Raw genomic sequence first — 72,089 nt, forward strand, 5'->3', positions numbered from 1 at the left:
ACAGTCTCCTTGAGAGCACTATCTTTAAATGATTATGACTGGTTCTTCCTTTCAGGAGGTGCAAAATATTTTAAGTCAACTAGTCATCCACGATGAAGGTGTGTTTTAAGTGACACACTTGCTACTAAACTCACAGCTTCTCAAGGAAGCAACTTGACTTGCAATTTATGAAGATATCAAATATTCTGCATGTCTTTTATTTCTGAAAACATCAAGATGAGATATATCCTAGTTTATATTTGTGTAAACCAGGATATTTCACGCCGTTTTTCAGGCGGTAGTCTTTCCTCACCCAAAAAGTGGGAAGATTTTCTCATCCAATTTTGCAAATCTTGTTGTTGTAGAACATATTGTGGATCATAGCACGTTTCGAATAGAAAACATGAACGAATAAACAAAAACCATTCAACAGATGCGTATCGGAGCAATAAAATACTCACCATCAATGCTCAGTGCATCACTAGGATGAAAAAACATCAACGACTCGTAATCAAGAGTTTTTGTTTAAAATCTATACGAGTATAGATATCCAGTTACCACCCAGGTGATATGTCGAGTCATCCATGACTACCAGACCATACTTCCTGGAACCTGGTTCTTTGTCAAGGTTGGCGCTATAAAATAAGCGACCTTAATTCTCTCATTATGCTTTCTTATAGGCATCAAATTTCGAACTAAAGTTCGTGGATGCTAGGACTGAGGTCCTAAAAGAAAATACAAGTGAGAGAACAACTCAATATGGATTGAGATCCATATTTTCCAATCAGATGAACTTTGTCGATAATTCCTTTGCAAAGGGGGATATCCATCCACATTGATTTCAGTAGCTACTCTGAACGTTATCGACAACTAATTAATAATCAGTTAATAACAATGTTACATCATTCTCCAGAGTACGAGGATATTGTAATCCATTGGTACCAAATATGAATATGCGGATATCCTTCGCCAAGAGATATCAACGCAAAATTTATGGACATGCTCCTCGTCAGGAGATATATCAACTCATAACTCAAAGAGAATATGGACGTTATCCGATTAGATTGGCATACCTCATACAAGAGGTTCTCGTCTATGCTTCTAAGCATATTACTAGACGAAACAGTCGTTGAGATTCCATGGCAAGCCTTGCAAGGACTTTAGTATATGCCGAATCAAGCAAGCGTACTCTTGCTAAATCTAACAACAGAGTAATCTACAACACCTCAGGCATTTCTCGGTGTGAGAATTTAGATAAAACATAATTGGAGTTAACCAATATCGTCGACGATTCTCCCCCTGACCCTCAGGCGGGAATGTCTCATCAACAGAACCTTCAGTTCCGCATTACTCTACCTATCAAGAGAGCAATTGGGTGCAGAAAACAACAGTAACACGCAACCCAGGAGAGATAACTGATCAGGTTTCCTCTCTCGTTTACTGTCCAGCTGAAAGAATTTAAAGAATTTACATTTCCATGTAAAATCAACAGTAAACTGTAAAATAAATTTTGTGACCATAGACACTATCTCAATATCAGTACTAGTCCTGCCAAGACGACCGATAGAGATCAACAACAATGAACGACACTTCAGGTGCACGTACTGTGTCTTTTATGTCACAACGATATCAGAGCTCTTCCAGGCTCGAAGATGGCTTATTCAAACCAATCACTATGCTACCGTCCCGTATTATTCCACTGCTGGTGGTACGGTATTCATCAGGTTTTTAAACCTGAGAACTATTGTGGTTCCCATATTCAAATATGCCTACCACAATTGTATTTTCCTTCTTTTCCAAAGATGGAATTATTTGCATAGGTACTGCTGCAAATTTAATTCACCAAATTCATGATTTTAGGTAATAACTTAGGAGACGAAAAGATATGATATTAACTGTAAATATCATTTAAAGAAATGCGGCACTCATTACCGCTCGACTTTTGTATATCTACGAGGCGCAACTAAAATTATGCAGCTCTCGTTATTGTTGTCACAACATATACAAAGTGCAAACTATACACTAGCTTAATAAAGCTTGTCGATGCACATAATAGGCGCATATTATGCACGCCACAAACTAGCAGGAACACATAAGGGCGCAAGATATGCAGCTCTCCTTATTGCTCACCGCAACATTTTACACGGCACATACATCTTCTCTAGAATCAAGCCGAACTATTTACCACAAAAGACAGTGGTGAAACAAGGAAGAAAACATTCAAAATGTAATATAAACGGTTCTAACATAACACAGAAAAATCTCCAATTTCGTCAGTTATGGTCGACGAAATATTAATTTATCAAAGTTGAAATATGAACACATTCTTTATCTTAAAAGAAATTGTCTCAATATCAATTGCAGGTCATTTCAAAGACCGCTGATAGAGACTGGCTAACCATGTTAACCCAGTGTCCATTTTTCATCGCATTCCGACCTTTTAGGTGGAACGACTTTGAATTCTAGAGATTACTATAGCAAAGGAATATTAAAATTTCGCTATCCCCTAGGATGCAAAAATTCATTGCTCTGTCGATATTAAAACAGTTAACACCACAAAAATCATTGGTGCACCAACAAAAGTAATTTTACTCTCTACGCTATCCAAAAAGGACGCAGAAAAACCTTCTGTTGGTTGGCTAAATAGGAAAATAGTAAAATGCTACAAAACTCAAATATTTGGCTACATTCAGAAATCGAATAACATCACAAATATGAGTCGTTGCCAGTACACACCTGTTTTGGATACCTCCTCTTTTACCACAATAATTATTTATGCTATCAATAGCACAAACAGGATATGGTAAGATATCTAACCTTTCCTTTAACAAGCGCTAATTAAAACAAAAAACGAGTTAGACATAATAAAAATTTCATGAACATAGCTACTTAATAATAGTTAAATTAAATATGCAAAGATAAAAAAGAATTATCCTTTTCCATACCGTCAGCCACAAGCCGCTCACCACAGAGTAATTCGTGATGATAACATGTTATATAATCACCGGCACATCCAGCTAGTATATCATTGTCCAAATGAACTAACTTTATTACAATACGGAGAAAGAGATGGAAGAGAAATGTGGAACTGTGTTCCGTGTTTTACTACTCTCAATATGTGTTACAGAAGTTCATGTACAAAACTAAAGAAAGAGACGACTATTTATAGGCCTCAACTTTAATTAAGTCGGTATTTACAGGGGTGTATTGGATTGGGATTTAGATAGATATCTAATAATTCTAAAAACTCTTAGGTATTCACTTAGTATATGTCAGAATTCATGAAATATGCGAGGTATTCAATTAGGATATGTCAGGAATTTTTAAATATCCGAGGTATTCAATTCATTTAAGATTTCTTAGGATAGTTGAGGAGAAGGATATATCAGGATTGTTATGGATATTTGTAAGCAAATTATGCATATTATTATCCCATTATAATCTCAACCCAAACCACAAGAGTTACACGGATTGTGTGGGCAATTTTTTTTCTTTTTTTTATCACATCATACTATGTCTTTTCCCCACCACTACCACACACCACCAACCAACACTAGCACCACCATCGCCACCGACCACCAACAATCACCCACCACCACCACTACTAACCACCACCATCGCCACCACACACACCACCACTAGCGCCACCGCCACCAACAACCACCACTGTCGACCATCGTTACCGACCACCACCACTACTAACCACCACCATCGCCACCACACACACCATCACTAGCGCCACCACCACCAACAACCACCACTGTCGACCATCGTCACCGACCACCACCAACAACAACCACCGCCACCACTACAAATACCACACACCACAAGCCCCACACACCACCACAATCACCTCAATTTTATTGATGGTTTTTTTTTTTGAAAGGGAAAAATGATCATCATTTCTTATAAATCTAAATTAATCTTAACTTAATCCAATATAATCCAAATTATATATCTGCTAGATTCAGGTAAACTAATATCCTTTCTTATCCATATAAATCCTGATGCAATACATCCCAGTTAGAAGGTTCAAGACCTTGACTCGTGTCGTCATGGGATTCTAAAGAATCCTCGAGGATTATAAAGATAAACTCCTTTATCTTTATCTTAAATAGGTGGTCCCTACTTTGACGAGTCATTGCGGGTGGTATTATCCTTATCTTAACCAGGTCAAACAGTGATCCGCCACCGGACCCATCTTTACACAACAAAATACTTTTAGAACTTCTAGAAATCATCTAAATATTAAAAGCAATTAATTAATCTTAAAGAAAGCATCACAACCCCATTATCTATATCCGTCCAGCATCAGAGGCAGTCCTTGTATATCCTGCAGGCAATGGGTCGGTCACTTGATATTTCTGATCATAATAGTTTGATAATTCACCGGTGATTTGTTTTCTAATTTTTATTTTCCATCTGGTCTTGTCTAACTATTATGAACTTTGACGTATTGAGATTGTGTGAACTTTTGGGGGTCAGTGAGTTACAAATATCTGGAGTATTCTTATTAGGGCTGGGATAAAAATGGCCAGATCTAGACAAACCATTTCTGGCATTTGGAATTATGACAGCGTTAGGTAATCAGATTGTGGTGTTTTTGTTGGGGCTATTTAATTTGTTTCTCAGCTCTTTGGTATATATGTGTTACGCAATAGTATATACATGCTTATTCATTCACAATTTTTTTTGTTTATCAACAATGAGAAATTACACTCATAATATATACTCCACTGATTTAGTAAGAAACATCACTACACTGATTTCATAACGTGTGTACGCATCCTAAGTTTTTGAGAAATTGCCGCATCCATGTCTCAGTTGTGGGCGCGTCAGCATCAGTGCTTCCCATCTGTGATGGTGGTTTGTTATGTCTTTCATCATTTGTAGTCACAACTTTCTCGTCTTTGAGTATTAGACCCCGGAAAACCTGGCCTCTCTTAAGATTTTACTCCATCCATTTTTCAGTTTCCACTGCACACTGTAACTTGTCTTCCCTGGATGATGTATCGTCCATGACTTGTCTTGTTTTCCTATTATTGTAAACAGTTATTCGAGGCAGGTTCAGGGTTTTATGTTTCTTAGCACCAGCCCTGGCAAGGTCCAATTTAGTAATGTTAATAGGTACTCATTTTTGTGTTCTTGAAGAATGCCGTGGTAAAGTTATTCCCCACATTTGAGTATTCAGACTTATTTAATTGTTTCAGACAAGGGGTAAGATTCGAGGACAAGTTACAGTATATTATCTAATACGATATTTGTTAGAATAATAGTAGTTCATTTAGCATTCTCAGTTGACAACTAATTGTGGCTACAATGCGAGAATGAACACACTTCTACACTTAGCATTTTAACTACTTTCATTTGCATTCTAATTCTTACACCATATCATGAAAGAATAACTCATAGACTAAATTAGTTTCCTGAATTATTGATATTTAACAGATAGTTGACCTACTATAGGATAGACTTATGTCCACCAACCCATCCAAATTGGAGATGCTTTGCACTAGACGTTGGCAGTAAGCCAACATTTTATGGTGGCAGTTAATATCTCAACATTTTCACCTTGGAATAATTCATCTAAACTTGAAATTCCTCTGCGCCTGCAGTTTTCCTGATAGAAATTAATACTTTGCAGGCACGCCTTACGTGTCTTTAACTAACTGTCTAACTAAATCCAATCTCAGTATGTACTCTGAAGACAGGGTTAAGAGTTGTATCATGACTCGAACCATACAGATGTTAGAAATCTTGTTCAAAGTCGGATGACCGGTACTATAATGCCAACAGTTCTTTAACTAACTGTCTAACTAAATCCAATCTCAGTATGTACTCTGAAGACAGGGTTAAGAGTTGTATCATGACTCGAACCATACAGATGTTAGAAATCTTGTTCAAAGTCGGATGACCGGTACTATAATGCCAACAGTTCTTTTTTTAAGGATTGCTAACTGAGTCCGGTCATCAAATCTAATGTCGACGATTTTACCAAATTGAAGAACAAGGTCCAACATATAAAAGGTGTTTCCTCTATACTAGGAAATTGAGCTGTGTTTTTCTGTTTTGCTACCTACCTAGCTCTTGTAAAATGTTTGTATCTGACAGACCTAAATGGGTGAGTTATATTGTTTCTAATTAAATCGAATTTAATTTGAACGTTTAATTGATCAACTTCTCTATCGCACCTTGAGTGTGGCTTTTAGTTTGGATTCAGGGGTTGGCTAAAGTGAATACCCCTGGTACAATAAATAGTTTACTTTCATTCCCTTTTGACAATATCAAACTGTCTCTCGACGTATGAACATGCTTTATTCATGCTGATGAATGAGTTTTATAGGTGACTTGTAATTTCATGACTTTGACGTAGTTTAAGATTTTAATTGCGATGAATGCTATCATTTTCACTCCTTTAGGATCCCATTTAAATGTGCTTTGTAACATTATAGTTATGAATAGTCGTGGACAGAGAGTGAACTTAGATTTATCATGAAACCTCATGCTCTGGTATATTATCGTGATAATTGTTAATCTTGCAGGTGCTAGTAACCAACATTGTGCTTGTTTCCTTCTGGCTGTGCATTTTTCCAAGGAAGAAGACAAGCTGATACTATGGGGAAAAGTGGAGACAGAAAGAACACCTCTAGACAAGACGAGAAGAGGTCAAGAAAGAGAATTACAAAAGTGGCAAAAACTGCAAAGATGGTAAAAGCAAAGACAAAATTAGTAGTGTAAAGGATGAGCCAAAAACAGAAGAAGAAAGTTCTGATTTTGCCTTTTGACCCCATCAAAGAGACTGAAAGAGCCCCTTTACTTTCGAAATGGGACTACTATATGGCGAGTCTCTGAAAGTTTTCATGTCTGGGAAACAAATAAGTCTAGAACTGTTCCTTTTCAGTTTCTATTAGTGTTCTGTAAAATCCTATCCTAACAACATGGACACTGTGCTATCAGAATAATCGCCGAAGAAAATTCTAGAACTTAAAGCTGGAGATGCCAACTTCGTAGAAGAAACGCCACACTTAATGCTTTGCGGAACAGATTCTGGCACTCGAAAAGGTCCAACGAGAAAGGGTGGTCGTTGGGGTTACAGTACCACGGCAGTGTGCACAACTAGCCTACAAGAGAATAGTACCAGTGGTCCTCCAACCTCTCAAGGGAAAATTGTAAATCTCATGAGCAAACAGTCTCCGATTATCTTGCAGTATATTGGTCAGGCAGTTCATATTGTTGGTCATAATGGTCTGATAGTTTACTGGTGAGTTTTAATCTTTTTATTTAGTTTTTGAGAACTTTGATCATAGGAGTTAGGATTAACTGGACGTTCCATATTTAAGCCGGGAATGGTATTATACTTTGTTAAGTTAAACTCGGAAGACAAATTTTTGTAGTGGAGTAGTGGTTTGCATTGTTACCGCAATGTACACGATTACAGTTCTCACAGTATGCCTATATACATTACTAGTCAGACCTCCTTTGTTTATTTTGGCTTATCCTATTTGGCCTATTTATGTTTTATTTAATTCCAGGAATCCGGCGGCTGAACGCCTTTTTGGTTATTCTCAATCTGAAGCACTTGGTCGGAGTCCCCTTGATCTCATTATTGAGGAGTGTGACTACAACAAAGCAAACGAAATAATATGCCGGAGTAGCATTGGCCAAATCTGGACAGGGAACTTCCCAGTCACAAACAAAAATGGACGGCGATTTCTAGGATTTGGAACCACGACCCCACTATATGATGATTGCGGTGTTTTTGTTGGGGTCATTTGTTTATCACTTGATTCTCAACCCTTCCATGAAGCCCAGACCTTATTTTCTGCAGGAACATACCTTTCCTTGGAAACTGCATATCCCAGCTCTAGTGAGCTCTCTAAAAGTGGTTCGACGGTAACTTCTGGTCTTGATTCGCAGGAGAAATATTTTCAAGTCCCGATTGCCTCTAAAGTATTGAATCTGGTAAGTTTGAACTTTCAAATTTTAAGTGGTTTTTTTATGATCTCATTTATGATAGTCTCTTTCTGTAACTGATGGAACCATGCAAAACAGACCTCAAGAATGATCACAAAAGTCTGGACAAAAATGAGAACTTGTAAGAAAACCATGAAACGAGACACCCAAGTTGGAGATCGCCCGTATTTTAATCACCATGATTCCTTAGAATCTGTTTGCTCTGACGATAGGGAGGACTTCCTGGAGGAAACATCCCTGAGAAAACTGTTTCGAGATTTTGCGGATGAGGGCGAAGGTAAATTTGGAATCTGCAAGGTGAGAGTTTCTAGCATCATGGGGATGTTATTACCATGGAAAGGACATGAACAAGATGGTTCCATAACAAGGACCACTACCCATTGTGCCTTTCTCGGCTTGAATACGATGACTTCCTTCAATAAAAGAGGCTGAACGTGCAAAACCAGCTTTTGCAAAGTAACCAACTTGTGTGAATGAAGCCGCTACTTCCTCTTTGATTTTATCAGTGTTCTAGAGTGAAGTTGATGTAATCCATTAGTAGTGAAAGTCGTTGTCTTTGTGATTGAGTAATAAAGTTGGTTCAACTGTCTTCAGTGTCTATGTAGAAAGTGATGCTTTTTAAGCAAGTAATAGAACTTCTCAAGGGAGTCTATCTAGTGTTTGTAGCAGTTTAGTTTTGTCACATTGAAATATATCACAGTCCTTAATACCGTTATTTAGCTTGTCATGCTCCTTGAGAAAGCCTGCAACAGTAACTGAAGATGTTCATTTGCTGTACACATCCTTCTCGTTTTAGGTACAGAGCAATAGTTTGGTAGTACTGTTAGCAGTAGCAGTAGTAGTCGTCAAATTTTAGGGAGACTGAAATATGAGACTCTTTGAAATATGATGTAATGGGAAAACTTGACACTCAGGAAGTAACAAGAAAGCATACTAAATTCTTACAATTACTTGTTTCATATTTATAACTACTGAATTCACTGAATATGCATTGGTGTAAACATATTGATGCCTCATGGGAAAATTCAACTCTCAGGGAAGAGGTAGAGGGGTGGGGGTGGGGTGTACTTCTTTATGTTCATTATTGGTATATTTTGCTCCTTTCTCATTTATTTTCTACGATAATAAAGTACTTCTTTTTTCTTTTCTGGTTTTCATTTGGTTAACGGGTCTCAGGTTGATGTACAACTTTCTGTCATGGTTTGTGGTGTTTTATTGTCTGTTTAAGTTTTCAAGGGCCGCATCATGCATCTGAATGTAGCATGTAATTGTCCGGCAGTGCCGATTGCTATAATTATTGACATGTTAGTTGTTTTTCATCAGTCCTAAATTGTCCTAACTCCTAAGCATGGATTTTTCTTTTTGAAGAGAAAATGAAACCGGTGAAGAGAAGAACAAGAGAGAAACCTGACATAACCTATGGTCGGACCCTATGGGCATGAGGATTTTGACTCTGGCGGGGGTATGTATCTAAAACATTAACTACTAATTGTATTAACCCCTTTTGATTTGCTAACTAAACCTGAGACTGTATTTTGGAGAAAGAACTCTTGTTGAAACTTAGGTGTATGTATGATAGATGTGACGCTTTTGCAGCTGTAATTTTGAGCATTTTTGTGATGATTGAGTGGTGTGTATAATAATGTACTTGATATGTTTGAGGAAGGATTTTAAATTTGCATTGTGATTAGCAAGATGTTGTTTTCTTTAAGCTATCTTGACGGAAACTAAATGGTAACAGGCTGAATACGTTTCGCTCAGACAAGGTTGGATGCTGTGAACTTATCTGGTGAGTTCAGTTTATCTCTTATTCTTTTTTTGTTATTTTGAATAAGTTATAAGTTTGTTCATATGTAGTATCCTAAGTGTCCATATATATATGGCCGGCATTGCGTCTGAGGTCTCGAAATTTGAAGGGTTGTAGGAACGATTCCAGAACCTTAAACTTTCTTCTGATGCTCTGACAGTTTTATACTATGGATTCACAAATATTGTTTTATGCCTATTGATGCTATCTAAAGTATGTTCAGATGAAACATGCCAAACCATTTGACTGCCTTCTTTGTCTGTTGTTGGTCTAATGCTTGAGCTGAGAGTCAAAATCCTTGTTCTAAGCCTCACATCTCTCGTGACAGGTGTAAAGCAAAATTATGGTGTACTTGTGTTTTCTGTTTCTTCAGGAGCCATTCTGAAGAAAAAGACAAATGATACTACTGTCCAAAATTAGCAAACATGGAGCTAGAAATTTGGAATGTTCTTCAGATATAGAGAGACAAAAGTCACAAGACCTGCCAAAAAGGAAATAGATAAAGGAACAAACAACACAAGTAAAGGAAAATTTTGGTTTGCAGCAAGCATAAAGGAAAAATAAAAGAGAGACTTAAAGTAGCCTCACAATTTCAGTTGTCACAATGGTCTGTTATATAATAATTCCCTGTATGTTTCTATTCTGTTATCAGAACAACTGCTGAAGAAGGTTAAAAAACTTGAAGCTGAAGATGCTTGCTTCGTGGAAGAAATGCCAAAGTTGTTACTTCAGGGAAATAACTCACACGTTGGATTTGACTCTGGACCTAAACTGTGTAAGCAGATGTTTCACCCCAATTTAGCAAAGTATTCGAATTTGGCTACTCCCAAGAGAAAGGGCTGTGACAGGGCTGTAGATGTAACTGGCTTGGCTTCTTTCCCAGACAGGGGGAGTAGTAGCCACGGGTCTCCAAGTTCACAAAATGGGAGTATAAACCTCACGGATAATCAATTCCTCGGTATCTTGCAGTCAATGGGTCTAGCGGTTCATGTTTTTGATAGCAATGGTCTGCTTGTATACTGGTAAGTACTTATCTTATTTATTACTCCCTCGTCTGAATTTGATAGGCTGGTTGGTTGCATACTTATTTGGGAGTCCCAAATTATAAGCTAATTTCGATATTACATATTAGAAATAAACCCAAATTCGGGTTTTCTTATTTACACCTATGTACAAAAACCATCAACGTCATATCCCAATCTATGTGAAACTATTGGGCTATACGAAAAATATAAATTCCTTACTACTTGGGCTAATATACTCCATTATTATATATACTACAGGAACTCAGTGGCTGAGGACCTTTATGGTTATTCTGCATCGGAAGTACTTGGTCGGAGTCCCCTTGGTCTGATTATTGACGAGTGTGACTTCAATGAAGAAAACGAAATAATAAGCAGGAATAGCTTTGGCCAAATCTGGGTAGGGGAGTTCCCAGTCAAGAACAAACAAGGACGACGATTTCAAGCACTTGCAATAAATACCCCACTATATGATGATTATGGTGCTTTTGTTGGGGTTATTTGTTCATCATGTGATTCTCAGCCCTTTCTAGAAACCCCAGCTCCATTTTCTTCTGGAACAAATCCTTCTTCAAACGCCAATCTTGTAAAGGTGGTGCACAGACGACTGATCTTCATCCTCGGCAAAAACCTCCGGAAGTTGTGATTCCTTCCAAAAGAATAAATCTGGTAAGTGGAAATTTGGTTTTTGAATTGGGTTCTTTGTAGTTTCTTTTTAATATTTTCTGTCTCTCTATTAACGCAGTCTTGAAACAGATATCAAGAGTGACCAACAAGACAGTACAGTCAGAAACTAGAACTTGTAAGAGACCCTTGAAATGTGAAACCCAGGGTGGAAATGGTCTGTGCTTCTATCAACCATGTTTGTTAGGAACTATATCCTCTGACCATAGGGTGGATGGCTTAAAGAAAATACCCCAGGCAAAACTCTCTGGAGGTGTCGATGATGAGGACGAAGGTAAGGCTGGGTTCAGCAACATAATAACGTCTAGGGTGAAGGGGATATTCTTACCATGGGAAAGAAGTGTGCAAGAGGGGCTGGTAGGTAAGAATATCACCTATGATATCTTTCCCAGCTTGACTCATGAACAAGAAAATGCCTTACAGAAAAGTTCTGATCCACAGAACCAAGTTGTTAAGAACAATCTGGGTGAAGCATCTAGTTCCTCGTCCTGTTCTTTGAAACCTAATCTAACCAGTAACGTAGACAGAAGTAGCAGCAGCAGAAGCAGCAGCAGTTCACATCATAAGTTCAACATTGAAGTGGGCTCCTTAAAGCTTGCTATCTCTTGGGAGGACTTGACATTTGGTGAACTAATAGGACGAGGTGTTTTATGTTTCCTTTTTCTGATTTCCTCTTATCTTTAGCATTTTTTCAACTATGTAATTCTAGTTCTTTTACTATCTTTGGTTCTTGGTTGATGGGTCTCAGGTTCATGTGCAACTGTGTATCAGGGCCGTTGGTGTGGCTCGGTATGTTAAGTTATTCTTTCGGAGCCTGATAATTTGTGGGATTTAAGGGCCACATCTGCCTAATTCATTATTTTTAAGCTGAATTAGCAATTTTATCTTCAAAAAAAAAAAGAAAAAAAAAAGAAAAAGGAATAGAAAGAAACGGTGACAGGTTGGATGTATGTTATGTCTCTGATTATACTGCCAGCTGCGGTAATGATGCTCGTATATTAGGGTGTCTTGCATCATTCTCAAAACAGATAGGTTGTGGCAAACCAGTTAGGCCAGTATTGTAGCCTAACATGTTTATCTGTGCGTTTTATTTTTACCTGACCTACTTCAACAGTATTGTAGCCTTAACTGTGGGAAAACCAGTTGGGTTGTGTGTTGTGACCAGTCAACCCACCAGGGTTTTGGTCGAACCTGACTCATTGTGTTGTTTTATATATTAACAGTCTAAGACATTCAGCTAAATTTATATATTAGATGTTTCTTACCCGCCTGGCCCTGGCATGGTTCAGAGGGATGTATAAATTTCCAAGGTGTTAACTGGAACTAATTTCCTTTTTCTTGCAGGATGTCGCTATAAAGGTGTTTTCCGAAATTGAGCACTCAGATGACTTGTTATGTTCTTTCAGACAAGAGGTGATTTTTTTAACTCAAGCCAAATTTTGTCTCCAGAAAACAGAGTTGTTTGTGGGATACTTCAGCATAATTCATGTTACTTGATAAATTTAATGTGGATGTAGTGTCATTTTCATACTCTTTTCTTCATATGATGATTTTAATTCGGCTAAACTAATTTGCGCTGCAGCTATGTTCATGTTTTCCGCTCTGCATAGACATTAAGCAATTGTCCAAAAGTATGTTTTTTATGAAGGTATTACTTATGAAGAAACTCCGGCATCCAAATGTGCTACTCTTTATGGGGGCTGTAACTTCACCGAGGCATCTGTGCATTGTCACTGAGTTACTCCCACGGTTCATGCTCCACTTCCATTTGTTTTACATTATCCCCAATTGAGTATGCTTGGTTATAGGCTCAACTCTGATGATCTTTCTGTTGCAGTGGGAGTTTGTATCAGTTGCTTCGACGTAAGACTCCTACACCAGATTGGAAGCGGCATGTTCTGATGGCTTTGGACATCGTGAGTACTCTTTCCGGCAATAAGTTCTATTACATAACATAGGTATCATGGAACTCGATTGTGAAATTAAATAACTTTGTTTTGTTGTGACCTTTCTAAAGGCACGAGGTGTGAACTACCTTCATCATTACAAGCCACCTATCATTCATCGTGATTTAAAGTCTTCAAATCTGTTGGTTGACAAAAATTGGATTGTGAAGGTATGCATAAATTTTCTTTTCTTGAGGGCACATACCAACAGTATCATTTAGAATGAAGCATCTGCATTTCATCTTGTTAACCGTTTTCGATCAGCAGGTTGGTGATTTTGGTCTTTCACGACTGAAGCATGCGACATTTTTAACTACAAAATCTGCGAAAGGAACGGTACATTATGTGACATTGCATCAGTTTATTTTCTTTCTTTCTTTCTTTTGGAGTGAAATTGCGATGGTTTTATGGTCTAATATATTCCTGTTGGGTGTGTGCTTAAGTACCAAATTGATCACGAAGTTGCCATTTCTTTGTCGTTGTTTTATGTGCAGCCACAGTGGATGGCTCCAGAGGTTATCCGGAATGAGCCAGCTGATGAAAAGTTTGTTCTATTTCTTTCGGTTGCATTGTTAATAGGATTTGATTACACAGTTCTGGTACTAACTTAATTTTTATACCATATTAATTCATACATGGGAAACTTTGCAGGTCTGATGTATATAGCTTTGGAGTAATATTGTGGGAGCTTGCCACGCTGAAAATCCCTTGGATGACCTGAACTCAATGCAAGTAAGTTCTTTCTCAGGAACCATAACATTTGATGCCTTGCTCACGTAACCTTGTCGCTGTCTTACCATCTTATAGTAGGATTATGGGTTTTAATTGTGAGGATGTTTGTTGATTATGGGGGATAATTCAACTGAGATTATAATATAAGAGTCGTAAAATTTTGAGAATGGTTACTGTATTAGTAAGTCTCTTAATAATACATAGATTAGTATGGACAAAAGTGTATACAATGTCTTTATGTACACTTCTTTTCAGTTTTAGTTAGTGACCCCTTCACCCTTAAAATATGAAGCAAGAAAATGTGAAGAACTGTTACATTTTGATATTTGAACAAGAACACTAGATTTTGTTCCACATGTCTTTTAATACCAACAGGTTTGGTCAGTGAATGATGTTTGATGTAGAAGAATACAGAATTATTCACTGTTTTGGAGGAGAATCATGCAGGTGATTGCAGCTGTAGGGTTCATGGACCAACGAATTGAGATCCCGAAGGGCACAGACCCACAATGGGCATCTCTGATCGAGAGTTGCTGGCACAGGTGTTTATCTTGCAAAGTCTTTTTTTTTTCTTTACTTTTTTGTACTTCAAATTTCTGTTTGAGTGCTCATTGAAAACCTATTAATTACGACAAGAACTGGATACTCCCTCCATTTTTAGGCAAAATTAGAAAAGTGAAAGACCCACTTTTTCTGGGCCGGAGATAGTATTGGGTATGTTCTATTTCCTATCCATTTTGATCCATTGTTCTCATGGTTTTTTGCAACTTTACACCATAGTGACCCAAAAAGACGGCCAACATTTGAGGAACTGCTTGAAAAGTTGAAAGTTCTGCAGAGGTATTATTTTGCGAAAAAGCTCAAGCCAACTTAGCGAAGGGTGATTAACATCAATATTGACACCATGGATTCGAGTATGAGTTCATTCCTCACCAGCATACGTTGTGTGTCCCCAATGGCTTAGTTTTGAATGAAATCCCATCTATGTACATACTCTCAAGATGGTGAAAGGCGTAACTGTCTTACCAGCTTGCCTTATGTGTCCTCTATGAGTTTGTGTGAAATCCCATCCCTATACATGCTCTCTAGATGCTGTAAGGCAGTTATTCCTTGCCAGCATGCTTTACGTTTTCTCTATGAGTTTCTGAATAAAATCCCATCCCTGTACATGCTCTCTAGATGCTGTAAGGCGGTTATTCTGTACGAGCATGCTTTATGTGTTCTCCATGAGTTTGTGAATAAAATCCCATCCCTGTACATGCTCTCAAGATGCTGTAAGGCGGTTATTCCTTACCAGCATGCTTATTTGTTCTCTATGAGTCTGAACCACATCCAATCTACTCTCAAGATGGTAACTAAAGGAGTTTGATACAGATTTCTGAAATCCCATGCAATGCAGGTTTTTCCATGTAACCATGACAGTCGCTGTCCTGATATTTGCCCCCATGTCGAACACCTAAAGACACGCAGTGTCTGACACTCATGGACGCTTAAAAGGGGGATTCATTGCTTAATACTGTTAGTTTGTTATTGATTGTGTATATATTTCGTGTATCATCATGTGCTAGTATTTTAACTTAATAAATTGCTAAGTGTCTGGACTTTGGAATATCCGGATTGACACATTAGATGTGTAATGTGTCACTTTTTGCAATTGCCCACGTAGTATTTAATTTTTTTTTTTGATTAGTTCACGAGCTTGAAAGTCGGATGCAAGATTGATTTACACATCGTGTTAGTTCAGTTTTAACTTTTCTTCGGACTATGTACTATGTCTGCTCTTGGTTTCTGGTGAATTTTCACAGTGATGCAAATGTATTTTAGTGGGAGTCAGTGTTAGATTTTGGCTGTAATTTGCAGTTTTGGGGACTAATAAATAGGCGGAAGAGCTGTAATCCGGAAATGATGGGAATATTCATAGCTTATTTGCGCCTTAATCTAATGGCTCAATACAAACTGAAAACTTTGATCCCTTGGAAGTGAAGCGACTTCTATATTCACCAGATGCCTTGGGGAGTTTTCTGAGGTACCCCCTTGAAAAGTATTGTTGAATGGGACCAGAGAATGCATTCAAAGAGAAAACTGTAAAGTTTCATTAGTGAATCGAACATTTTATACTTGCACAATATTGAACTTTCCTTTCTGCAATTTTTAGATGATATTGTTCTATAAATTTCAGGTTATGAACGAGGAAGGATTGTGAGTTGCACACTCAATTGTGGAGGCAAAGGTCTTAATGACTGAGTTCGAGGTGGTAGATGGTTTATCTAGATAAATTGCAAGGTTGACCTTTCCAATTTTTGAAGTGTTTGTTTTTGCTGATTCAAGGTCTAATATTTCGAGAATTTCTACTTGCTCTTTGTATTTTCAGCTGGCAGGAATGTGTCAAACTAGGTCCAGATGACGACGTTCAGAAACCATGTTTAAGCCTGCCGACCTTATCTGAAAGTTGTAAGCAAGCAACATGGCAATATTTGTACTTGTGTGTTTCTGCGTTTGTACTTGTATGTCTCTGTGTGTGCATTAACTCTTGTTAAGAAGAAGACAAACTGATAGCATTGGAAGTTGAAATATGGAAAGGTACTAGCCAAGAAGATTGTTCAAGATACTGAAGGGCCAAATCTGATACAGTATAAAATAGGAGAACAAACACTTTAAGCGAAGAAAAAGTTTGTGATTAACTAGATATACAAACAGAAAAGTGAGAAATTTTTTGAGTTTTTATTCCAGCAGCGACTTGAGAGTCAAGGGAGTACCTAGATATAACCAATCTCTGCAAGTTACTTTTTGTGGTAAGTTAAAAGTAAATCTGAAACTGTTCTTTTATCTATTTCTCTAAGTCTTCTGTGAAATCCTGTCACTAACTACGTGGACATTGCATTAGCAGAAGAACCACTGAAAAACACCCGAGAACTTAAACTTGTAGATGCCAACATCAAGGAAGAAAATCAAAACTTAATACATCGTGGAACGGATTCTGGAACTGAAGTTGACTCTGGACCTAATTCGGTTTGCAGTAAGCAGATGTCTCATTCAGCTTCAACTCAGAGATCAAGTTTGGCCAGCCCTACAAGAGAGAGTGGTTATGGGAGTGACACAGAAACCATGTCAGTGTGTTCAACTAGCCTGGGAGAGAATAGTATGATTAGTATCCCTGATCCTCCGAGCGCTCTAATGCAAAGTGTAAATCATACTGATAAACCATCTTTGAGTATCTTGCAGTCAATGGGTCAGGCACTCCATGTTTTTGATCGTAAGGTTCTAATAGTTTATTGGTAAGTTTCTTTTCATAGTTTTTCTGAACTTATATAAATAGGATTGTGGACAGTTTTGGGGATTCAATGAGTTACAAATATCTGGACTTTTGTTAGCATGTACTGAGATTATTATACTTCGTGTATTTAACTACTTCTTTGTTATGTTATTACAGGAATCCATCGGCTGAGCACCTTTATGGTTATTCTCCATCAGAAGCACTTGGCCGTAGTCCTCTTGGTCTTATTATTGAGGAGTGTGACTTTAAAGAAGCAAATGAAATAATACGCAGGAACAGCTTTGGCCAAATCTGGACAGGGAACTTCCCAGTCATGAACAAACAAGGACATCGATTTCAAGTATATTCAAACCTTACCCCATTATATGATGATTATGGTGTTTTTGTTGGGGTTATGTGCTTAACATTTGATCCTCAGTCCTTTCTTGAAACCCAAACTCTATTTTCTGGAGCATATGTTTCTGGAAGAACAGCATATCCCTGCTCTAGTGGGCTATCTAGGGGTGATCAGATAATGACTGATGGAGTTGCTCAGAAGAAACAATTGCAAGTTGCGATGTCTTCCAAAGTATTGAATTTGGTAAATTCGATATTTTCAAAGTTTGATTGTTTTTTATTCTATGATCTCTGTCTTTGTTGATATCTTTCTACTGGAACCATGAAAACAGACCTCAAGAAGGATTAAGAAAGCCTGGACGAAAATGAGAACTTGTATCGACAAACCTATGACACACGAAACCCATGATGGAGATTCACTGTATGTTGATCATCGAGGAATCTTAGAAACTGTTTGCACTGATGATGATGATGATAAGGAGGAAAAGCACAGGGAGAGCAGTTTGGAGAGGGCGAAGATAATATTGGGATCTGCAAAGAAGACTCGGCAAGGATCTGAAGCAGAGAAGCTTGCAACTATGGTAAATGGAGATAAAGATGCAACAGATGTTGAAGGAGTGGATGGGATAGCTGATGGATATATAGAGAATAATGCTTCACAAGTTGAGGTGCAGGACAACAATGATCCTGTAGACGAGGGTTGGAAAATAGCAAAAGAAAAAATATCCTCAGCTAACAAGAATATTGTTGAGGATGATGATAGGAAGATCATGACAAGTGATCAAAACATAGAAGCTCTTATGAAATTTAGCAACTTATTAGGAATTGCCGGCAATGACAAAGAGAATGAAATGAAGATCTTTGGAGGAAGAAGAAAAAAAGAAAGCTAAAACCCAAAAAGAATTCTCAAGGATTAAGCGGAATGGTGAAATTAATGATTTGAATTTAGGACGCGGTAAACGAACCCCAGCCAAGAAAAACTGATCTGTTTTGTTGGTTTTGGTTTCTTTGGTGTGGTCATGGAGTGATTTGTTAGTTGGATGAGCCTCTAGAGGCTTGTTTTGTGCAGTTGGAATCCCTGTTGTACCTTAGTTGCACTTCTTTGTGCCTCCTTCCATGTTCTTCTTTTTGTGCGTTTAAGCCCCTCTTAATAAAATTTTAAACTTGTTCCTTCAGAAAAAATTAAAAAGGATCTGCCACATGATAGTAACTTCTAAGGTGAAGGTGAAAAATCAGGAGGAAATGAAGCCTTTATAGAAGAATAAGTGACTTGGTAATCGAAGTTGTGTCTTGGGTAATTATCAAGTGTTGTAATAATTCTGTTTATGAAGTTCAATAGTATTCAGCGTCTACATATGCTTGAAAGTAATGCCACACTGTTATTGTCCAAAACTTGAGCTGGGACTCAAAATCACTCCGCGACCTCGGCCAAAGATTGCAATTAGCAATATTATTGTCCTTTTCAATGCATTTTCTTTTGTTAAGAAGAAGACGAACTGATATTTTCTGTCCAAAAGGACCAAAACACCTAAGCTAATAAAATTAAACCTTGGAAGTCGAAATTTGGAATGGCTCAAATGGAGAGAAAAAGAGATATAATTGAAGCTACTAGCCAAAGAATTAGGAGTAACAACGAAAAGGTATCTGAAAACATATGAGAGGACCCTTAAAGGGGCCTCTCAATCTAGTGCACCACTTTATATATATATATATATAGTGAGAGTGTTCTTTCAGTGTTATTTAAAATAAATAAATCTAGAACTGTTGTTAGTATCAGTTTGTCTCCCAAGTGTTTTGAAACATGGACACTCCACCAGCTGAACTTCCGCTAAAGAAGATCCGAGAACTTGAAGCTGGAGATGCCAACCTTGAAGAAGACGAAGAAGAAATGGAAAAATTGATTGTTTGTGGACCTGGTTCTGGCATCAGAAATGATTGTGGACCAAGTAACCAGATGTCTGAGTCACATTCATCATATCCGGTTCAAAGAACAAGATTGTCCAGTCCAACGGGAAAAGGTGGTCCTGGGGGTCAAGATGGAACCCTGATAACGTGTTCATCTTCATTCACAGCCAGAGATGATAGTATCTTTGATCTTCCAAGCGCTCTACTGCAAAGTGCAATTTGTAAAAATAAACAGTATTTGAATATCTTGCAGTCAATGGGTCAGTCAATTGTTATTTTGGATCGTAATGGTCTGATAGCTTTCTGGTGAGTCTTACATCCATTGCTTTCCTAATAATGTATGATCTCATATTATTTTATTTTAATTTTATTTACTCGAGCATATCATTCTATGTAACACTGCAGTGCCTAGTTAGCAATTCTGGATTCGGTAAACGTACGGAACGGCAAACGTACGAGTATTATACGGTTTTGTAAAATCCAGATTCGGTCCAAAATTCGGTCAACGGGACGTGATTCGTCAGTAATTCGGAACGTCATACGTACGTGTATAATTCGATTTATAAATGTGAGTTCGGCTCTGAAAATTCGGTATCTATATATAACAAATAATTTGTATTTATAAGGTCATAGACCAATTTTTATGCATATGTGTGAGTTATTTAAAGAAAAAATAAACTTAATATGATGATATTAATAATATATACAACATTAGTTATCCAAGAGGACATCGTATGGTGGTTTAGATGCTTGGTTAGTGAGTTTAAGATCTCTCTCACCTTCACCTTCAAATCTCTTCAGTCGTTTTTGTTTCATAAAAATTACAACACGTCTAATATTCGGTCGTGTATGCTCGGAAGGCAGTAAAGCCCAAAAAGTGGAGTTTTTGAAAAGTAAAAGCTAAAGAATTTATGACGAATTAAGCGGACGTATCATTCGGAATACGTAAAATTCGTGAACGGTTCGCGAATAATCCGGGAATGTCACATAATACGCGACTTGGGTTCGGAGTTGCAAACGTACGCGAATAAGACGGTAAAATTCGTGATACGGAAAAATTCACGTATGATTCGCGAATCATTCGCGAACTTACTAACCAGGGTGTGTATGCTTCAAAAAAAAAGAAAAAAAAACACTGCAGTGTAGTTCCACTAAATATACTTAAAATAGAATATCTCAATTTTCTCCATTGGGTTGTACTAATCAATTTTATAACAGGAATCCATTCCCTGAGCACCTTTATGGTTTATTCTGCATCAGAAATGCTTGGTCGTAGTTCCCTCGGTCCCATCATCGAGGAGTGCGACTTTACTGAAGCGAAGGAAATAATACGCAGGAGTGCTTCTGGAGAATGTTGGACAGGGCAATTCCCCGTCAGGAATAAACAAGGACGTCGATTTCATATCATTGCAACCCACACCCCATTATATGACGATTTTGGTATCTTGGTTGGGGTAGTCTGTTTAGGTTATGATTCTCAGCCCTTTCTAGAAATATCTCCATTTTCTGCCGGAATAAATCTATCTCCTGAAGCAGCATATCCCAGCTATATAGGCATAGGGTCGCCTAAAATTGGTCCGACAACAACTACGGGTCTGCTGGCACCTCAGCAGAAAACTTTGAAAGATGCGATTGCTTCCAATTTGACCGATCTGGTAAGTTCCATCTGTCGAACCTTTTTTGGGTTTTGTATGTGGTATGTGGTTTTTGCTGACTGATGGAAATATGAAACTAAGCAGACCTTAAGAATAATTAAAAAAGTCCGGGCGATGACAACTTGTGAGAAACGAGAAACCCAAGGTGTAGACACCGTTGGCTCTGACGAAAGGGAGGATTCCCCGGAGGAAAGATCCCGGGGAAAACAGTCTGGGATCAGCGAGATGATAACATCCGCGGGGAAGGGGATATCAAGCTTATGGAAAGGAAGTGAACAAAATGGATCGTTAACAAGTACTACACCATCTCATCGTGTCCCTTTCAGCTTGAATCATGAACCAGAAGTTGATATAGTCCAATCGAAGAGTTTTCAGAGCTCACAGAACCACGCCGTGGAAAGTGACCGGACATGAAGCTACCCTCTAGTTGTCTGTTGATGCATATTAATTTCTTCTAGTTGGATGTTTTAGTTTCAAACAAAGTTTATGTAGTCCAGTTTTACTAATCGAAGTTGGTGTCCTGTGCTATTACGATCAAAGTAGTGTGCGTAGGAGTTGTTTTCAGTACGTATTTCTTTCTAATCATTAGTTTTTATGTTGATATATGTACAAACCTACGCTTCAATGTACAGTTTTTAATAAGGAAGCACACTTTGAGTTTAAACTATTCGTGTCGCAGTAATCGAGTGGATCCAAATGCCACATCATGCTAATGCATGTGATCGTAGCAGATCATAGAAGCCAAATGTGATGATCATTATTCATCAAGAAACTTGCGAGTCCATATTATGTTCATGATAGGGTCTCAAAATGTCCAATATAATTTCGAGTTCGAGTCCGGAACAAATCTTTTGCTGCCGCAGCAACGTGGCAGCCACTCACCTTCTTGTCCACGCGGTAGGGTGTTGTTGTTTAAATCTTGAGCTCGTATTCGCAATCCTTGTTTTAAGCCTGCGACGTCAGATGCGAACTGCAAGTACGCAACACTATCGTTGATTTTTCTGTTTACTAGAAGACAAACTAATTGAGTCCAAAACTCCTGACGAAACTAACCTCGGGAGTTGAAATTTGGAATGGCTTTAAAGCCAGGTTTTGTCCATGTTCCTTGAAACAAGTAAATCCAGAACTGGTTGTTTTTATTACTGAACCTATGGACGCGGTAAAACGAACCCCAGCCAAGAAAATCTAATCTGTTTTTCTGGGTTTTGGTTTCTTTGGTGCGATCATGGAGTGGTTAGCTGGATGAGCTTCTAGAGGCTTACGCTGCTTGAAAGTAGTGCCACATTCTTATCTTATTATCCAAAACTTGAGCTGGAATTCAAAAACCATACCGCGAGTAGCAGTAATTATACCCTTTTTTTTTCTTTTTTTTTTTTGTTGCCTTTGCCTTTGTTAAGAAGAGACGAACAATTTTCCGTCCAAAACACCTAACCATATAAAATTAAACCTTGGAAGTTAAAATTTGGAATGGCCCTATTGGAGATAAGAGAAAAAAGATAGAATTGAAGCTATCAGCCAAGGAATTAAGAGTTTAGTTACAAGATAAAACCAAAACATAATAAGAACGAAAAGGTATTCGAATCCATTTAAGTGGACCCTATAAGGGCCTCTCCGAAATGATAAGATGACGGACAAAATATCCATAGACCCACATTACATTGCTCGTATCCTGATGTTGAGAGTGCTTCCCGAAACCATTGGATTGGCACTCGGGATGTATCGCGGGAGATAGCTGCGGTAAGTCTAGCATTCCTCTTACTTTATACATATAGTCGGAGTTTCTGTATGGACATGATTGATGTCCCGCGGGTCATCCTGATTTCAGTTTGTGTGAGAGAGAGGGGTGGGATCCACACTTAACCCACCCCTGCAAACCGCCGAGTCATTAGGGAATTCCCGTTTTTCTCTTATCGGGATACACCGCGCCGCGGTGAATGTATCATTACTGGTTTCTGTAAAATAAATAAATCTAGAACTGTCGCTAGTAACGTGAATGAGATCCAAGAACTTGAAGCTGGAGATGCCAACCTTGAAGAAGAAATGACAGAATTGATTCTTTGTGGAACCAGTTCTAGCATCACAAATGATTGTGAACCAAAAATGGGTTACAGTAACCAGATGTCTGACTCTCATCCAACTCAGAGAACAAGATTGTCCAGTCCAACAAGAAAAGGTGGTCGTGGGGGTCAAGATGGAACCCCGATAGCTTGTTTATCTTCATTCAGTCAGAGAGATGATAGTACCCCTGATCCTCCAAGCGATCTAGTACAATGTCTAAATTATACAAATAAACAATATTTGAATATCTTGCAGTCGATGGGTCAGTCACTTGTCATTTTGGATCAGAATGGTCTGATAGCTTTCTGGTGAGTCTTACATACAAGGAGTTTCCAATATGATCTCATATTTGGTCTTTTCGTTTACTCGAAGCTTCAAACGTAAACCTCACTAGTACTGAGCATATCATTGTTACAGGAGTCCATTATCTGAGCACCTTTATGGTTAATCTGCATCAGAAATACTTGGTCGTAGTCCACTCGGTCCCATTGTCGAGGAGTGCGACTTTACTGAAGCAAATGAAATAATACACATGAGTACCTCTGGAGAATGTTGGACAGGGCAGTTCCCTGTCAGGAGTAAACAAGGGCGTCGATTTCAGATCATTTCAACCATTACCCCATTATATGATGATATTGGTACCTTGGTTGGGGTAATGTGTTTAGATTGTGATTCTCAGACCTTTCTAGAAATATCTCCGTTTTCTGCCGGTATAAATCTATATCCGGAAGCAGCATATCCCAGCTATATAAAGCCGGCGACTAAAATTGGACTGACAACAACGGCGTCTCAGGACACCTTGGAAAGTCGTGGTTGCTTCCAACTTATTGGACCGGGTAAGTTCCATCTGTCGAAATCTTGTTTGGGTTTTTGATGTGGTGTTTGCTTTTTGCTGACTGATGGAACCATGAAAACAGACCTCAAAAATGATTAAAAAAGTCCGTGCGAAAATGACTACTTGTGGAAAACACAAACAAGAAACATTAGGTGTCAATCACCTGCATCGTGATTCCATAGAAACCGTTGGCTCTGACAACAGGGAGTAGTCCCCGGAGGAAATATCCCAGGGAAAACAGTTTGGAATCAGCAAGATGATACCTTCTATCGTTTCCATGGTGAAGGAGATATCAGAACCATGGAGACAAAGTGAACAAAATGGATTGTTAACAAGGACTACTTCTCATCATGTCTCTTTTAGCTTGACTCATGAACCACAAGTTGACATAGTCCAACCGAGGAGTTCTGTGGACTCACAAAGCCAGGCTGTGGATCACTCTAACAAAGACTATGTAGTCCAATATTAGTAAATCAAAGTGGATGTCCTATATGTTATTACTAGGCCTTTACCCGTGCCGCAACGGCACGGGTCTAATTTTTGCATGATGCACATTTTAAACGAAGAGAATGCTATCAATTTTAGTGGTCTGCATGTTACACCCTGTAAAATTCACAGAAACATAAGTAATAATGCCTTTATGTGGGAATAAAGGTGTAACCGGTTATATGTTTTGGTGAAACATATTCTTCCTAAAATTCGTCAAGTCTAAAATGACTTTTTTTGTTTAATCCTAAGTTGGCACCCATTATCCGTGTACATCATCCAACTTCATTTTGTCAGAGCGGCTAAACCGTACCCTCTGATAAATATTGTATCAGTAATAATGCCGAAAGAACATGCGACCAAATACAATGAATTGAACCTCATTATGGCAGCGCAGCTATACCTCATTCCTTCTGCCATGTTGATTTGCTTGAATTTCATCAACCCGGTGTTTATGGGTAAAAACTGATTTTGCTGTTTTTGGTAAACTTGGGTGTGTTGATGAGAAACGAATCCAAACCCTAAACAATGCACTACACGGGAGTACTTTTAGATTCGAGAGATCAATCTGTAAGACTCTGTCCTAAACCAAGAAATGGTTGTTCCAAATTCAATTCGGTCACAAGGTGAAGGAGAAGGGTTGATCTTAGGGAGGGAAGCGAAGAAGGTGTTTGAGATTATGAAGGTGTTGGTTGTTTATAACTTGTATCAGAATGTCGAACTGGCTTGCATAATGTAAGCTATTAGTTTTGGGTGTTTCTGTATACGGTGTTAACAACAACTTGGTTTTCTGTGTTGTTGTTGAAATAGGCTGAAGGCCTATTTAGACAAGTCATTGAGCGCAAAACTCTGATCTCGTAGGAAGTGGAGGAGATTGAGTAATGGAGAGTGGGGTTGTGTAGGTGGTGGTGATCGTCATGTTTCCACTATGAGGGAAAATTGGTCACTCTTTCAACCACTACTCTCATAACTGCTGACCGTCCGTCTTTTCCTAACACTTTCTCGTAATGTGCGCATTGCACGCCGCACGTTGTAAACCTCCAGACCAATACCCCAGTGAGCATCCCCCAGTTTATGACACGTTTGATGTCTCGAGTAAGTGGGTCAAGTCGTGGGACTTGCAGCGGAGAATAACACATGATGCTATTAGGTGAAACAACTGGGTTCTCTCCCCAGTTTGTTAACAACAACTTGGTTTTCTGTGTTGTTGTTGAAATAGGCTGAAAGCCTATTTATACAAGTCATTGAGCGCAAAACTCTGATCTCGTAGGAAGTGGAAGAGATTGAGAAATGGAGTAGTGGGGTTGTGTAGGTGGTGGTGATCGTCATGTTTCCACTATGAGGGAAAATTGGTCACTCTTTCACCCACCACTCTCATTACTGCTGACTGTACGACTTTTCCTAACGCTTTCTCGTAATGTGCGCGTTGCACGCCGCACGCTGTAAACCGCCAGACAAATACCCCAGTGAGCATCCCCCAGTTTGTGACACGTTTGATGTCTCGAGTAAGTGGGTCAATTCGTAGTAATTGCCTCGGAGAATAACACATGATGCTATTAGGTGAAACAACTAAGTTGTTTATGAGGCCGACATAAAATATCGTATGTATTTGATGCATGTGAAGCATCGCATTTAAGCAGCTCAATTTAATCAATGTGTATGAAGGATCATTGTTTTAGAGCCTTATTGAATAAGTCGCGGATAAGCATATTAAAAGGATAGCGGGGTCGACCGGGTGATCGTTCGAGTGTCTTATGGGTAAACTACCATATGGTCGATCACTCCCTGTGGAGGAGTGATGGCCGGTGTTCACAATGCCATTTTGTAAATTTTTTGAGAATAAATCTACACCATCCGACTAAGCTGGAGAAGTTGGATGGTCGTGATTGATTTGCGGCAGTTGTTCAATACCGTTGACGCGATTTTTAGGGTTTGGAGGCCGATCGACCAACTCCCTTTTGAGCAAGCGATTCGAGGTGTTGCGTTTGGGTTTGAGCAGGTCGATCGACCTCGCGCGAAGACGAGTTGTTGGTGAGCGCGCTGACATCTCCTGGCCATCTAGAATTAGATCTAAGCCACTCGATTCGGCTAGCGAAGATGAAAGGTTGTGATCGATTTGCGGCAGTAGTGTGTTGCTGCAAACGTATTTTTAGGTTTTTCAAAGCAGCGCGTTTAAGCTACTTTGGGCAAACTATTTGGTATGCTCTGGTTTTTCCATGGATAGGTCGATCGACCAAGGGAGGAGTTGGGCCGCCAATGTGAATGCTGGCGCCTCTTTGATCATTCCAGAGAAGATCTCGGTCGTCCAACAAGGCTGGCAAAGTTGGACGAATACGATCGATTTGTGATAGTTGTAAACTGCCGCAACCCAAATTTAGGGTTTTGAATACAGCGTGTCTGCTCAAGTTTGGGTGAACGATTGAGCACTCTATAGGCTTTTCGCAGGCAAGTCGATCGACTAGGGCACTAGTGGGCCCACAGATGATCATGCTTGCGCTTCCTTAACTGTTCGTAGGAGGATCCAAGCCGTCCAACCAGGCTGGAAAAGTTGGACGTTCGTGATGCTTCTAAGACTGTTTTGAACAGTCTAGTTCGTTCGAGCTTTGTTTTTACGTAGCGCAAATGCCCATGTTTGGGTCAGCGTTTGAAACACTTGTGAATGGGAAACATGGAATTCGATCAACTAGAGGACTAGTGGGCACGCCGGTGATTGCTAAGATGATTTCCTAGTTCTACTAGGAGTAAGCTAAGCTTGTTAAAACGCTCGGCCAATTCGTGTGTCCGTGATTGTTTTTTGAGACTGATATTGACAGTCTAGATTTTCTATAAGAATAGATATGTGTTCAATCACGCTAACTTTAATTAAAAGTGTGTGAACGCGTTGATCTCTTTGTCAGAGAGATGTAGCATGTATGAGTATTTTTGCGCAGATTCCAATACTAGCACTTCGGGAGATTCATGCTACTCTGCTGAGAGTGAGCATTGATTGTCATGTCATGCCAGTATTGAGAGTTCGGCTGAGAACATAGCATGGAAAAATACTAGGCGCACAATGCATTAAATGGATAATGCTACTAGGAAAATTCATAGAATATTCGGGATTGTTGCACCAATATGAATGAATTCCATACATATTGAATTGCTCAATGAGTGAAGAGGTTTTTTGCACTCATCACTTCTTAAATGGATTTATACCCTTATAGGGGATCAGGGCATTAAATACAGGGTTTTACAATTTTAGCCCTATTCGAAAAACCACCATCAACATTAAGTATCCTTCTTAGCACGTAACAGTGACATTGTTGTGGGATAAGCAATGGATGGTGGCGGTTAAATATAAAACTTATGAGGCAAGGTAGACAGATGTTTCTAGGATACAGTCCGGCTAGGTCTTTGAGCAAGATACGCTTAACGAAGTATCAAGGCTTGCAGTGATCGTCCTCCTATCATACGTCAATTGCCTCCAGGTAGATTTCGAAATTTTCTAAACTCCACTGCGCTCGATTGCGAGAGTCCTTTACTTAAGTTGCTTGGAGTCCGGACTGCTGAGTCGCAACGAAAATCTTCTTTAAACTCCTGAACATTGACTGGAATGGAATTGCGTTCGTTCTGACCCTTTATATCATAGGCTCATTGTTGCCCTTATGATTGTGATGGCGAAATTCTTAGAATGCTTGTATCGGAAAAATCTTCCGGAGTCTTTGAGTGAAGTAAACGAGCTAAGAGGCGTTCTGTTACCGACGTGCTGCTATCAAGTCTTCAAGGACTTCGTTCTAAGCGACATCCTTTAAACCATCTTATGAATCTTGGATGGTTGTATGGAATGGGATGCGATGAGCAGTCCCCAGTTACACTTCATATTCGATGGCGTGGTTGGATACGTGAAACCATCTCTGATTTGTACTTTTGGAGTCTTTAATGCACATGTAAGTCTTCATGTTGAGAATTGCGGCTCGTAAAGCTTCAACAGTGATGATGCTAATATTAGAAATAAACCGGTTGAGGGACGTGAAGGCATCCCGTCAGTCCCCAGGTGTAATTATCCCGAGCTTATTTTCTCTTGAAAGACGTACTTCCATTGCATTTGCTGGTAAGGTTGGAGTGTCTTCAGCCTCTGAAGAGAGCGCTGAAGCGGCTTCGGGGGAGAGTGCTGAAGCAGCTTCGAGAGAGAGCGTTGAAGCGGCTTCTTCTGGAGAGAGCCTTGAAGCAGCTTCAGGAGAGAGCGTGCGTTGAAGCATCTTCTGGAGAGAGAGAACGTTGAAGCGGCTTATTCTGGAGAGAGCGTGTGTTGAAGCGGCTTCTGGAGAGAGAGCGTTGAAGCGGCTTCTTCAGGAGAGAGCGTGCGTTGAAGCGGCTTCTGGAGAGAGAGCGTTGAAGTGGCTTCTTCTTCAGTTTGATTTTCTCTTGAAAATTACATGCTTCTTGATTGACCGTCTCTCTTGTGTTGAAGAAGTATTTGACTGACGGTGAAGGAATTTCATGTTGAGCCTCAGTCCCCAAGCATGATTACCTCTGTCCGTAGTGATTTTTACTACGGTGAAGCTCTGGCTGGTATCAATCAACGAGCAACAACGGTTCTTGGCAGCAGTTGTGATCAGAAAAGACTGGCAAGGAGAGGCGTGGTAGCTATTTGCACGATATTTCCAGTCTTCATATAACGGTAGAGATCGTCTCGTTATTAGAGGGAGAAGCTGATGATGGAAGCGATAGCTTCCTTGACGTTTTTTTCATGGAACGGAAAGGAGGAAAACAGTCCCCTGACCACGAGTATCTACTGAGCTTTCAACTTCATAGATGTTGTCACACTGGGTTTATGAAAAAATAATTTGGGAGAGAGTTGGATTTGAAACCAACATTGATGAGGGTAGTACGAGTTGCTGATCATGAGGCCGTCTTTGCGCCTACGTTGCGTTTCATAGACATCCAGGCATATCTCTGGTCTTTAAACAATACATCTTCTCCCTCGAATACGTCCATGTTTTTGGGCATCTTGGAATCATAATGACAGCGGGCTTGCGTCTCTCCAAATTCAGCATCTTTGAGATGGGTAGTGCTAAGCAGTCTCCAGCGATGCTCGTTTTCCTTTATCATCTTTGGATCGTGTCTTTGAGGAGTACAGAAGTCTCCTCATGCGAATGACTTAACTAATAGGTTCTGCAAATATGATGAAGCTCTTGACATGGAAAGTTTGTGTGTACATCTTAAGTCTCAGGCGCAACCTTCTTTAGTGACGTAACTACTTCTTCTACGGGAGACGAAATTCTGAAAGCGTCCCTCAGAGATGTTGTTGCCGTCGAGCCAGATATGAATATCTTGGGCGTTGTTTTATCATTGTGGCAGTCGTGCATGTGATACTGGAGTTGAAGTGGGCGATTTTAGACGCGCATGATGTTGTATCTCGGTGGTTTTTCTCTTGCTGCTTCAGTGAAACCGCTTACAGAAGGTTGAAGGTTGTATTTCCTGTTGGTCCGACGTGTCGAAGAAGCTTTATCCTCCATTCATGTCATGAGCAGCGTGACTGGGTGCACTATTTCTGAGGAGGTGGTTTCAAACTGGGAGTTCCACTGAGATGTGTTCAATGCTTCCCGGTTCTATGAAGGGTTTTCTAAAATCCAGAAGCTGCAAGATTAAACAAACGAAGTTCCCTCCATGGACTTCATTGCTCGGAAAGAGGGGGAGATCGAGAGGCTATCCTTGGAATTGAAGCTGAAGCAGGCTGTTCTCCACAAAATGAAATGCGCTCTTTCCAAAAAATAATGAGTTGTTACTGAAAGACCTCCCTTGAATACTTGCGCATTTTCTTTTATATTTCCCTTTTAGGTGTTTTGAGTGATGTAAGGAATTCCTTTCACAGTTTGATTTTCTGGTTTTGAACTAGTAGGTGATTGAATTTTTGAATTGGTTTATTTTTGAGATGATTTTATGAATGACTTTCTGAAAGGAATTATGTTTGATTCGGCTGAAAGCCGGCATTCTGGTTTTGAATACGATCATTCTGAGTATCTCGTAAAAATTGCAAATGTTGCATAAAAAGGGAAACATGTAAAAGGAAGATAATGTGGTGTATAAGAAAAATTGTATCATTGACTCCCTTCCTCGATGTGGGACGCATGCGTCAAGTCCCCAGGCTTTTAAAATGTAAAATTGTTTATCAAAACTTATTTGTTCACAAGATCTCGGTTGAACGAGACTTGAATTCTCCAAGGGTGATCGCTTTGAATCCAAGTTATTATGGCGCGCCTCGAGAAACCCGTAGTTGGTTTGATCACTTCGATGAAACTGCGCACGTTAATCTTCGGAGAAAGGGGGTAACTCTCTTGAGTTAATCTTTCTTTGGAGAATATGCTTCAGGCCGTTGCGTTCACTGGTAGAGCAATGAATGAATCTGTGGCAGTGGCAGTACCAGTACCAGTACCTCGGGTCCGTCATCTCTTGATCATTTGGAGGACGCCATACGGGAGGTAATTGAACTTCCGCGTCTCGCACCCAAACTTCTAGTAATTCCAGAATCTTCCTTGTTGGAAACGGGAAGTGCGGGTATTCCAGATCTGGTTTCTCTTGCGTTAACGGCTGCCGTCGTGATAACTTCCGTGGACTTTGGTACAAAGCTCGTTTCAAGGGCGGAGTAGAGACGTGAGCGTATGTTGACGCAAACGCATACCGTTTAGCTCGGCGATCTTGTAGACACATAAATTTTCTCAAGGGATATGCATAGGTAACGATAGCACTATTAGGTGGTGGAACTAAGCACCGTCCATTAGTGCAATCTTTGTTTTCTTGAAGGTCGTGGTTGATTTCTCCTTCTTCAGGTGCTTCTGGAAGAGAGTATGAGCAGTTGAGGCTACGCATTGTTGAATAACCCTCCGGACTTCTGCGAGGGTCTCTTGATACATATTTTTTTAACAAATCTTCGTAAGCTGGGTGCTTATATTTTATCTCGCCGGTAACATGACTTTCTTGGCGAGTCGTTTCCCAGTGAAAATGTTTCAGCTCCTTGTTGTTGGTTGAATCTTGTGGATTGTTTCCTTTCTGCTCATTCTGATGTCTGCATCGTTGATGGCATTCGCTGGTTGGACGCTTGCCGATTCCTACTACAATCGGTTTACATTCCTTAGAATATGAAGCATCTCGTCTTGCTGCTTGGCGAAGTTAGCTTGATTCGCGAGAACATCTTCTAACATCCTGGCCATGTCTTTCATAGTGATTGGATTCTGATCACTTGTGACTTTCGGAGAATTCAACTGGTAGGGATACATCACGGAGCGGAAATTGAGATTGGTGATTGGAATGAAATCAGGTTAATGACTGAGTTTCAGAACTAAGATCTACCCGTTCTCAATTTAGGAAGATTGAAACGAAGATTGAAATCAATTTTTTGCAACCGAGAGATCAACTTCCCACTGTGGTCGCCAATTTTTAATGGGTAAAAATTGATTCTGCTGTTTTTGGTAAACTTGGGTGTGTTGATGAGAAACGAATCCAAACTCTAAACAATGCACTGCACGGGAGTACTTTTAGATTAAAGAGATAAATCTGTAAGACTATGGCCTAAACCAAGATATGGTCGTTCCAGATTCAATTCGGTCACAAGGTGAAGGAGAAGGGTTGATCTTAGGGAGGGAAGCGAAGAAGGTGTTTGAGATTATGAAGGTGTTGGCTGTTTATGACTTGTATCAGAATGTCGAACTGGCTCGCATAATATAAGCTATCAGTTCTGGGTGTTTCTGGATACGGTGTTAACAACAACTTGGTTTTCTGTGTTGTTGTTGAAATAGGCTGAAGGCTTATTTATACAAGTCATTGAGCGCAAAACTCTGATCTCGTAGGAAGTGGAAGAGATTGAGTAATGGAGTAGTGGGGTTGTGTAGGTGGTGGTGATCGTCATGTTTCCACCATGAGGGAAAATTGGTCACTCTTTCACCCACTACTCTCATTACTTCTGACCGTCCGTCTTTTCCTAACACTTTCTCGTAATGTGCGCGTTGCACGCCGCACGCTGTAAACCTACATACCAATACCCCAGTGAGCATCCCCCAGTTTGTGACACATTTGATGTCTCGAGTAAATGGGTCAAGTCGTGGGACTTTCCGCGGAGAATAGCACATGATGCTATTAAGTGAAACAACTAAGTTTTTTATGAGGCCGACATAAAATATCGTATGTATTTGATGCATGTGAAGCATCGCATTTAAGCATCTCAATTTAATCAATGTGTATGAAGGATCATTGTTTTAGAGCCTTATTGAATAAGTCGCGGATAAGCATATTAAAAGGATAGCGGGGTCGACCACTTTGGGTGATCGTTCGAGTGTCTTATGGGTAAACTACCATCTGGTCGATCACTCCCTGTGGAGGAGTGATGACTGGTGTTCACAATGCCACTTTGTAAATTTTCTGAGAATAAATCTACAGTACCCGACTAAGTTGGCGAAGTTGGATAGTTGTGATTGATTTGCGGAAGTTGTTCAATGCCGTTGACGCGATTTTTAGGGTTTGGAGGCCGATCGACCAACTCCCTTTTGAGCAAGCGATTTGAGGTGTTACATTTGGGTTTGATCAGGTCGATCGACCTCGCGCGAAGACCAGTTGTTGGTGAGCGCGCTGACATCTCATGGCCATTTAGAATTAGACCTAATCCACTCGATTCGGCTGGCGAAGATGGAAGGTTGTGATCGATTTGCGGCAGTAGTGTGTTGCTGCAAACGTATTTTTAGGTTTTTCAAAGCAGCGCGTTTAAGCTACTTTGGGAAAACAATTTGGCATGCTCTGGTTTTTCCATGGAGAGGTCGATCGACCAAGGGAGGAGTTGGGCCTCCAATGTGCATGTTGGCGCCTCTTTGATCATTCCAGGGAAGATCTCGGTCGTCCAACAAGGCTGGAAAAGTTGGACGAACACGATCGATTTGCGACAGTTGTAAACTGCCGCAACCCAAATTTAGAGTTTTGAATACTGCTCAAGTTTGGGTGAACGATTGAGCACTCTATAGGTTTGCCTTAGGCAACTCGATCGACTAAGGCACTAGTGGGCCCACTGATGATCATGCTTGCGCTTCCTTAACTGTTCGCAGGAGGATCCAAGCCGTCCAACCAGGCTGGCAAAGTTGGACGTTCGTGATGCTTCTAAGATTGTTTTAAACAGTCTAGCTCGTTCGAGCTTTGTTTTTACGCAGCGCAAATGCCCATGTTTGGGTCAGCGTTTGAAACGCTTGTGAATGGCCAACATGGAATTCGATCAATTAGAGGACTTGTGGGCCCGCCGGTGATTGCTACGATGATTTCCTAGTTCTACTAGGAGTAAGCTAAGCTTGTTAAACCGCGTGACCAATTCGTGTGGCCGTGATTGTTTTTTGAGACTGGTATTGACAGTCTAGATTTTCTTTAAGAATAAATATGTGTTCAATCACGCTAACTTTAATTAAAAGTGTGTGAACGAGTTGATCTCTTTGTCAGAGAGATGTAGTCTGTATGAGTATTTTTGCGCAGATCTCAATACTAGCACTTCGGGAGATTCATGCTACTCTGCTGAGAGTGAGCATTGATCGTCATGTCATGTCAGTATTGAGAGTTCGGCTGATAACATAGCATGGAAAAATACCAGGCGCACAATGCATTAAATGGATAATGCTATTAGGAAAATTCATAGAAAATTCGGGATTGCTGCACCATTCTGAATGAATTCCATACATATTGAATTGCTCAATGAGTGAAGAGGTTTTTTGCACTCATCACTTCTTAAATGGATTTATACCCTTGCAGGGCGTCAGCGCATTAAATACAGGGTTTTACAATTTTAACCTTATTCGAAAAATCACCATCAACACTCGGTAAACAACTACGGTTTTTATTCACTCCAAAAATTTTCCAAAAAATTTACGAATATTACAAATATAGGTAACATCAAAATTGCTATATTTTATTGTTTTGATGTTTGTCACAACGGATGCCATCATCAGCCGGTGAACTATGAACCTAATAAAAAAAAAAAGAAGATCGTGGTTGTATCATAAAAATATCCTTCCAAATTTTATTTTTTAAATGGACGATAATTAACAAAATAGAATTTTTCATGGGAGATGTGATTGTAAATCGCGTACCTCGCCCTTAGCCACAATATCCAAGGCTGGTAACTGGACCAATTTTTGGACTTCAGTGTCCATGGCAACAAAAAAAATGCGCTACCTGTGGAGTTTTCAACTTCAAATCTAAGAAGGTATCTACATAACCATAGAGCAAACCTGTATTAGTGGTTCTCAGTTTCAAACTGGTAAAAGGTAATAAGTGGGCATGGTAGAATAGGTGGAACCTGGGCAATGGTTCTTCTATCTTGACCTTGCAGCTAGGACACTAATGGTGGCCCGTGTTTCCCACCAATTTGGTTGTGTAGTTGTGGCGCCCAAGGTAGTACCATCCTTTCTCGGTGGAAATACCAAGAGCCTTGGCACGACACATTTTTTTGTTTAGTACCTTGAATCAATGGTGACACAGTTAAGACAAAGCTAGGCGGAATATAAACATACAAAAAAAATTGGATTACGGAAAGGCGAATAACAGGCGAGCATACATTGTACCCAGATTCCCACTTAATTTTAAATAATTCAGAAAGTGACTTTCTATTGTCAGCAATGGATTGGTTAGCCTGATAGTACCCAACTCTAGAAGGGAGTGTGATCTCACGTGGTAGGGTTCGGTGAGAAGACCTGCGCCAAAACGAAACCATAAGATTTGAGAACTCTGTTCCACGCGAAGAAAAAATACCGTATGTTACTTGTATTGAAAGTATTACCTTTGCTTGATATGCAACACCTCTGGTAGGTCTACGTCAGAAGTAAATTTTGGTCGCATTGGTTGAGGAAAGCGAAGCCTTGCCTGGACATTAATGGGGGATAATTTAAAACGTAAGGTTGGAATTAAGATAAATTCATTCATAGGTTTCGCTGAATTTATAGACTAACTTTGAGTACCTAGATATTGCTTGACATAGGCACCAGCTACAACAACCACAATGGGTTGTGGATTCACTCCATTGGCTTCAAAGTTTCTTGTTAATTCAGAAGTTTAGTCACCCCATAGTGTGACCTTAAGTTTCAGGCCACTGTATTCGGATCAAACATGTATTAGGTTAGGGTCAGATATCTTCACCAAAATAACGTTGAAGGACAGGATGCAAATGAATTTAACCCGGACTACCTTAAGTTTTCTAGAGTCAATTCGCGCATGAAACACGTGTTGCAAGAATTTCGCTTCAGTTGCTGCAAGTTTGTGTGGCCGGTCAAAACACCAATGACATCTGTAGACACCAAAAAAAAGAGAAAATATTAGTTAATGTATTAACGATGGTGGGAGCAGTATATGTAATATTTGTTGGAGTTACCAGTAAGGTAGATGTTGTCATTAGCATATGCAAGTGCCTCAAACTATGTGAATATGAATTTGTGGCGAGGAATAGCCGAGGTGGAGGTCTCAGGAGGAGTAACATCAGTATTCCAGTTAAAATATGCACGGTAGTCGTTCTGTGCAGAGCAGAATTTTTTTTTTTTCCGGAGAAAATTTCAAATTGTTAAGACCAAGTAGCATCCCTTTTTGTAGCAGTGCCTCAAATTTCCATATGAATTTTTTCTGAACGATTGCATGTAATAGATCACCCTGAGATAAGATAAGTTTGAATACTGGTTATACAAAACAACAAATAAAATAAAGGACATGGTTGTTGAGCCTGTATAAACTTACTGAGTCATCTAGTAGGAGAAAATCTAGGCTAGTAACCTCGTTAGTTCTCATGAAGTCAACCTCGTCCCACATCCGAGTGATGCTGACTCTGGTCACCCATGATCCTACACCATTTCTGAGATGAAAATCTTTCAAGGTGAGGAATGCAGGATCCTGTTCGGCCAGGGTGGTGGTTTGCAGGACTGGAGAGTTTGCAGATGGCATGGTGACTACCTACATGGTTTTCAAAAAATACAAATAAAGTTAGGAATAAAATACAATCTGATAATAGCAGGAACAGACGTTGAATTTTGGTTGATGAAATGCTACAAAATATACCCACCTGGAACAAATACAGCTGAGAATGATGATGACAGAGGGGAGACGGCTGTGAAAAGCGTGGGGTGAGTGTGATTCAGCTTCGAGAATGAGGTGACATGAAGGAAACGACTCTCATTATTAATCGCACGAATGAGAGATAAAAACAATTCTTCTATATCAGTAAGGGACATGGAAGGCCAAACGAACAATTAAAAGAATAAGAGTGTAACAGAAGAATTGAAAATGTAATTAATATAATCAACCGATCGATCAAAACCAATCAATTGAAACTAATCAGTCAATTGATCGAACTAGGACGAATGAAAAATCGATAGGGGTCTTATCAATTAGGTCAGATTCCGCATACACATGATTATAATTAGCTTAAAATAATTTTAATAATACCCACATCCGGATGCATAAGCATAAAATTTGCAAAACATAAATCAATCAGACTGTCGGACATATAAGAAAAATCAAAACTAAAGGACGTATAGGACCAATAGTCGCGAAATCATACCATCAATCCCTTTTTTTTTCTCAGCCATCTCTGGTGAACCATGAGCAAAAATGATGTTGGAACACGATCAAAACAATAGAGGATAACCCGACCGGAAAAGATCTCATGAACCATGGCGCTAGTCAGCAGGGAGGAAAAAGCAGCTGGAGGATGTTTCGACGGACAAAAAAAAAAGATGAACAAAAGTGATTAACTGGAAATGACCCCACATGTATCCGTGTTAGCCGCAGGTGCACAACCACATCCACAAATTTAACTTTTCCTATGAGAAATCTGGACCATTCTTTAATTTGCTTAAATTGTCCAAATATACTTCATAGATGTACAAAGTAGTGCAAGAGTTGTTTCAATAATCCTTTTTTTATGCACTGTGTCAGGAGTTGGTAATAACGAGCACTATGATATCTCACTTGCTGTTTCAATCTTTTTTTTTTTTTATTGTAATCTTGCTTGATGAGTCTCAGGTCCATGCACACTGTGGTAGTGTAGTGTGATTCGGAAATGTCCAATTTAGAGTTTGGGTCCTGAATGAACCTTTTGTTGATGAAGCAACACGTCAGACACTCACGCTCTTGTCCACGCGGTAGAGTGTTGTTTAAATCTTGAGCTCGGATTCGCACACCTTGTTTTAAGCCTGCAACGTCATATGCCACCTGCAAGAAGGCAACATTAATTGGACTTAACTTTTCTGTTTATGCATTCATCCTTGTTTACAAGAAGACAAATTACTGATGTCCTGAAAAAGCAAAGCTAGCCTCGGAAGTTGAAATTTGGAATGGCTTTTAGACAGGGTGATGATATAGAGATGGCAAAGATTGCTACACAACTGGCAAAAACTAACAAAAGTTGTACTATTACAAGATGGGTCTTCTTATTCTTAACTCGCATACCCACGTAATTCTTCCCTTCTTTTTGAATGGGGTGGTTTTATTTTAGAGAAATTTAAAAAAATTAAGAGAACTAATCATTAAAAGTGGTTCTCATTACATCTGTCAATAAAAGAAATGAAGTGAAATGGTCTTCACGATGCTTGTCAGCAAAAAAAAGTAAAGTGAAATGTTCCACATGATATTTGTAATCAAAAGAAGTTAAGAGAATATTAATAATATTTGACTTTCCCAATTAAGAAACCTGTTTATTTTTTTAAAACATTTATTTATAAAACCAGTTAAAAGGGACGGAGAGAGTACATGTTAAAGAATCATTGATAGCTCATCTTTTATCTTGGAATTTGATAAAGTTTGTTGGAGGTGTAGTTATTTTGGAATAAGATTTACATGGAAAATTAATTCCATTTATACCCTTGTTATTATATAATATAAATTTTATATTACTAATTCATACTTTCACCTCCATGGCTCACATCCGTGTATGATCAGATGATATAGGCTATAGATGGATTGTTAACGGTAACAACAATTGATTTTAATGTTTACTTGAAGATATACGAGAAAAAGAATATTATCATAAAATACTCAGTTATTTATTTCATTACGTTAGCAATTACCGAATATGTCCCGTTAAAGTAACATTAAAAAAAAATGAAAAAAGAAAAAAACTGACCAGCTATGATCGGAGAAGTGAGTTGCAACTCCCACAAAAGCCGTGAAGAGAATATACAAATTGCAAATTGTATTATTGGACGGGTGTCTATCAACTTAGTAATAAATCTAAAAAAGAATATTTAATTTGCAAATGAATTTATCTGATAGTGATTTTAAGTAGTGGGACCCAAGAATACAATTTGCAAACCAAATCTGAAGGGTATTTTACGTAAGTTTATCTTCGTATGTTATACTCCCTCTGTTCCAATTTAGATGATGTTGTAGAGTTTTTTGTGCAGATTAAGAAATATTAAAGAAAATATTTTTTTTTCAAATCTGCCGATATTAATACCTTCTTAAAAATTTAAACATCCTTATTTTTTATTTCTTGATTCTAGTATAAATTATGAATCCGTATGTAATTTCATTTGGGATGACTAAATATCCTAAGATAATAGAGAATAGATTTAAAATCTTAAATCATATTAACTATTTCTCACTAATAACAAAGACAATGAATGTTATGTTGTGATCCCAAAACAGGGATAAATCAGTGAGAATTTAGAAAAAATAGCTAAACTTGCATTTATTTTGGAACACATGAAAAACCAAACATCATATAAAGTGGAACGAGGGAGTATTATATAGGCGGAGTTTTCACTTTTCCTTGTACCATTATATAGGCGGAGTGCAAATTTCAAAACCATATTTTACTTCTACTACCCATATTAATTTGTTTGGGAATCATCATAATTGGGTACATGTCTTTAACATTGGAAATACAATTAAGGGCAAAACAGGAAAATATATGGATATTTGTGAAATCAAAAAAGGTTTTTTAATCTAAGAGAATTGGTCCCTCCGTCTATATATGTGGGACGGAGGGAGTAAGGGTTTTGTTATCTTGTGCATCCATGCGTAAGATAAGGATCAATCATTGCATTTGATCTTGTAAAACATAATTTAAAATCAAGAGAGTGGATGCATCTTTGCATTGGAGAGTGCAAATTTTAATTAGTTTCTTAAATTTGCATTTATGGAGTGTGAGATTATGCATTCTCGAATGCAAAGATGCATCATCTCTCTTGATTTTTAGTTACTCCCTGCGTACCTATTATATAGGCGGAGAAGTAGTATTCTCTTAGAATAAGAAAATGTTCAGTTTTCATAAATTTTCTTCTACTTTCCAAATTTATCCTTACCTTGTTCCAATACAAATATTATTTTATATATCTATATCTCACATATAAGACTAGATTGTATGATACACATGCATTATTAATAGGGGTATATGTGGAAAAAACAACTTTGAAAGTGGAGCTCCGCCTATCTAATGGTACTACAAAAATTTTAAACTCCGACTATATAATAGGTACAGAGGTAGGGAGTATATTTTACAAGTTTTAATGCAATGCTTGGTCCTTATCTCGTGTATAGATGGACAAGATAACAAAACCCATATTATCATAGGATTGTTATTAACAATTATCTCAAAATTTGTATAGAGAAGTTGGAAAAACAAGACAAAAGTTAGTTATTAACGACTCCTTACCATATAAGTATATATATGGGTATACAAGAAAACCCTTAACAAACAAAAAAGAAGAAAGATGAGATTCTTTTTCCTGTTACGACCTTTGAACCCACCGGAGAGACCCTTAATCTCAGAGGTGCTACTATATGTATAATGAACCTCTGGAAGTTTCTTTACATACTCCCTTAAACAAGTAAATCCAGAACTGGTTGTTTTATACTGAACCAAATGGACACTCCAAAGAAGATCCACCAACTTGAAGCTGGAGGTGGTGACCAAGAAAATGAGATGCCAAAATTAGCCCTTTCTGAAACCAGTTCCCCAGACGAAAATGATTGTGGACCGAAATTGGGTTACAGTAACCAGATGTCTGACTCAAATCAAGTTGGGAGATCAAGATTGGCCAGTCCAACAAGGAAGGTTGATAGTTGGGGTTGCAATGGAACGATGGTCTGTACAGCTAGATCGAGGGAGAAGAATACCGCTGATTCCCCAGGAAGAGAAAGTGTAGATCTCGCGAATATACAATCTTTGAATACCTTGCAGTCTCTAGGTCAGTCGCTCCATATTTTTGATCGGAAGGGTCTGGTCATCTACTGGTAAGTTTTCCTTTTCAATCATGTCAGTGTTTAGAATTTGGATAGATTGGGTTATGGGTAGTGAAGTTTGAAGCAGCATTTTACGTGAAAGGTTCTTCTTGAGATTGTTGCAGGAATCCGATGGCCGAGTACCTTTATGGTTACTCTGCTTCGGAAATGCTTGGTCGGAGTCCCTTTGGTCGCATTATCGAGGAGTGTGATTTTGATATAGCGAAAAAGATAATGATCAGGAATAACTTTGGCCAATGCTGGACAGGGCAGTTCCCTGTCAGGAATAAACAAGGCCGGCGATTTCAAGTCATTGCCACCCACACCCCATTATATGATGATTATGGCACTTTGGTTGGGATTATTTGTATAACTTGCGAGTCCCAGCCCTTTCTTGAGATTACTTCATTTTCTGTACCTGCAAAAAGTGACCTCACAACAGTCAATGGTGTTGAATCGCAAGCGAAACCTTGGGAAGTTTTGACTGCTTCAGAAGTGTTGAATCTGGTACATTCGATCTTTCAAATCTTAATTCAATTTTGTATGAAATTGTTCACATGAGCCTCAATCAGCTGACTGATGCAACCATGAAACAGACGTCAAGCAAGATTAAAAATATCTGGACAAAGATTAGAACTTGCGATAAAATTATGAAATGTGAAATGCAAGGTGGAAACGGCCCGCATGTTGATCATCACAGTTCCATTGGAAGTGGTTGTTGGTCTGACAATGGGGAGCGCTCCCTAGAGGAAGTATCCCAGGGAAAACAGTTTGGAGATGAGGGTGAAAGTAAATTTGGGATCTGCAAGCTAATATGTTGTAAGGCGAAGGAGATATCATGGCCATGGAAAAGAAGAGTACAAAATTGATTGGTAACAAGGACTGCAACCCACTGTGTCTCTCTGACCAGTAACCAGTTTGGGAGTAGATTGAAGCCTCTATCTCTTCGATGATGCGTATTTCTATTCGAGTTTTTTTATATAATCTCTGTCCGGGTCGAAATCAGTTGCATGAAAGACGGAGGTCTAAATTATATATATTTTATACATTAAAAAACAGTGGTTTCTCGCTATTAAATGGTTCATTTTTAAGTTAAGTAGTTTGAATCTAATGGGGGTTGGATCGGCTCACAGACTTTAAATGACAGAGTCATCAAAGCCTTTCCCAGCCCATAGATCTAGTACGTTTGAATGGCTAAGATCGAATGAAAAATACACGGATTTATCGAATTTATCTCCGACCCAATAACATACTCCAGAAATATTTTGATTTTTGGGCTATTTTGTGTTTTCTCCCCTCCCAAGATCGCTAATTAGCGTTTCCTCCCCAAAAAGATCAAAATTAGTGTTTCCTTCTCTCGTCAGTATTCCGTCCATTTCACAGTTTGTTGAGTCAGCGAAAATATACATATGGAAAAATATGCAACGTGTAAATCGAAGTATCCGAAATACCCTCCACATACCTTTAGTCTTCTCGTCAAAGTCAAAGAGCAACAACAACTCATCTGCTTGCTTTAATTTCTAGATTTCAAAAGCCCATCTCTAAAATTTCATTGATTTATATTCAATATCACCAGCAGAAATTGAATTTCATCTTCTCTGATTTCTTTAATTTTATCTCTCGACCGACGACAGTAACTTCACATGTCAAAACCATGGCAGAAACATCTCATACCCGTTCTCACTCCCTATCTCAAACGCAACCCATCGACGATTCATCATCTCTTTCTATCTTCTTCTCAATCTCTATTTTTGCCATTAATGGTATCCTTTCTGGCCATTTCCTTAACCATTGAACCGCAAAAAATCAATGACAATAACTTCCATTTCCTGCACCAGCAAATTCAGTCAAAACCCATTTTATTATCACGAAACCCTAACTTCAGTTCATGTTAAAACCCAATTCATAATCTGGATCTCTACTCTCATCATTCCAAACAATCAACAAATATGGCAATACCTCTTTCTCCTTCACTGAATTTTGACTCGAATTAACAGAAAAAAACCCTAAATTAAACAACCACAAACCCATCTCCTCTGATTCGTAATAAGTCTCGAATTCTTCTTGAATCTCTGCTTATCATTCACTTTGAATCTTCCTCGTCTATCACTGAATTCTACGGCAACAACAACCACCACCAATTCCTCAAATCAAATAAGAAGCTTCAATTAATGGAAACAGAACCCTAATCCCCTCAATCAACCATCAAATCCATTTACTCTCTTCCATTTTTGTTCAACCCTTTTGTCTCTATCAGCAGCACCACCATATCAGATTCTATGTAGATCTCTGTACGAATTGAACTCGACCTGGATAGGTCCATTGATCGGTGTATAGTTTGATTTCTGGTAATGCTATGAGTTATGATAATCAATTGAACGCCGAAAACTGCATCCTTGGATTTAAATAGTGTAGGATCTGGTTGTGCACTCTTAACTTAGTTCAAATAATTTTCTGATTTTTTTTTTGGTGAAATTTTTTCTGAACTGATCTTTGGGGTTCTGTTAATGGCGGATTTGTTTCTTTTGTAGAGGGCATTTTGGGAAGGTCATATAACACGTGTGCAGTTTCTGTCACGCGTGCAAAAGTGTTGACTCAGCTAACCGAGCAATGGACGGAAAACTTGACGAGAGGAGGAAACACTAATTTCAATCTTTTTGGAGAGGAAACACGAATTAACGATCTTGGGAGGGGAGGAAACTCAAAATAGCCCTTGAATTTTTTTACAAACCAAGTATTTTGATTCTTCATTATCTGTTCTTCCACTTGCTGCAAAAGTACTAAATCTTTGTTGCAGTCAATCGATATGCAAACTTTGTTGTGTTGTCAAAAAGCTTTAAATATCAAGAGTGATCCTTTTTCTTTTTTAGGTAAGATGAAATTTTCTGTGGTATGTTGCTTTTTAAATCAATTCATCTCTAGGGTTTTGAATGAATTCAACCAATATCAACAATAACACCTCTTTCTTTCAATAAAAATATGTTGATTTGAAAAGAAAATAAGCAAGGATCAGAAATTACAGATAGAACTTAATTTTAGGTTAAAAATTACTGATAATCAACGAAAACACATAGCAAAAAATATCATAATACCAATCTGCAAATCAAAAGACCAAATTGAGAATTTCATTAATAGATCATAGATTTTCTTCAGTTTCTCTAATTTCAGAAAAGTGGAAGATGAGCTGACAGAGAAGAAGTCCAGAAGAAAGAGAAAGTTAGAGAGTGAAGTTGATGGAATTAAAATGGGTCGTGGATCAGTCAATAAACCCACATGTTTTTTCATTTGATCTCAGCCATTCAAACTTGTTAGATCTATTGGCTAAGTAAATTTGTGATAGACTCTGTCATTAAAAGTCTGTGAGCCGATCCCAAATCTAATGCAACTTAAATGGGATTGTTAACTTTAGGCTGACTCTCTCTCTCCTCCTCCTCTCTCTCACTCAGTTCTTCTTCTCCAACAACACAATCAAGATCAACCCTTGTCTACTCAGATTTAGTCCATTTTTGGACTAGATCTGAGCATATTTCTTCATTAATCCTTGTTTTCTAGGTTAGCTAGTAGTTTAGTGTAGTTTTTATTATGTTTCCTACTTATCTACACCGTTATGGAGGTTTTATCTTCCTTCGCTTTAACGGCAATTCTTGGTTACTGGGTGGGGTTTTAAGATCAATGGTGATACTCTTCATGCTCTTCAATGACGAAATCTTCATCTTGGTTGTCTCCTTCATCGGAATCTTCATCATCAACTTATCCGGCGACTGAATCTCCATAGGTGGTCTTTTTGACGACGGAAGCTTCATCACTAGTTACAAGAGATTTGAGAAAATCACTCCTACGTTGGGGGCACATCTTTATATAGAAGAAAAACAAACTAAATGTTAGGAAGTTAATTCTGAGAAAAACCATCCTTCTTCCGATTTAATCGAATCTTATTCATACTTGTATTTGTCTTACTCCGGTAATCCTTCTCTTTCTCTTGTCGGATCTCTTAGTATTGTACTTTCACAGTATGTTCTTATTACTTTGTATTCTCTTATTTTCGATCTTAAACTCATTATAACCTCGAATTTTCATTAATGAAAAGGTTCCTTGTTTATCAAAAAAAAAAAAAAATTAGGATTGTTAAGATGGCCTCTGCAAGAGGGATGATAGATTACTCACTGTCCCGCAAATTATCCCGAAAGGGAATCGTGCGGCAGTCTTTTAATGATCCTAGCATTGGGATATAAAGGTGAATGATTCGCGAATTTTCACGCTTTTATTGGGACCGAACAATAGGGGCGTCTCATTCCAATTCCGAATCAGGTACATGTATGTGAATCGAACCCACGTCCTCTGCTCTCTGATTAATTCAGACAGTTGTCTGTTCGTGTCATTGGCTCGACTCGGATTGAGTCAATCCGGTTCTTACTGTTCCAGCCCGTTTGTTTCCTTTCTGAAGAGTTTTTTAAAATTATGTTCGCAATATGAATAGAACCCACGTCCTCTGCATTCTGAGTCTTTGACGCACACTCCAACCAACGGGCTGCTCGCTGTTTGATGATTATAATTAACGTATTATCAATATATCCATTTTCTATGCATAAATTATACTATATAACCCTAAAAATGTATTTTATATTAATTTAGTATATGACGAACTTTCAAAGACGACTTGATATCTTTAAAACGAATTATACACGTACGTATGCCGTTCCGGATTATTTTCGTATCAAGAACCGTTGACCGGATTTTTGACCAGATTTGATAATTACAAATCCGAATAATACTCGTATGTATCACGTTCCGTACATTTGCAGAACTACGAATTGTTAACTAGAGTATGCACTATGCAACCTTGTTGTAAGTTATAGTGACTCATGACAAGTCAGTACTACTTTTATCTTTCGCCCACCACCAATATAAACTCCTACTGTTAATGAGCACGAAAGTGCGAAGCATTTTCACCCATAAATACATTAGCTGGGACTCATTTTATCACTAATAAACTTGTTTGTAGGTGTTTTTATGAAATAAGCTCTTTGTGGAGAAAGTTGCTCGAAAAGTGGTTTTTGTACCCCGGAGGACACATGTTATTCGGACTCTCAGTTTTGGATAAGGGGTACCCAATTACTAAGGGGCATCCTAATTGCTATTCTCACTCCCGGATTGGATAAGGGGATGAGCGGTGATTGCCTTTGATTTGTAAAAGGAAGGATATATTCTCGGTTTGAAGAAAATAGAGGTGAAGATATTGTTTGTGTTATTACATGCTGATTTGGAGAAGATTTGCCGTGGGAGTATATTCTGCATTGATTGGAGGAGTTATATAGAAGGAAATGGAAATAAGAAATTCTGTTTTGATTTGTTATTATCCTGAAGATAGTTCAACAGCTCATATACACGTAACAGAAAAGGGAAGGAGAATAAAATCTCCATGATTTGGCAGAGAAGTCAAAAAAAGATATTTTCGGGTTTAAGTGATTTGATTCTCTGAGTTATGGTAGGAAGTTACGTAGGATATTCTTTTAATATTTGCGGATGTCTAGTGGGGGTTTTAGGATGAATCAAACAACTTAGAATCGCGTGATAATAATGGAAAATATTCTCGTGGAGAATAATGGAGTAAAGAGAGAATATTTGCGCATTGAACAAGAGATATTGGGTGCTGCTGAGACTATATGATGAGTTTACTGGAGTCATAGATGGGCATCGAGAGTTATGAGAGTTTGTAACGCCTGTTTAGCGGTTTATGTTGTTTTTCTCCTTTTCTTCATTGTAAACACCATTTGCGCTATATAAAAAATATTTTGAGAGTGTCTACATCATGAGTAGCTAAACCCATCACTGGGATGACGGAGGAAGCTGTATTTCATCCTTGGGGTAATTTAATTATTTCCTTATTTACTTTTTGCACCAATTTTAAATGATTTATGATTTCTATTAATCAATTGTTATCTTGTTTGATAGTGTATGCTTAGTCTTAGGTGTTTTTGATACACTATGCTTGTAATTTACAATTGATGTTTTACGAAATCTATTTTGACAAAGAATAGAGTTAATATTTCTTGTGTTTGGAGATATAATTGCCTAGGATTAATTTCTGAACCACTTGAATATGAAAAACAATGAAATCCCGAGTCCCAGTAAATTCTTCATCCCGTGACAATATTTTGTATATATTTTTCTTTTATTTTAATTCAAAAAATCTTTAAATTTAATCTTCACAAGTCCGAGTGAACGACAACTTTTCTTACCACTATCTAAAATCTCATCAACTGTCCTACCACACGTATGTATTACTAACATCCATCACAAAAATAATCACAATTTATTTTTAGCCTAGAAATCAACTACTGTTAAGTTATCGCTAAAACATGAAAGCTTTTTGAGTTTTTTGAAAAAACATCACAATTTATATACTCGTAGACCGATTCTAGGTTGATGCTCTTTATTCACGGAAAACACTAGGAATCAGTATATATAGTTTACCACATAGTCCGTTTTACGAATCAGGGGCTTTGGATGTACATATAGATTGATTGTCTCATATTTTCACAAACAAAATTGAAAAAGCGGGGGTCTAACAACCACACCCAATATTTCGCTTAGCAATCTGTATGGACAAACTCCAATATACTTTCTAGAGAATCAACTAAACAGTTAGACTCGATCAATAGAAAAGTATATCAAAGAGATTTGATCTATACTCAAGCAAATAGACATCTGCGAGTCTTTATCAAAGAGATATAATTTGGATGGTACTAAAGACCAATATCCAAGTGTCAATCAATTTAAATCAACAACCAAAATTTCGGATATTCTAATTGATTGAACAACGCACAACCTGTATTATTTTAATTATATAAAAAAATATAATGCGGAAAAGAAATAACACAGACACCAGAATTTTGTTAACTAGGAAACCCCAAATGCAGAAAAACCCCGGGACCTAGTCCAGATTGAACACACACTGTATTAAGCCGTTACAGACACTAGCCTACTCCAAACTAACTTCGGTCTGGACTGTAGTTGAACCCCAACCAGTCTCACATTGATCCAAGGTACAATTATGCTCCTACGTCTGTGATCCCAGCAGGATGCTACATACTTGATTCCCTTAGCTGATCTCACCCACAACTAAGAGTTGCTACGACCCAAAGTCGAAGACTTTAATAAACAAATCTGTATCACATACAAAAGTCTATGATAATAGATAAATCCATCTCCCACGAATATACCTATGAGTTTTGTTACGTCTTTTGATAAATAAAGGTGAACATGAACTAATTGATAAACCGGTCTTATATTCCCAAAGAACAGCCTAGTATTATCAATCACCTCACAATAGTCTTAATCGACGCAGCGAAAAAAGATATTGTGGAATCACAAACGATGAGACGAAGATGTTTGTGATTACTTTTTATCTTGCCTGTCGGAGATAGAAATATCAAGCCAATTATTACAATTATTACAGAAACAGCAAGATCAGATCACACAACTATAAGAAAAGTAGTATAGGTATGGCTTCACAATCCCAATGAAGTCTTTAAGTCGTTGACCCGGTTTAGAAGAAGAAACCAAAGGTTAAAGGAGAATCGACTCTAGCTTAGCACAACTAGTATCACACAGAATGTGTAGGGATTAGGTTTCCCAGTTGCTAGAGTTCTCCCTTATATAGTCTTTTAAATCAGGGTTTGCAATCAATGTTAGCTTAGTAAAAAAGCATTCAATATTCACCGTTATATGAATACCTGATTAGATTCAAGCTAATATTTATAAACCGTTAGATCGAAAACATAGCTTGTTATACACAAATGAAATGCATGTTCCTGGGCTTGTGTAACCGTACCCAAACTTGTACATTAGTTGGTTCAACAATAGTTAACCAAATTGTTAGCCATATGATCACTTTCATATCAACCATGTTCTTTTTCACCATAACTAGTTCAAATGACTCAAATGATCTAGTTAGAGAGTTGTTCAATTGCAAGGAAATCTTATGTACTACACAAGACACAATTGAAGCAAAAACCATTTGATTCACATGAATCCGTTCATGAACTCTATAGACACGGTTTGCAATTGCATTCCTTATTTTATAAAGATAAGTTCACTAAACATCGTTTTTAGACATAACCTACTTAAGTTCCCGGATGGAGTTCACAAACTCCAGCAGAAATTCTAGGGTTTGAGAACTTCGCCAGTTTACGGACTGGGTTTGCGGACTGAGTTCGCGGACTTAGCTCACGCACTACTCCGGTTCACTTGATCAACAAAGTTCGCAAACTTCGGTTCAAGCAATAAGGACTTATACATATATGTGTTTCCACAACAATGCTCATATCCTCCAAATGGTTATATAGTCTAAACTCTCATTTCAATCATTGAAACATTCTCAGAGGACGTTATATAGTTGTTATTCACAAACCATTTCTCGTCAGAGCAATTTTCAAAGTGATTCAAACATAACATGACTTTCGTCACTAGGTAAAGATTAACTTGGCTAAAGCGAAAGCTTTACCAACACATATTTCGAGAAATAGATAGGCGAGGTAAAATCGGCTCGATATACCAAATGTGTATAGTCTAAGTCTATATAGCAAAACGACTTTTGTCTCAAGATAGGAGATAAATAGACTTTTGAGTGATAGATAAGTTCAAGTGTCCACATACCTTTTAGTCGATGAAGATCCAACAATTCCTTGAGTAGTCCTTCGTCTTGTATGATGATTGTCATGGAGTTATTGAGCTCAACTATACTTTCTATCCTAGTCCGAGACCTTAGCTATAGTAGACTAGAAATCAAGACTTATAGTTTTGATCACTAACTGAAAAAGCGGAGGTCTAACAACACCACCCAATATTTCGCTTAGCAATCTGTATGGACAAACTCGAATAAACCTTTAAGAGAATCAACAAGACTCAATCAATTAAAATTATATCAACGAGTTTATATCTATCTTCTTGATTTGATTTACACAAGCAAAAACTGCGAGTTCTAATCAAATACAAGGAATAACTTGGATGATACCAAAGACCAATATCCAAGGATCAATCAATGATAATCAACAACCAAAGGTTGGATTATTCTAATTGATGATCTAAACGCACAACTTGTATTATTTCATTTATAAAGATAAAACAATATAATGCGGAAATTGAAATAACACAGACACCAGAAATTTTGTTAACGGAGAAACCGCAAATGCAAAAAAACTCCGGGACCTAGTCCATATTGAACACACTGTATTAAGCCTCTACATACACTAGCCTACTCCAAGCTAACTTCGGACTGGACTATAGTTGAACCCCAATCAGTCTCCCACCGATCCAAGGTACAGTTGTACTCCATATGCCTATGTTCCCAGTAGGATACTGCGCACTTGATTCCCTTAGCTGATCTCACTCACAACTAAGAGTTGCTACGACCCAAAATCGCAGGCTTTGACAATAAACAAATCTGTCTCACACTGACAAGTATATCAAAGGATCAAGCTGTCTCCCACATATAAACCCTAAAGGTTTTGTTCCGTCTTCTGATAATAATCAAGGTGAACATGAACCAATTGATAATCCGGTCTTATATTCCCGAAGAACAGCCTAGATAAATCAATCACCTCACAACAATCTTAATCGTATGGTAGCGAAACAATATGTTGCGGAATCACAAACAATGAGACGAAGATGTTTGTGACTACTTTTTATATCTTGCCTATCGGAGATATCAATCTCAAGCCAATCAATCTGATTGTACTCGTACGATAGAAGATGCAAGATCAGATCACACAACTACGATAAAAGTATAATCGGTATGGCTTCACAATCCCAATGAAGTCTTTAAGTCGTTAACCTGGTTTTAGAAGAAGAAACCCAAAGGTTAAAGGAGAATCGACTCTAGCATGCAAACTAGTATCACACGTAAGGTGTGGGGATTAATTTTGCACAATACTAGATGTCTCCTTTATATAGTCTTTCAAATCAGGGTTTGCAATTAAGTTACCTTGGTAACAAAGCAATCAATATTCACTGTTAGATGAAAACCTGATTTAGATTCAAGCTAATATTTCTCAACCGTTATATCGAAAACTTAACTTGTTACACAAACTTGACAATGCACGTTTATAGGTTTTTTAACCGTACCAAAACGTATGCACTTGTTGGTTCAACAATAGTTAACCAAATGGTTAGCCATATGAGCATTTCATATCAACCATGTTCTTCTTTACCATAACTAGTTCAAATGACTTCAATATGAACTAGTTAGAGAGTTGTTCAATTGTAAGGAAATCTCATGTACTACACAAGACACAATTGAAACAAAGATGATTTGATTCACTTGATCGGTTCATGAACGTTTATAGCCACGGTTTGCAAACTACATTCCTTAGTCTTTTTAAGTTTAAGTTCAGAAATCATCTTCAGATATATAACCTTCTCAAGGTCGCCGACTAGGTTTATGGACTTAAGTTACCGGCAGAGTTTACAAACTCCAGCAGAAATTCTCGGGGATGAGAATTTCGCCGGTTCGCAGACTGAGTTCGCGGACTTAGCTTCACGCAAGTAGTTTTTTAACTCCAGCAGAAATTCTCGGGTTTGAGAGCTTCGGCAGTTCGCGGACTTATCTCACGCTATTCTTCCGGTTCTTTTGATCAACAAAGTCTGCAAACTTTGGTTCAAGGAATAGGACTTATACATAAATGTGTTTCCACAACAATGCTTATGTCCACCATTGGTTATGTAATCTAAACTATTATTTCAATTATTGAAACATTCTTAGAGGACGTTATACAGTTGTTACACCATTTCTCGTCAAAGAAATTTTCAAGATGATTGAAACATATCATGACTTTCGTCACTAGGTAAAGATAAACTTGATCGAAGCGAAAAGCTTACCAGCACATATTTCGAGATATAGATAGGCGAGGTATACTCGGCTCGAAATACCAAATGTGTATAATCCAAGTCTATATATATAACATACGACTTCTTGTCTCAAAGAGTAGGAGATAGAGTAGATAGACTTTTGAGTGATAGATAAGTTCAAGTCTTCACATACCTTTTTGTCGAGAAGTTCCACCGGTTCCTTGAGTAGTTCTTCTACTTGTATGATGAATCGCCATGAAGTCCTTAAGATCAACTACACTTTCTATCCTATTCCGAGACTTAGCTATAATAGACTAGAAATCAAAACTTATAGTTTTGATCACTAACATTGACAAACATGCTTGAGATAGCAACGCATGCGAGTTTCACCGAGCAATGCTCTAAAAATCTCCCCTTTTGTCAATTTTAGTGACAAAACTATCAATACATATGGAATACAAAAAAGATAAAGAAACTTTAGTAGCTCCTATTCCACATGTCTAATCTTCAACATTCCTCGAATTCTTCGTCACTTCCAAGTACTTCAATGATCCTAAAGGTTGTAAGTTTAGCATCACCGTTGTTGAAGATCCGTAGCTATAACAATGAGAAAACATAGTTCTCGATCATTGTTATACAGTGTCATAGTATTATTACACAACGTTAAAGTTCAATTGTATCACAACTTCAACAATAATACTATGGTGATATGTATCACTCCCCTTAGTCAACACTCCATCTCACATGGAAACCACTCCCTCTTACACAATGATCGAAAACCATATGTATTTGTAGTGTGGACTACATATTAATTCTCCCCCTTTTTGTCAATAAAATTGGCAAAGGTACAATAACGGGATCATAATGAAATTTCCGAAAGAGACATTTCATGACAAAAGGAAAAAAAAATACATACCAACTAATTTAGATGCAATCATAAAGCCGAAGCTAAATGCATTCATTAAGGATTTTAAGGATACAAGATAACCCCTCTAAAATTCCACAGCCGCACACCCCTCAAGATATGACCATTAAGCACAAGTTCAAAATAACTCTCCCCCATTTGATGTCATTCCCGAAAGAACAACAAGAGCGACCTTAGTTTCAAAAGAAAATAAGGATTTTTATTTGACACCAAAAACCATAAGAATGATTTTCTATATCAAAAAACTCAATCAAGTTAATCACAAGTAAACCCATGATTAATTTAATCGGAATACACAATCAAATTAAACACAAAAAGTGATCAATTCAATTGATTGTGCTCAATATAAGAGAACTTATGGAGACACGAAAATACTCAACTAGATTAATTACAAGAGGACCCATAATTAATCTAATTGGAACCAAACTAATTACAAAAGTAATCAATTTAATTGTCAATTGTTTTGCTCGACATAAGAAAACTTACGGATCAATAACTAAATAACCAAACAAGATGATTAATTTAGTTCAATATGCTCGACATAACATACCTCACGGAACACCAATTAAGCTAAAAAATCAAATTGGTTGTATAGTGCTCAACATAAGATACATTACGAAGCCTCACAGTAATACATAAAATATGGATCAGGGATGATCAATACTACGGAATACACAAGGATTCATTCTATTTTCCATCACTATTTTCATAGCGATATTAATAGACATAATCCTTGAAAACAAAAATTTTTAACCTATCTTCCATCAAATATTTGACAATATAGGCTTCACTTTTGTATTTGTCAAAAGTACATTCATTCTTTTACCAGTACGTGGATACCGATCACGAGCGACTTTACTTTTGATAAAGTATGGGACAAACATAGTTCACGAATGTAAACACCAATCCCATAACAAATTGCAATATAACAAATCATAAAGATTAAATAATGCAAAACATCATCCTCCAAATATTTTTAGAATTTTAAACCAATAAACCTAAAAAAGAACAAGAAGATGAAAAATAATAGCTATGTGTAGTCACAATCATTGCTATTCAAAGCACTAGTTATTCTTCCAACTAAACCAAAAAGAAGACATACTAGGCAACAATGTATTTGAGAAATTCCTTATCATTCTCGAACTCCTTGTCGTCAACAACCATTAGAATATAAGGTTCATGGAGGAAGGAGTCAATACCAACAAACCGTCTTGGCTGATGATGTCGAACCAGGGCCTTCGGAATTTCCAAAGATCTTAAAACGCAAGCCTTTATTTCACTAATCTCCTTTCTTACTTCCTTCAACTCATCAAGAACATCAAAAAACTTCTGAGAGTAAGAAGGGACAGCCCTTGGCTTTCTTGTATTCCCCCTCTTTCTTTTCAAGGAAGGAGTTACTGGAGATTTCTCTTTTTCCTTGATTGATGGCTTAACAATCATATTGACATCTTTTCCATCCAAAGACATGATGCTTAGAGAACAGTTATAAAAAACTGGTTTTTATGAGTGGAATTCACAATCTCATCAAGTAGTCTTAAGATATAAAGGATATCAGAGAGTAAAAAGGAATGTAGGGTTCATAACCTTTAAACAGGTTCATGGACGCCCAATTCTAAACCCTATAAAGATTAGAATTGTCGATAATAACCATTTACTTTATTTGATAGACATGAAAAACAAACCTAAGAAAAAAAACTTTTCCTAAAGCCTGAGCGGTACACAATCCTATCTCTTTTGATCAGGCACATGAGACAAGATTTACCAAACAACACAATTAATTTGTGTTGTAGTGAACAACAATTTGTCCACTATTTTCCTATTGATAGGAATCCTCTGACTTCTTCCTATCAAAGCGATTTGACCATACCTTCTTCTCTAATGGTCTTATGTTGTCTTTGGAAACCAACTTCTTAGACGAAGATAAAATCCTACATACCTCAGCAGTCTTCTGAGCAAGTTTAAGCTTCCTTGCCAATCGATTTGCTCTTCGTTGAAGTTTGTTGGCGTGGCTCACTTGATGTTTGTACTTGTAACATCTTGATAGTTCATGACCCTTCTGAGAACAAAACGAGCACGTCAAACTTGGATAGTATTCAGGCATCTGTAGTGTGAAAGCAGCCAGACACATAGTAGATCCTGAAACATTACAAACAGAATTTCCGAAGGATAGGTCAATTGATTCTTCCATCTTGATTGGATTCTCTTCTTCATCGAAACCATCAAGGTTGATATATGTATTGCTACAATTATCAAAATCAATGTTTTCACATAGAATACCAACACTTGATTTCCTATCTTCATCAGAATCATAGATCTCAGACATTTCATCAAGTGTTACAGCAAGACCTTTGTTCCCATTATATATTCTACGATTTGGGCACTCGTTTGCAAAATGACCAAAACCTTTACACTTAAAGCACTGTGGCATATCCTCGTCATCAGCCTCGTCAGCATCCTTGTTTTTAGGAGGGACGCGATTGTGAGGTTTATATGATGACCTAGGTTTGTCTCTTGAAAACCGTTTGCTTCTCTTCAATAGAAGATCCCTAAACTGTCTTGTGATCAAGGAGACTGATTTGTCAAGATCTTCATTCGAAAAATCACCCTCAGACTGATCATCCTCAGAGACACATAGAGTTTTACTTTTATCAAGTAACTTAGTGTTCTTCTATGCTTTAAAGGAAACATCCTTTCCGATTTTGGATGTATGCTCATGATCAAAGATCTTTAGCTTTCCAACCAATGGATTTCTGGAAAGATTATCAAGGTTATTTCCCTCAACTATGGCATGCTTCTTAGACTCGTATCTAGATGGCAGTGGTCTGAGAATTTTCATCACAATATCCTTTTCAGGAATAGTCTTACCCAATGCAAAAGATGCATTAACAATTTCAGACACTCTGTGATTAAACTTATCAAATGTATCTTCATCTGCCATACGAAGGTTCTCTCAATCAGAATTAAGTTTTTTAAGCCTAGCTTCCTTTTCACTGGAGTTACCTTCAAATGCGGTTTCTAAGATATCCCAAACATCTTTAGACCTAGTGCAATTTGACACATGGTGCTGAATATTCGGGGTAATGGCATGTATGATGGCATTCAAACCGTCGGAATTTTGCTTTGTAGTAAGTATCTCGGCAGAATTGTATTCACCAATATTCTTGAGACGTTTACATCTCCAATTGCCACAACGGGAGCATCATAGCCATTAACAACATATACCCATGATTGAAAATCACGCGCTTGAAGAAAAGATCGCATAGCAATTTTCCACCATAAGTAATTAGAGCCAACGAAGACTTGTGGTACGTTTATTGATATAGCACCTATGTCCATAGAGTCATATCGCTACAAACACAGACTTGTAAGGTATTAAACGTGTTTGCCTGCTCTGATACCAATTGAAAACATCCCACATACATTCCAATCATCACAGATAAGCAATTACTTGCATGTGTCATTCAACCTGATTGCAAACTCTACTAAGATAATCATCGTACTTGTTGCAACGTTTGTCACAACACTGGCATACTGAAATCACATGGATAGATAAGAAAATGGAAATAGAAAAGTGAATTGTGCAAATGTTGACTAAAGTGAAAGATGTTACCCATAATACTTGTATGGATGTCGTCAAAGGATTCGATTTATAGCGCAATAGTTGAGAGAAGCACGCATTTAACTCGACAACATGATTAGATACTCTAAGCACATTTTCCTTTTCAGCAAGTACATGATAGTTTCCTTGGATCCTGCGTTCCACGCTTGTTAGACGACAGAGACAGGGACAACGTTTCACACATACTGCTATCCAAGTGTCTAGAACCTCATCAATAGTCTTTTGACTTGGTATATAATGATGATATGGTTTTTTTTTTCATCGACTATGATTAGTCCGCAATTCCGGACCTATCATTTATTAGTGTCGATAAATGAAGAGGAGCCTTATATAGATATTTTCGGCTCACTCTTTACTCTTTAAGACTGTAAGACAATTGTCTTATGGGGCTTTTAAAGAACTCAACCAATGATTACCTTGCTACAACATCTACGACAGTATCAGGATCCTACCAAATCACTTTAGAGAAACATATAACTGCAAAAATAAAAAGAAAGTGATTCAGTAATGATTAATTGCGAGGATGAATATTTCAAACGACTACCATAGCTTAGTTTCGCATTCAATTATGAACGTATATAATAAAGGATTGTGGAACGAAAAAAAGTGGAACTAAATCTATAGCTGTAAGAACCGTTTCGACCTTAAAAAGGTGTAGAATGTCATCCTAAATAGCTCAAAATTAACTCCAAAAGATGAAGTCTCAAGGATGCAAGAAAACAAAGAGTATTATTTTTTATGTGCATATGCAAATAGTATGATACTAAATGCTCCCCCACGCTTAAACTCAACATTGTCCTCAATGTTCAAAACCGAAATCCTGATTTCTGACGCTACAGAAAATTAAACTCGAAAACTGTACAAATGGGTAGGGAACTAGGAAAAATATCCTCGACGAAAGTTGTTCGTCTACGTCTTTTCTATAACGTGTCAAAAGTTTGCAGTGTTTCGGTAAATGGTCTGACTTTTATGGCCTCCGGACTGACTGACATGCAATTTGAAAAAGTTCTGGAAAAATACCGAAACTCAAATGTCCAGGCCTATCTCTCCAACTTAACAGACTCCGAATTCATATTTTCTTTTTGGAAAAGAAACGCGAGTCTGTCCTCTTTAAAAGTTTGGGTTAACCACTCAAATCGGACTTCGTATGAAGTCTCGAGAGCTATTTTGGTAACAAGTACGCAGTCAGAATTTTTCTGACGAGAATATTTTCGTCAAAACTTTCATTATAGATATAGGACTTTGTAAAGTCTAAGATGGGAATGCAAGATATGATATGCAAAACTAAGAAAACTAAAAACAAAAGAGATAGAAATACGAAACCGGTGGGTTGCCTCCCACTTAGTACTTGGTTTAAAGCCATCAGCCTGACTATCTCCTTGCAAGATTCACTCCCCATATACCAATAATCTGAAAAGTTGGGGATCCTTCCACGTAACCTGTTTTGGAATTACTGGCTTCACTCAAATTTGAGATCGATAAACCATAAATGAAGCTATTAACCGATAGAAGTTTCCCTCACGCTTATTCTTGTCCATACTTGGAAGTGTATAAAGAACATAGAATTTAGGAACTTCCACGGTTTCTTGTTCTAAAACATGTATAACATGAGAATCTAATGTTTCTAATGGTGGATACCGAGAAACAAAGTCATTGAACAATTTTTTCGAAGCAAATACATTTAAACCGATAAGAGGTAAAGGAGAAGAATCAATATGCAAAAGGTTAGACAAACCTCGCACGATCTCTTGTAGCACGGAATCCTCTTCATCCTTGAAAAACTCAAGTGAATTACTTACCTCTTGTATATCATGGTCCTCTATCAAACTTTGCAACCATTCTTCGCCCGTATCTGCCTTCACCAAAGTCTCGACATCAACATCATCATTACAATCATTTGCAAGATCAATTGGGTCTTCCACAATATTGGTCATATCTGTCTCATTCTCAACATACTCCTCTTCATTAGACCCAAACCTTGTTGCAAGGAAATTCTGTAAAACATTAGTTTCATCATACTCATGTACCTTTTGAGTAGGTTTTTGATCATTATAAAGATCAAGAGTTGAGTCAACTACACTAATGTCATCAAATATCTCCAAAGGTTGGTCATTTTCAACACAATCAACTTCTTCTTCATTTCCAGACTCACCGTCATAAGAATCGTCGTCATTTTTCTAACCTTTATCATGATGTCGGTTAAGTTCAATACGAATGGTCCTACTAATTTCATCGACAAGCTCGTCCGAGGATCCATCATCTTCCAACTTGTATAATTTCTGTGCAAGTTTTCTGACGTTCACACGCTTACCACCATTGACTACAATAGGTTCTCTTTCCCATGAAACTTCCCTTTGAATGGGTGAATGATCATAACTACGATCCGGAGTCGGGTAAGAAAAAGTGTTGCAAAAATCGGTTTGTGCGACGTTCTTTCTATCACGGTCAAGTTGGTCTAGTCTTTGTTGCATGTCTTGCAATCCATTCATAATCTTCATACAACTCGAATGAAGACAATTAGAAGTAGAATTATCCCATCTTGGTTCTTGACTTACATACCCACTACAAGGTTGTTGTTGGTATGTATGAAAATCACCATAAGGTTCTCTAGAATATGCATCATAGCAAATAAATTGGTTTTGATTGTATCCCATAGATGGTTGGAACTTGTCATAGTGTTGAGGTTGTTGAAAACCGTATCCATTGCTCCAATATGCTCCTTCCATAATAAGTACCTGAAACAAGAGTTCTCAAAACTATGTTAAGAACGAGAAAATATGAAAAAAAAAAACTAAAAACAAAAATACGAAACCAAAAACAAATAACAACCCGCTGCCTCCCCGGCAGCGGCACCAAAATTTGATCGCTGTCGTATGCGTCAAAAAGAAATTACACTTTCTTACTACTCAAAATATATAATATAGCTAGAGAAAGAAAGGATCTTTCCCACAAAGAAGTTTTGGTTGTCAATATGCTTCGGTTTATTATATAGAATAAGGGGGGTTTTCTGATTCTTAAAAGCAAACAAATAAATAAAGCACACAAATCAAGATGTGAAGATATTGGTTAAGGTTTTTGTCTTCAATCACAAACATGCTCTCGACACAAAAACTAGGATTGATATTTTAATCTCAACTTTTATCAAAGGCCCTAGGATACCTTGATCGAAAGTATATCCCGCTAACCTCCTCTTGTCATCAACAAACACATTAAAAGATGCGAATATGATTTCTATCTTAGAGAACAACCTAACGTGTAAAAGCACTAATCAAGTTTAATTCCCTAGATGCATTAATTTCTATGAAATCAGGCCAATCAAAGCAATCGAACGTGTAAAAGCGCTAATCCGATTTAACTAAGGTTATGATTCACATGTGACTACTAGGATGTATCACTACAAGCAGTATTCACAATTATGCTACTTGTAATCAGGAATTTATCACTTTTACGTATAATAAATCCTAATCTAGTAATAGAGATGATAACAAACTCAACCGCTTCGCTACTCGATCAAACTAGCATTCAAATCATTTAACAATATAAATAGTGAATCATAATCGATAATATGGAGACAAAACTAATTCATTGCATAAAAATCATTTTTGGAAATCCAACTTATTCCTTAAACCAATATAAATCTAGGTAAACATAATGGAGTTCATCACAAGAAGGAAGATAAAATCTATCATGTTGTAAACCCTAGGATACGAGTTAGAGAAGATGAGATCCCCCTTTTACATAACCTAATACCTTTTTTATAAGTTTACATTACTTGGTCTCCAAGTATTTAGTTCGGTTCAAGAATCCGGCCCAAAAATATGACCTAACGACTCCAAACGTGCCCTTAGGCCTTCCAAAGTGTAAATACACGTTTCCTACTACCTAAGTTTGCGAACCCAGTCTGTGGATTTCAAATTTCAGCAGAAATTTTCGGAATTAAGTCTGCGAACCCGGTATACGAACCCAGTTCACGAACTTCACTGTCTTCGGTATTTGATGAAAACTGTTTTGGCCACAACTTCTTCATCCGAACTCGGAATGACCTCATTCTTTTTGCATTATTTTTATCTTTCAATTCTATTCAATATGGTGATTCGAAATCATTAATTTGAATGAGTTAACATCGGTCTTTGTCCTGAGTCTTGATTTTGAGCGTTTTGCTCCTTTTCGTCGCACTTCTTCCACTTCTCTTGGACTTGGACACTTGGATACTTGGAATACTTATCTTCCTAGATCTTTTCAGAACTTTGTAGATCCTTTTTGGATGATTCACCTAATTGAGACAAATAATAGAAAACAAGAGTAATAATACCAAAATATGTGAGAATAATAACTAAAGCAAGTATGGAATGGACACTAAAATCTTATGAATTATGCACTTATCAATCACCGTTGTTGAAAATCCATAGCTATAACAACGAGAAAACAAGAGTTCTCAATCATTGTTATACAGCGTCATAGTATCATTACACAGCGTCAAAGTTCAATTGTATCACAACTTTAACAACAATACTATGGTGATATGTTACTCCCCCTTAGTCAATACTTAATCTCACATGGAAACCACTCCCACTTACATAATGATCCGAAAACCATATGTAGTTGTGGTGTGATTACATATTAATTCCCCCCCTTTTTGTCAATAAAATTGGCAAAGGTACAAGAACGGGATCCTAATGATATTTCCGAAAGATACCTTTCATGACCAAAAGAAAGCATATATCATATTATTTAGATACAATCATAAAGCCGAAGCTAAATGCATTCATCAAGGATTCTATTAAGATACAAGATAACCCCTAAAATATTCCACAGCCGCACTCCCCATAATGATTTGGCAATAAAGCAAAAGTTCAAAAGAACTCTCCCCCATAATATGTCATTCCCGAAAGAACAACAAGAGCGACCTTAATATCAAAAAATAAAAGAAGGATTTCTTTGGACATGACAAATTACATACAAGTATGAATTTGAATCCAAAAAACTCAATTAAATTAATCATAAGAGAACCCATGGTTTACTGAATTGAAAATGCTCAACACAAGTAAACTTATGTAGACTTAAAAAAAACTCAATTAGATTAATCACAAGAAAACCCACAATTAATCTAATCGAAATACACAACTAAACTAATCATAAAAGTAATCAATTTAATTGGTCATACTCGACATAAGAGAATATGTGGAGCAATGACTAAGTTAATCATGAAAATAATCAACCCAGTCAAAAACGCTCCAACATAAGAAAACTTACGGAGTCATAACTAAATAAACAAACAAGATGATTAATTTAGTTCAAAATGCTCGACATAAAATATCTCACGGAACAACAACAAAGCTAATCATAAAAATAATCAACTTGGTTGTTTAGTGCTCAACATAAGACACATTGCGGAGCCTCACAGTAATACATAAAATATGGATCAGGGAAGATCGATTACTGCGGAATACACAAGGATTCATTCTATTTTTCCATCACCATTTTCACAATGACATCCAATAGACATAATCCTTGAAAACAAAAGATTTTAACCTATCTTCCATCAAAAATTGACATAATAGGCTTAACTTTTGTATTTGTCAAAAGTCAATTCATTTTTTCATCAATACATACATATCAACTCATGAACGACTTTACTTTTGACAAAATATGGGACAATCAAGTTCACGGACGTAAACACACATATCCCATAACAATATTGCAATATACAAAACCATAAGGATTAATACTGCAAAAAATCATCTTCCAAACAAATTTAGAATTTAAACCAATAAATCTAAAAACATGAAGATGAAAACGTTGGACATAGCTATGTGTAATCACAATAATGGCTATTCCAAACTCTAGTTATTCTTCTAAGCAAAACAAGAAAAATAGAAGATTTACTAGGCAATAATACCTTTAAATAATTCTTTATCATCCCCGAACTCCTTCAACCCATCAGGAACATCAAAAAACTTCTGAGAATTTGAAGGACCGGCTCTTGGCTTCCTCACATTCCTTCTTTTCCTTTTCAATGTTGGAGATAATGGAGATTTTTCTTTTTCCTTCGTGATTGATGGCTTAACAATCATATTAACATCTTTTCCATCAGAAGACATCATGCTTCGAGTATCCATAAACGTATGGGTTTGTGAGAGAAAATCACAATTTGCTTAACAAGTAGTCTTGAGATAAAAAGAGGTTTCATAGAAGGAAAAAGGAATGTAGGGTTTTTGAAACCTTTAAACAGGTTCGTACACGACCAACTCTCAACCCTATGAAGAGTAGAATTTTCGATAGTACCCTTTCTTTTGTTTGATAGACAAAAAGAAGGAAAATCTAAGAAAAGAAAAAAAACTTTTCCTAAAGCCCGAGAGGTACAAAATCATTGTCTCTTTTGATCAGGCACATGAGACAAGATTTCAAAACACAACACAATCAAGTTGCATTGTGGTGGAAAAATTTTCCTCTTGAGAGGAATCCACAGACCTCTGTCTATCAAAACGACTCGACCATAATTTCTTCTCTAATGGTCTTGGTTTATCCTTGGAAACTAACTTCTTAGAAGAAGATAAAATCCTACATACCTCAGCGGTCTTCTGGGAAAGTTTAAGCTTTCTTGCTAAATGATTTGCTCTTCGTTGAAGTTTGTTGACGTTCCTTCATTGGTGTTTGTACTTGTAACACCTTGATAGTTCATGACCCTTTAACGAACAATAAGAACACGTCAAGTTAGGATAAAATCAGGCTTTTGAGATGTGCAAGCAACTAGGCACATGGTGGAACCTGAAACATTACAGACAGAGTTTCCAAAGGATGGGTCAACTTTATCTTCCAGAATAGTTGGATTATCTTCTGAAAGAATATCAAGATCGATGTATGTATTTTTACAGTAATCAAAATCAATATTTTCACCAAGAAGTGCAACACTTGATTTCTCGTCTTCATTAGAATCATAGATGTCAGACATTTCATCAAGAGTTGCAGCAAGACCTTTGTTCCCAGTGTATTTTCTACGATTTGGGTACTCGTTTGCAAAATGACCAAATCCCTTATACTTAAAGCATTGAGGCATATCCTCGTCATCAGTTTCATCAGTATCCCTATTTTTAGGAGGAACACAATTATGAGGTTTGACTGATGCCTTAGGCATATCTTTGGAGAACCGTTTACTTCTCTTCAGCAGAAGATCCCTAAACTGTCTTGTGATCACCGAGACTGATTTGTAAATATCTTCATATGATGAATCTGTCTCAGAGTGATCATCTTTAGAGATATACACTTTTTTACTTTTATCAAGTAATTTAGTGTCCTTTAGTGCTTTGAACGCAACATCCTTAGACTTGGATGAATGTTCGTGATCAAAGATCTTAAGCTTCCCAACCAGCGTATTTATGGAGAGATTATCCAGGTTATCTCCCTCAACGATGGCATGCTTCTTAGAATCGTATGTATAAGGGAGCAATCTGAGAATTTTCATCACAATGTCCTTTTCAGGAATAGTCTTACCCAATGCAAAAGATGCATTAACAATTTCATACACTTTGTGATCAAACTCATCAAATGTTTCTTCATCTGCCATACGAATGTTTTCCCAATTGAAATTAAGGTTTTGAAGCCTAGCTTCCTTTTCACTGGTATTTCCTTCAAATAAGGTTTCTAAGATATCCCAGGCTTCTTTAGACTTAGCGCAATTTGACACATGGTGCTGAAGATTTGGGGTAATGGCATGTATAATGGTATTCAAACCGTCGGAGTTTTGCTTTGCAGCATTTATATAGGCAGGGGTGTATTCACCAATGTCCTTGGGAACGTTTACATCTCCAACTGCCACACAGGGAGCATTATAGCCATTAACTACATATACCCATAATTGAAAATCACGTGCTTGAAGAAAAGATCGCATAGCAATTTTCCACCATAAGTAATTAGCGCCATCGAAGACTGGTGGTACGTTTATTGAGATAACACCTCTGTCCATAGAGTCAGATCGCTACAAACACAGACTTGTAAGGTCTTAAACGTGTTTGCCAGCTCTGATACCAATTGAAAAAGCGGGGGTCTAACAGCCACACCCAATATTTCGCTTAGCAATCCGTATGGACAAACTCCAATATACTTTCTAGAGAATCAACTAGACAGTAAGATTCAATCAATAGAAAAGTATATCAAAGAGTTTATATCTCAATCTCTCGTTTTGATCTATACTCAAGCAAATAGAAATCTGCGAGTCTTTATCAAAGAGAGATAACTTGGATGGTACGAAAGACCAATATCCAAGTGTCAATCAATTTAAATTAACAACCAAAAGGTCGGATATTCTAATTGATTGAACAACGCACAACCTGTATTATTTAAATTATATAAACAAATATAATACGGAAAAGAAATAACACAGACACCAGAATTTTGTTAACGAGGAAACCGAAAATGCAGAAAAACCCCGGAACCTAGTCCAGATTGAACACACACTGTATTAAGCCGCTACATACACTAGCCTACTCCAAACTAACTTTGGTCTGGACTGTAGTTGAACCCCAACCAATCTCACACTTATCAAAGGTACAGTTATGCTCCTACGTCTCTGTTTCCAGCAGGATGCTACGTACTTGATTCCCTTAGCTGATCTCACCCACAACTAAGAGTTTCTACGACCCAAAGTCGAAGACTTTGATAAACAAATATATATCACATAGACAAGTCTATGATAATAGATAAATCCGTCTCCCACGAATATACCTATGAGTTTTGTTCCGTATTTTGATAAATCAAGGTGAACATGAACTAATTGATAAACCGGTTTTATATTCCCGAAGAACAGCCTTGTATTATCAATCACCTCACAATAGTTTCAATCGATGCAGCGAAAAAAGATATTGTGGAATAACAAACGATGAGACGAAAATGTTTGTGACTACTTTTTATCTTGCCTATCGGAGATAGAAATCTCAAGCCAATTGTTATAATTGTACTCGTACGATAGAAACAGCAAGATCAGATCCCACAACTACAAGAAAAGTAGTATCGGTCTGGCTTCACAATCCCAATGAAGTCTTTAAGTCGTTAACCTGGTTTAGAAGAAGAAACCAAAGGTTAAAGGAGAATCGACTCTAGCTTAGCACAACTAGTATCACAAAGAATGTGTGGGGATTAGGTTTCCCAGTTGCTAGAGTTCTCCATTATATAGTCTTTCAAATCAGGGTTTGCAATCAATGTTAGCTTAGTAACAAAACATTCAATATTCACCGTTAGATGAAAACCTGATTAGATTCAAGCTAATATTTATCAACCGTTAGATCAACCATGTTCTTCTTCACTATAACTAGTTCAAATGACTTAAATAAACTAGTTAGAGAGTTGTTCAATTGAAAGGAAATCTTATGTACTACACAAGACACAATTGAAGCAAAAACGATTTGATTCACATGAATCGGTTCATGAACTCTATAGCCACGGTTTGCAATTGCATTCCTTAGTTTATAAAGATAAGTTCACTAACATCGTTTTTAGATATAACCTACTCAAGTTCGCGGACTGGTTTCGCGGACTTAAGTTCCCGGATGGAGTTCACAAACTCCAGCAGAAATTCTAGGGTTTGAGAACTTCGCCAGTTCACGGATTGGGTTCGCGGACTTAGCTCACGCACTACTCCGGTTTACTTGATCAACATAGTTCACAAACTTCGGTTCAAGCAATAAGGACTTATACAATGCTCATATCGTCCAAATGTGTATATAGTCTAAACTCTCATTTCAATCATTGAAACATTCTCAGAGGACGTTATATAGTTGTTATTCACAAACCATTTCTCGTAAGAGAAATTTTCAAAGTGATTGAAACATAACATGACTTTCGTCACTAGGTATAGATTAACTTGGCTAAAGCGAAAGCTTTACCAACACATATTTCGAGAAATAGATAGGAGAGGTAAACTCGGCTCGAAATATCAAATGTGTATAATCTAAGTCTATATAGCAAAACGAATTTTGTCTCAAGATAGGAGATAAATAGACTTTTGAGTGATAGATAAGTTCAAGTCTCCACATACCTTTTAGTCGATGAAGATCCACCATTTCCTTGAGTAGTCCTTCTTTTACTCAAGGAACCGGTGGAACTTCTCGAAAAAAAGGTATGTGAAGACTTGAACTTATCTATGACTCAAAAGTCTATCTACTCTATATCCTACTCTTTGAGACAAGAAGTCGTATGCTATATATATAGACTTTGATTACACACATTTGGTATTTCGAGCCGAGTATACCTCGCCTATCTATATCTCGAAATATGAGTTGGTAAGATTTTCGCTTTAACCAAGTTTATCTTTACCATGTGACGAAAGTCATGATATGTTTCAATCATCTTGAAAATTGCTTTGACGAGAAATGGTGTAACAACTATATAACGTCCTCTAACAATGTTTTAATGATTGAAATGAGAGTTTAGATTACATAACCAATGGTGGACATAAGCATTATTGTGGAAACACATTTATGTATAAGTCATATTCCTTGAACCAAAGTTAGCGAACTTTGTTGATCAAGAGAACCAGAAGAATGACGTGAGCCAAGTACGCGAAATCAGTCCGCGAAGTGCCGAAGTTCTCAAACCCGAGAATTTCTGCCGGAGTTGACAAACTACTTGCGTGAAACTAAGTCCGCGAACCGGCGAAGTTCTCATACCCGAGAATTTCTGCTGGAGTTTGTAAACTCTGCCTGGTAACTTAAGTCCGCGTACCTAGTCTGCGAACTTGAGAAGGTTATATATCTGAAGATGATTTCTGAACTTAAACTTAAAAAGACTAAGGAATGAAGTTTGCAAACCGTGGCTATAAAACTTCATGAACCGATTCAAGTGAATCAAGTCATATTTGCTTTAATTATATCTTGTGTAGTACATGAGATTTCCTTGCAATTGAACAACTCTCTAACTAGATCATTTGAACTAGTTATGGTGAAGAAGAACGTGGTTGATATGGAATGCTCATATGGCTAACCTTTTGGTTAACTATTGTTGGACCAACAAGTGCATACGCTTGGGTACAGTTAAGAAACCTAGAAGCATGCATTGTCAAGTGTGTGTAACAAGCTAAGTTTATTGTCAAGTTTTCGACTTTGGGTTGTAGCACCTCTTGGTTGTGGGTGATATCAACTAAGGAAATCAAGTGCGCAGTATCCGGTTGGGATCAGAGGCGTAAGGAGTACAAATGTACCTTGGATCAGTGGGAGACTGATTGGGGTTCAACTACAGTCCAATCCGAAGTTAGCTTGAAGTAGGCTAGTGTATGTAGTGGCTTAATACAGTGTGTGTTCAATATGGACTAGGTCTAGGAGTTTTCTGCATTTGCGGTTTCCTCGTTAACAAAATTTCTGGTGTCCGTGTTATTTCTATTTCCGCATTATATTTGTTTATATAATTGAAATAATACAGGTTGTGCGTTTGAATCAATCAATTGTAAATCCGACCCTTGGTTGTTGATTGATATTGATTGATCCTTGGATATTGGTCTTTGGTACCATCCAAGTTATTCCTTGTATTTGATTAGAACTCGCATTTCTTGCTTGAGTAAATCAAATCAAGAAGAGAGATATAAACTCGTTGATATACTTTTAATTGATTGAGTCTTGTTGATTCTCTTAAAAGTATGTTCGAGTTTGTCCATACAGATTGCTAAGCGAAATATTGGGTGGTGTTGTTAGACCCCCACTTTTTCAATTGGTATTAGAGCAGGCAAACACGTTTAAGACCTTACAAGTCTGTATTTGTAGCGATCTGACTCTACGGACAAGAGTACTATCTCTGATAAACGCGCCGCCAGAAATAAAAGTTCTATCTCGTAAAATTCTATTAAAGAGAAAGTTTCTTCAATCTCGAATATAGACGAACCTTGTGTTTTGATGAGATAGACTAACATCGACATGTTTGATCCCGATTACCCATTAAAAGAGAGCTTCTCTGGCAATGAACGGGATTTAGCTGAAGAGAGTGAATTGATTCTAAATCTTGTTAGAATTCAAGATGATAGATTTAATCGGTTGAAGCACCATGTCAATACTCTTCTTGGTGTAGTAAGTGATTGCAAATCCAAAGGTAATGCTGAAGATCAGTCTTCGTGCACGACTCTTGAGGCTAGTCTCAAAAAAGGTGCCTTGGAAATTGAACATCGCTTGAGTAAGCTCTCTATTCAAGGATGCTCAAAGCAATCCAATATGCCAAGTACTTATGACACAACTAAAGTGGCTTTATGCTCAGAAGTAAAAACGGAAGCCCCTTCTGGTAAAACGGATATGCCTGAAGTCTCTATCACTCAAGGATGTTGCACATCAAATGGAGGGAAGAAATCTTCTAACGAGGATATTAATACTGTACTATCTAATCATTTGATCATAAAGTATGTCTTGTCTGTGAGACAAAGAATTCTGTTAAGCGAAAGTGAACCTCTAGGATGAAGAAAAACTCCTTTGTCCAACTTCAACACACCTTAGACTTAATTCTTAAGGGTGTAACTGACATTCGTATGACTAAACCAATTGGTTTTCGTACCTACCCTGTGTATATTACCGGGAAAGTCAGTTCAACGAGTTCCTCAAACACTCAAGAACAAAACATACGTCTTAATAAACATCGTCTAAAGGAAGATCGAGTTATGGTTTCTGGAAATAACTCTGCCCCTAATAAGAAAGGAAGTTCAGAAGAAAGAAGAAAAATTGATGAAATGAGAGATAATCTGAAAGAGAGAATTAAAGGGCATAAAGAATTCGTCAACAGGTTGTCTTCCTTCTCAAACCAAAATTCTTCTGGTAAGAACTCAAACTATGTCTCGTATTTTGACGACAATACGTTTTATGATAATTTCTCACATAAAAAGGAATCCCTCTCTAGATTCAGGAGGAAAAAGAGACTTGATCATAAACACAAATCTTTTAATGAGCTTAAAGCTCATACTTGTGCTAATTAATCACAAGGGGTAAAGAACTTACTCATAAAAATCCTGTTGAGTAAGATGTGTCATTTTCAGGTATACCTTAAGCACACTACTTCTGATTAGTGAAGCTATCTTCTTATCGTCTATAGCCAAACTACTGGTCTGCAGAAATGATTGCTTAAAGTATTTTTTTTGTGTTTATTAAAATAAAACTTTTGTTTGAGTTTTTCCGTGGGTCAAGTTTGTGTTCGCACGGATTCTCGTTCCGGCACGAGACAACTGTTTGTAAACCCTAAAAGTCTTCCTTCCCTAAGAAACCCTTAAATATCCGATCTATTGAGTTTCAAAAGTCACGTTCGGATACTCTAGGTTGGTTTCTGGGTTTGGTTAGAATGTCGACTTCTTCCTCGTCTTGCTATGGTGGTTTTGCTAGGGGATTCCTTGACAAAGGTTTTGTTATTGAGTCCAAGAAGAAAAGAACCCTTGTAGATGAATATCATCCTAACTCGTAATGTTATTTTTCCTACGTTCATGAGGATGCTGAAAAGGATGATATGATTTCTGCTGAAGTTGTTCATGACTTTCTTAAGTACTTTGGGGAAGCCAAACAAGAGATTATTGTCACTCTGAAAAATCTTGATGCATTGAAAACTAAGTTGGAAAAGGTTACTGCTGACCTTGGTCTCATAAAGTCTTACATCAATGATCTTTGCAAAGAGAATCACCTCTCTAATGTTGCAATGAATGTTGTTGTTCACAAGCTCAAAGACTCGTTGTCTCATAAGGATTCTGAACCGTCCATATGATCTTAGTTCGTGTTCGTAATAGCATTGGAGTCTGTTTTCCTTTAGCTTGTTTTATTTCCTAGTATATCTTCTTTTTGGTTTAGTTGGAAGAATAACTAGTGCTGGAATAGCAATGATTGTGACTACACATAGCTATTATTTTTCATCTTCATCTTCTTGTTCTTTTTTTAGGTTTATTTTTTTTAAATTCTAAAACTGTTTGGAAGATGATGTTTTTGCAGTATTAATCTTTATGATTTGTTATATTGCAATTTTTTATGGGATATTGGTTTTTACGTCCGTGAACTATGTTCGTCCCATACTTTGTCAAAAGTAAAGTCGTTCGTAAGTCGATATTCACGAATTGAAGAAAGAATAAATGGACTTTTGACAAATACAAAAGTTAATCCTATATTGTCAAGTATTTGATGGAAGATAGGTTAAAATCTTTTGTTTTCAAGGATTATGTCTATTAAATATCGTTATGCAACTAGTGATGGAAAAATAGAATGAATCCTTGTGTATTACGCAGTATTGATCATCCCTGATTCATATTTTATGTATTACTGTGAGGCTCCGTAATATATCTTATGTTGAGAACTATACAACCAAGTTGATTATTTCTAGCTTAGTTGTTGTTTCGTGAGATATGTTATGTCGAGCATATTGAACTAAATTAATCATCTTGTTTGGTTATTTAGTTATTACTCCATAAGTTTTCATATGTCGAGCAAAACAAATGACAATTAAATTGATTACTTTTATGATTAGTTTGGTTGTGTATTCCGATTAGATTAATTATGGGTTCTCTTGTAATTAATCTAGTTGAGTATTTTCGTGTTTCCATAAGTTCTCTTATGTTAAGCACTATCAATTGAATTGATCACTTTTTGTGTTTAGTTTGATTGCGTATTCCGATTTAATTAATCATGGGTATACTTGTGATTAATTTGATTGAGTTTTTGGATATAGGAAAGCATTCTCATGGTTTTTGTGTCCAATAAAAATCCTTCTTTTCTTTCGAAATTAAGGTCGCTCTTGTTGTTCTTTCGGGAATGACATCAAATGGGGGAGAGTTCTTTTGAACTTGTGCTTAATGGTCATATCTTGAGGGTGTGCGGCTATGGAATTTTAGAGGGGTTATCTTGTATCTTTAAACTCCTTGATGAATGCATTTAGCTTCGGCTTTATGATTGCATCTAAATTAGTTGGTATCTATTTTTCCTTTTGTCATGAAATGTCTCTCTCGGAAATTTCATTATGATCCCGTTCTTGTACCTTTGCCAATTTTATTGACAAAAAGGGGGAGAATTAATATGTAGTTCATACTACAAAGACATATGGTTTTCAGATCATTATGTAAGGGGGAGTGGTTTCCATGTGAGATGGAGTATTGACTAGGAGGGGTGATACATATCACCATAGTATTGTTGTTGAAGTTATGATACAGTTAAACTTTGACGTTGTGTAATAATACTATGACATTGTATAAGAATGATTGAGAACTCTTGTTTTCTCGTTGTTATAGCTACGCATTTTCAACAACAATGATGCTAAACTTAAAACCTTTGTAATCATTAGAGTACTTGGAAGTGGCGAAGATTTCGAGTAATGTTGAAGATTAGGCATGTGGAATAGGAGCTACAAAAGTTTATTTATATATTTTTTGTATTCCATATGTATTGATAGTTTTGTCACTAAAATTGACAAAGGGGGAGATTGTTAGAGAATTGCTCGGTCGAAATCGCATGCGTTGCTATCTCAAGCATGTTTGTCAATATTAGTGATCAAAACTATAAGTCTTGATTTCTAGTATACTATAGCTAAGGTCTCGGACTAGGATAGAAAGCATAGTTGAGCTCAAGAACTCCATGGAAATCATCATACAAGACGAAGGACTACTCAAGGAACTGGCGTATCTTCATCGTCTAAAAGGTATGTGGAGACTTGAACTTATCTATCACTCAAAAGTCTATTTATCTCATATCTTGAGACAAAAGTCGTTTTTCTATATAGACTCTGATTATACACATTTGGTATTTCGATCCGAGTATACCTCGCCTATCTATATCTCGAAATATGAGTTGGTAAGCTTTTCGCTTT

The 72,089-nt window shown here is 37.6% G+C and overlaps 2 protein-coding genes, 1 long non-coding RNA gene and 1 pseudogene across 7 annotated transcripts; 3 read left to right on the top strand and 1 right to left on the bottom strand.

Annotated features, from left to right (window-relative positions):
* The first annotated feature begins 4,184 nt into the window (after positions 1 to 4,184).
* Positions 4,185 to 17,165, top strand: LOC113334577 (annotated as a pseudogene).
* Positions 17,166 to 19,555: 2,390 nt separating this feature from the next.
* On the top strand, positions 19,556 to 21,728 carry LOC113334578. Its single transcript, XM_026580802.1, has 3 exons — positions 19,556 to 19,919; positions 20,920 to 21,314; positions 21,399 to 21,728. The coding sequence occupies exons 1-3, from the start codon at positions 19,556 to 19,558 to the stop codon at positions 21,726 to 21,728; spliced, it is 1,089 nt and encodes a 362-aa protein (XP_026436587.1).
* A 12,786-nt stretch (positions 21,729 to 34,514) lies between these two features.
* Positions 34,515 to 37,390, bottom strand: LOC113334442. Of its 5 annotated transcripts, none has more exons than XR_003352800.1 (11): positions 37,241 to 37,390; positions 36,743 to 36,787; positions 36,421 to 36,633; positions 36,065 to 36,336; positions 35,881 to 35,980; positions 35,655 to 35,785; positions 35,477 to 35,559; positions 35,255 to 35,390; positions 34,997 to 35,157; positions 34,788 to 34,907; positions 34,515 to 34,662 (listed from the first exon to the last, which is right to left on the bottom strand). It is a non-coding gene; the product is annotated as an uncharacterized LOC113334442 (long non-coding RNA). The 5 variants fall into 5 exon arrangements; XR_003352797.1 differs by having other exon boundaries at positions 36,743 to 36,818; XR_003352796.1 differs by having other exon boundaries at positions 36,743 to 36,892.
* A 3,708-nt stretch (positions 37,391 to 41,098) lies between these two features.
* Positions 41,099 to 41,921, top strand: LOC113334462. The gene is made up of 2 exons (XM_026580708.1): positions 41,099 to 41,412; positions 41,502 to 41,921. Exons 1-2 carry the CDS (start codon positions 41,140 to 41,142, stop codon positions 41,772 to 41,774), a joined length of 546 nt encoding a protein of 181 aa, XP_026436493.1. The 5' UTR covers positions 41,099 to 41,139; the 3' UTR covers positions 41,775 to 41,921.
* Positions 41,922 to 72,089: the final 30,168 nt, after the last annotated feature.

The sequence above is a fragment of the Papaver somniferum genome, unplaced genomic scaffold (assembly GCF_003573695.1).
Source record: "Papaver somniferum cultivar HN1 unplaced genomic scaffold, ASM357369v1 unplaced-scaffold_137, whole genome shotgun sequence".
NCBI lineage: Eukaryota > Viridiplantae > Streptophyta > Magnoliopsida > Ranunculales > Papaveraceae > Papaver > Papaver somniferum.

Bases quoted from the DNA above. Each gene is read 5' to 3' on its own strand.
- LOC113334462 (XM_026580708.1), top strand. From the start codon at position 41,140: ATGATCAGGAATAACTTTGGCCAATGCTGGACAGGGCAGTTCCCTGTC. The intron at 41,413-41,501 runs GTACATTCGATC...ACCATGAAACAG, and splicing joins CTTCAGAAGTGTTGAATCTG to ACGTCAAGCAAGATTAAAAA.
- LOC113334578 (XM_026580802.1), top strand. From the start codon at position 19,556: ATGGACACTCCACCAGCTGAACTTCCGCTAAAGAAGATCCGAGAACTT. The intron at 19,920-20,919 runs GTCAGTCAATTG...ATTCTGCATCAG, and splicing joins GAATATCTTGCAGTCAATGG to AAATGCTTGGTCGTAGTTCC. The intron at 21,315-21,398 runs GTAAGTTCCATC...GAAACTAAGCAG, and splicing joins CTTCCAATTTGACCGATCTG to ACCTTAAGAATAATTAAAAA.